The following is a 72,089-nucleotide window of genomic DNA, read 5'->3' as shown; positions in this document are numbered from 1 at the left end:
AACATGGAAATATCTACACCGCCATCTGTATTAAGATGGAAATATCTACACCGCTATCTGTATAAACATGAAATTATCTGAACCACTATCTGTATAAACATGGAAATATCCGCACCGCTTTCTGTATAAAAATCTAAATATCTACACCGCTATCTGCATAAACATGGAAATATCCACACCGCTATCTGTGTAAACATGGAAATGTCTACACCGCTATCTGTGTAAACATGGAAATATCTACACCGCCATCTGTGTAAACATGAAAATATCTACACTGCCATCTCTATAAACATGGAAATATCTACACCGCCATCTGTAAGAACATGGAAATATCTACACCGCCATCTCTATAAACTTGGAAATATCTACACCGCTATCTGTATGAACTTGGAAATATCTACACTGCTATCTGTATAAAATTGGAATTATCTACACCACTATGTCTATCAACATGGAAATATCTACACTGCTATCTGTATGAACATGGAAATATCTACACCGCTCTCTGTACGAACATGGAAATATCTACACCGCTATCTGAATGAACATGGAAATATCTACAACCCTATGTGTATGAACATGCAAATATCTACACAGCTATCTGTATATCAATGGAAATATCTACACTGCTACCTCTATAAACATGGAAATATCTACACTGCTATCTGTATAAACATGGAAATATCTACACTGCTATCTGTATAAAATTGGAATTATCTACACCACTATGTCTATCAACATGGAAATATCTACACCGCTATCTGTATAAACGTGGAAATATCTACACCGCTATCTGTATAAACATGGAAATATCTTCACCACTATCTCTATAAACATGGAAATATCTACAACGCTGTCTCTATAAACATGGAAATATCTACAACGATGTCTCTATAAACTTGGAAGTAACTACACTACTATCTCTATAAACATGGAAATACCTAGACCGCCATCTCTATAAACATGGAAATATCTTCACCACCATCTGTATAAACATGGAAATATCTATACCGCTATCTGCATAAACATGGAAATATCTACACCGCCATCTCTATGAACATGGAAATATCTACACCGCCATCTGTACGAACATGGAAATAGCTACACCGCCAACTGTATGAACATGTAAATATCTACACCGCCATCTGTATGAACATGGAAATATCTACACCGCTTACTGTATGAACAAGGAAATATCTGTACCGCTATCTCTATGAAGATGTAAATATCTACACCGTTATCTCTATGAACATGGAAATATCTACACCGCTATCTCTATGAACATGGAAATATCTACACCGCTATCTGTATGAACATGGAAATATCTACACCGCTATCTGTATGAACATGCAAATATCTACACAGCTATCTGTATATCAATGGAAACAGCTACACTGCTATCTATATAAACATGGAAATAACTACACTGCTATCTGTATAAACATGGAAATATCTCCACCTCTATCTGTATAAACATGGAAATGTCTACACCGCTATCTGTGTAAACATAGAAATATCTACATCGATATCTGTTTAAACATGAAAATATCTACACCGCCATCTCTATAAACATGGTAATATCTACACCGCCATCTGTATGAACAGGGAAATATCTACACCGCTATCTGTATGAACTTAGAAATATCTACACTGCTATCTGTATAAAATTGGAAATATCTACACCACTATCTCTATAAACATGGAAATATCTACACCGCTATCTGAATAAACGTGGAAATATCTACACCGCTATCTGTATAAACATGGAAATATCTTCACCGCTATCTGTATAAACATGGAAATATCTACAACTCTGTCTCTATAAACTTGGAAATAACTACAGCACAGTCTCTATAAACATGGAAATATCTAGTCTGCCATCTCTATAAACATGGAAATATCTACGACAACATCTGTATAAACATGGAAATATCTATACCGCTATCTGCATAAACATGGAAATATATACACAGCCATCTCTATGAAAATGGAAATATCTACAAGGCCATCTGTAAGAACATGGAAATATTTACAACGCCATCTGTACGAACATGTAAATATCTACAACGCCATCTGTATGAACATGGAAATATCTACACCGCTATCTGTATGAACATGCAAATATCTACATCGCTCTCTGTACGAACATGGAAATATCTACAATGCTATCTGTATGAACATGGAAATATCTGCACCGCTATGTGTATGAGCATGCAAATATCTACACAGCTATCTGTATATCAATGGAAATATCTACAATGCTATCTGTATAAACATGGAAATATCTACACCGCCACCTGTATGAACATGGAAATATCTACACTGCCATCCGTACGAACATGGAAACATCTACACCGCCATCTGTATGAACATGTAAATATCTACACAGCTATCTGTGTATCAATGGAAATATCTACACTGCTATCTCTATAAACATGGAAATAACTATACTGCTATCTGTATAAACATGTAGATATCTACACCGCAATCTGTATGAACATGGAAATATCTACACCGCTAACTGTATGAACATGGAAATATCTACACCGCTATTGGTATGAACATGGAAATATCTACACCGCTATCTCTATGAACATGGAAATATCTACACCGATATCTGTATGTACATGGAAATATCTACACCGCTATCTGTAAGAACATGGAAATATCTACACCTCCATCTGTATGAACGTTTAAATCTCTACACCGCCATCTGTATGAACATGGAAATATCTACACCGCTAACTGTATGAACATGGAAATATCTACACCGCTATGTGTATGAACATGGAAATATCTACACCGCTATCTGTATGAACATGGAGATTTCTACACCACTATCTGTATGAACATGGAAATATCTACACCGCTATCTGTATGAACATGCAAATATCTACACAGCTATCTGTATATCAATGGAAATATCTACACTGCTATCTCTTTAAACATGGAAATAACTTCACTGCTATCTGTATAAACATGGAAATATCTACACCGTCATCTCTATGAACATGGAAATATCTACACCGCCATTTGTATGAACATGGAAATATCTACACCGCCATCTCTATGAACATGGAATTATCTACACCGCCATCTGTACGAACATGGAAATATCTACACCGCCATCTGTATGAGCATGTAAATATCTACACTGCCATCTGTTTGAACATGGAAATATCTACACCGCTAACTGTATGAACATGGAAATATCTACACCGCTATCTGTATGAACATGGAAATATCTACACCGCTATCTGTATGAACATGGAAATATCTACACCGACATCTGTATGAACATGTAAGTATCTACACCGCCATCTGTATGAACATGGAAGTATCTACACTGCTAACTGTATGAACATGGAAATATCTACACCGCTATCTGTATGAACATGGAAATATCTACCCCGCTATCTGTATGAACATGGAAATATCTACACCGCTATCTGTATGAACACGGAAATATCTACACCGCTATGTGTATGAACATGGAAATATCTACACCGCTATCTGTATGAACATGCAAATATCTACACAGCTCTCTGTACATCAATGGAAATATCTACACTGCTATCTCTATAAACATGGAAATAACTACACTGCTATCTGTATAAACATGGAAATATATACACCGTCATCTCTATGAACATGGAAATATCTACACCGCCTTTTGTATGAACATGGAAATATCTACACCGCCATCTCTATGAAAATGGAAATATCTACACCGCCATTTGTATGAACATGGAAATATCTACACCATCATCTGTATGAACATGGAAATATCTTCACCGCCATCTGTATGAACATGGATATATGTACACCGGCATCTGGATGAACATGGAAATATCTACACCGCTATCTGCATGAACATGGAAATATCTACACAGCTATCTGAATATACATGGAATTATCTACACAGATTTCTCTGTAAATATGGAAATAACTACAGCGCCATCTGTATGAACATGGAAATATGTACACCGCCATCTGTATGAACATGGAAATATCTACACCGCCATCTGTACAAACATGGACATATCTACACCGCCGTCTGTATTAAGATGGAAATATCTACACCGCTATCTGTATAAACATGGAAATATCTGCCCAAGTATCTGTATAAACATGGAAATATCCGCACCGCTATCTGTATAAACATGGAAATATCTACACTGCTATCTGCATAAACATGGAAATATCCACACCGCTATCTGTGTAAACATCGAATTGTCTACACCGCTATCTCTGTAAACATGGAAATATCTACACCATCTGTGTAAACATGAAAATATCTACACCGCCATCCCTATAAACATTGAAGTATCTAAACCGCCATCTGTATGAACATGGAAATATCTACACCGCCATCTCTATGAACGTGGAAATATCTACACCGCTATTTGTATTAACTTGGAAATATCTACACTGCTCTCTGTATAAAATTGAAATTATCTACACCACTATATGTATAAACATGGAAATATATACACTGCTATCTGTATAAACATGGAAATATCTACAACGCTACCAGTATAAACATGGAAATATCTTCACCGCCATGTGTATAAACGTGGAAATATCTACAACGCTGTCTCTATAAACTTGGAAAAATCTACACCACTATCTCTGTAAACATGGAAATATCTAGACCGCCATCTCTATAAACATGGTAATATCTACACCACCATCTGTATGAACATGGAAATATCTATACCGCTATCTGCATAAACATGGAAATATCTACACCACAATCTCTATGAACATGGAAATATCTACACCGCCATCTGTACGAACATGGAAATATCTATACCGCCATCTGTATGAACATGGAAATATCTACACCGCTAAGTGTGTGAACATGGAAATATCTACACCGCTATCTGTATGAACATGGAAATATCCACACCGCTATCTCTGTAAACATGGAAATGTCTACACCGCTATCTGTGGAAACATGGAAATATCTACACCGCCAGCTCTGTAAACATGAAAATATCTACACTGCCATCCGTATGAACATGGAAATATCTACACCGCCATCTGAATGAACATGGAAATATCTACACCGCTAACTGTATGAACATGGAAATATCTGCACCGCTATCTGTATGAACATGGAAATATCTACACCGCTATCTGTATGATCATGCAAATATCTACACAGCTATCTGTATATCAATGGAAATATCTACTCTACTATCTCTATAAACATGGAAATAACTACACTGCTATCTGTATAAACATGGAAATATCTACACCGCTATCTGTATGAACATGGAAATATCTACACCGCCATTTGTATGAACATGGACATATCTACACCGCGATCTGTATTAAGATGGAAATACCTACACCGCTATCTGTATAAACGTGGAAATACCCGCACCGCTATCTGAATAAACATGGAAATATCTACACTGCTATCTGCATAAACATGCAAATATCCACACCGCTATCTGTTGAAACATGGAAATCTCTACACCGCCATCTGTGTAAACATGAAAATATCTACACCGCCATCCCTATAAACATGGAAATATCTACACCGCCATCTGTATGAACATGGAAATATCTACACCGCCATCTCTATAAACGTGGAAATATCTACACCGCTATCTGTATGAACTTGGAAACATCTACACTGCTCTCTGTATAAAATTGAAATTATCTACACCACTATCTCTATAAACATGGAAATAGCTACACTGCTATCTCCATAAACATGGAAATATCTACACCGCTATCTGTATAAACATGGAAATATCCTCACCGCTACCTGTATAAACATGGAAATATCTACAACGCTGTATCTATAAGCTTGGAAATAACTACACCACTATCTCAGTAAACATGGAAGTATCTAGACCGCCATCTCTATAAACATGGAAATATCTACATCACCATCTGTATAAACATGGAAACAACTATACCGCTATCTGCATAAACATGGAAATATCTACACCGCCACCTCTATGAAAATGGAAATATCTACACCGCCATCTGTACGAACATGGAAATATCTATACCGCCATCTGTATGAACATGTAAATAACTACACCGCCATCTGTATTAACATGGAAATATCTACACCACTAACTGTATGAACATGGAAATATCTACACCGCTATCTGTATGAACATGGAAATATCTACACCGTTATCTGTATGAACATGGAAATATCTACACCGCTATCTGTATGTACATGGAAATATCTACACCGCTATCTGTACGAACATGGAAATATCTACACCGCTATCTGTATGAACATGGAAATATCTACACCGCTATCTGTAAGAACATGCAAATATGTACAAAGGTATCTGTATATCAATGGAAATATCTACACTGCTATCTCTATAAACATGGAAATAACTACAGTGATATCTGTATAAACATGGAAATATCTACACCGCCACGTGTATGAACATGGAAATATCTACACTGCCATCCGTACGAACATGGAAATATCTACACCGCCATCTGTATGAACATGCAAATATCTACTCTGCCACCTGTATGAACATTGAAATATCTACACCGCTAACTGTATGAACAGGGAAATACCTACACTGCTATCTGTATGAACATGGAAATATCTACACCGCTATCTGTACGAACATGGAAATATCTACACCGCTATCTGTATGAACATGGAAATATCTACAACCCTATGTGTATGAACATGCAAATATCTACACAGCTATCTGTATATCAATGGAAATATCTACACTGCTATCTCTATAAACATGGAAATATCTACACTGCTATCTGTATAAACATGGAAATATCTACACCGCCATCTCTATGAACATGGAAATATCTACACAACCATCTGTATGAACATGGAAATATCTACACCGCCATCTCTATGAACATGGAAATATCTACACCGCCATTTGTATGGACATGGAAATATCTACACCGCCATCTGTATGAACATGGAAATAACTTCACCGCCATCTGTATGAACAGGGATATATCTACACCGGCATCTGTATGAACATGGAAATATCTACACCGCTATCTGTAAGAACATGCAAATATCTACAAAGGTATCTGTATATCAATGGAAATATCTACACTGCTATCTCTATAAACATGGAAATAACTACAGTGATATCTGTATAAACATGGAAATATCTACACCACCACGTGTATGAACATGGAAATATCTACACTGCCATCCGTACGAACATGGAAATATCTACACCGCCATCTGTATGAACATGCAAATATCTACACTGCCACCTGTATGAACATTGAAATATCTACACCGCTAACTGTATGAACAGGGAAATACCTACACTGCTATCTGTATGAACATGGAAATATCTACACCGCTATCTGTATGAACCTGGAAATATCTACTCCGTTATCTGTATGAACATGGAAATATCTGCACCGCCATCTGTATGAACATGGAAATATCTACACCGCTAACTGTATGAACATGGAAATATCTACACAGCTATTGGTATGAACTTGGAAATATCTACACCGCTATCTGTATGAACATGGAAATATCTACACCGCCATCTGTATGAACATGGAAATATCTACACCGCCATCTGTATGAACATGGAAATTTCTACACCGCTAACTGTATGAACATTTAAATATCTACACCACTATCTGTATGAACATGGAAATATCTACACCGCTATCTGTATGAACATGGAAATATCTACACCGCTATCTGTATGAACATGGAAATATCTACACCGCTATCTGTAAGAACATGCAAATATCTACACAGCTATCTGTATATCAATGGAAATATCTACACTGCCATCTCTATAAACATGGAAATATCTACACTGCTATCTGTATAAACATGGAAATATCTACACCGCCATCTCTATGAACATGGAAATATCTACTCAGCCATCTGTATGAACATGGAAATATCTACACCGCCATCTCTATCAACATGGAAATATCTACACCGCCATTTCTATGGACATGGAAATATCTACACCGCCATCTGTATGAACATGGAAATACCTTCACCGCCATCTGTATGAACAAGGATATATCTACACCAGCATCTGGATGAACATGGAAATATCTACACCGCTATCTGCATGAACATGGAAATATCTACACAGCTATCTGAATACATACGGAAATATCTACAAAGATTTCTCTATAAATATCGAAATAACTACAGCGCTATCTCTATAAACTTCGAAATATCTACACTGCCATCTGTATGAAGATGGAAATATCTACACCGCCATCTGTACAAACATGGACATATCTACACCGCCATCTGTATTAAAATGGAAATATCTACACCGCTATCTGTATAATCATGGAAATATCTGCCCAACTATCTGTATAAACATGGAAATATCCGCACCGCTATCTGTATAAACATGGAAATATCTACACTGCTATCTGCATAAACATGGAAATATCCACACCGCTATCTGTGTAAACATGGAAATGTCTACACTGCTATCTGTGCAAACATGGAAATATCTACACCGCCATCCCTATAAACATGGTAATATCTACACCGCCATCTCTATAAACATGGTAATATCTACACCGCCGTCTGTATGAACAGGGAAATATCTACACCGCTATCTGTATGAACTTAGAAATATCTACACTGCTATCTGTATAAAATTGGAAATATCTACACCACTATCTCTATAAACATGGAAATATCTAAACCGCTATCTGTATAAACGTGGAAATATCTACACCGCTATCTGTATAAACATGGAAATATCTTCACCACTATCTGTATAAACATGGAAATATCTGCAACTCTGTCTCTATAAACTTGGAAATAACTACACCACTGTCTCTATAAACATGGAAATATCTAGACTGCCATCTCTATAAACATGGAAATATCTACAACAACATCTGTATAAACATGGAAATATCTATACCGATATCTGCATAAACATGGAAATATATACACAGCCATCTCTATGAACATGGAAATATCTACAAGGCCATCTGTACGAACATGGAAATATTTACAACGCCATCTGTACGAACATGTAAATATCTACAACGCCATCTGTATGAACATGGAATTATCTACTCCGCTATCTGTATGAACATGCAAATATCTACACCGCTCTCTGTACGAACATGGAAATATCTACAACGCTATCTGTATGAACATGGAAATATCTGCACCGCTATGTGTATGAGCATGCAAATATCTACACAGATATCTGTATATCAATGGAAATATCTACAATGCTATCTGTATAAACATGGAAATATCTACACCGCCACCTGTATGAACATGGAAATATCTACACTGCCATCCGTACGAACATGGAAACATCTACACCGCCATCTGTATGAACATGTAAATATCTACACAGCTATCTGAGTATCAATGGAAATATCTACACTGCTATCTCTATAAACATGGAAATAACTATACTGCTATCTGTACAAACATGTAGATATCTACACCGCAATCTGTATGAACATGGAAATATCTACACCGCTAACTGTATGAACATGGAAATATCTACACCGCTATTGGTATGAACATGGAAATATCTACACCGCTATCTCTATGAACATGGAAATATCTACACCGATATCTGTATGTACATGGAAATATCTACACCGCTATCTGTAAGAACATGGAAATATCTACACCTCCATCTGTATGAACGTTTAAATCTCTACACCGCCATCTGTATGAACATGGAAATATCTACACCGCTAACTGTATGAACATGGAAATATCTACACCGCTATCTGTATGAACATGGAAATATCTACACCGCTATCTGTATGAACATGGAGATTTCTACACCACTATCTGTATGAACATGGAAATATCTACACCGCTATCTGTATGAACATGCAAATATCTACACAGCTATCTGTATATCAATGGAAATATCTACACTGCTATCTCTATAAACATGGAAATAACTTCACTGCTATCTGTATAAACATGAAAATATCTACACCGTCATCTCTATGAACATGGAAATATCTACACCGCCATCTGTATGAACATGGAAATATCTACACCGCCATCTCTATGAACATGGAATTATCTACACCGCCATCTGTACGAACATGGAAATATCTACACCGCCATCTGTATGAGCATGTAAATATCTACACTGCCATCTGTTTGAACATGGAAATATCTACACCGCTAACTGTATGAACATGGAAATATCTACACCGCCATCTGTATGAACATGGAAATATCTACACCGCCATCTGTATGAACATGGAAATATCTACACCGCTAACTGTATGAACATGGAAATATCTACACCGCTATCTGTATGAACATGGAAATATCTACCCCGCTATCTGTATGAACATGGAAATATCTACACCGCTATCTGTATGAACACGGAAATATCTACACCGCTATGTGAATGAACATGGAAATATCCACACCGCTATCTGTATGAACATGCAAATATCTACACAGCTCTCTGTACATCAATGGAAATATCTACACTGCTATCTCTATAAACATGGAAATAACTACACTGCTATCTGTATAAACATGGAAATATATACACCGTCATCTCTATGAACATGGAAATATCTACACCGCCTTTTGTATGAACATGGAAATATCTACACCGCCATCTCTATGAACATGGAAATATCTACACCGCCATTTGTATGAACATGGAAATATCTACACCACCATCTGTATGAACATGGAAATATCTTAACCGCCATCTGTATGAACATGGATATATGTACACCGGCATCTGGATGAACATGGAAATATCTACACCGCTATCTGCATGAACATGGAAATATCTACACAGCTATCTGAATATACATGGAATTATCTACACAGATTTCTCTGTAAATATGGAAATAACTACAGCGCCATCTGTATGAACATGGAAATATGTACACCGCCATCTGTATGAACATGGAAATATCTACACCGCCATCTGTACAAACATGGACATATCTACACCGCCGTCTGTATTAAGATGGAAATATCTACACCGCTATCTGTATAAACATGGAAATATCTGCCCAAGTATCTGTATAAACATGGAAATATCTGCACCGCTATCTGTATAAACATGGAAATATCTACACTGCTATCTGCATAAACATGGAAATATCCACACCGCTATCTGTGTAAACATGGAAATGTCTACACCGCTATCTCTGTAAACATGGAAATATCTACACCGCAATCTGTGTAAACATGAAAATATCTACACCGCCATCCCTATAAACATTGAAGTATCTAAACTGCCATCTGTATGAACATGGAAATATCTACACCGCCATCTCTATAAACGTGGAAATATCTACACCGCTATTTGTATGAACTTGGAAATATCTACACTGCTCTCTGTATAAAATTGAAATTATCTACACCACTATCTGTATAAACATGGAAATATATACACTGCTATCTGTATAAACATGGAAATATCTACAACGCTACCAGTATAAACATGGAAATATCTTCACCGCCATGTGTATAAACGTGGAAATATCTACAACGCTGTCTCTATAAACTTGGAAAAATCTACACCACTATCTCTGTAAACATGGAAATATCTAGACCGCCATCTCTATAAACATGGTAATATCTACACCACCATCTGTATGAACATGGAAATATCTATACCGCTATCTGCATAAACATGGAAATATCTACAACGCCATCTCTATGAACATGGAAATATCTACACCGCCATCTGTATGAACATGGAAATATCTATACCGCCATCTCTATGAACATGTAAATATCTACACCGCCATCTGTATGAACATGGAAATATCTACACCGCTAAGTGTGTGAACATGGAAATATCTACACCGCTATCTGTATGAACATGGAAATATCTGCAACGTTATCTGTATGCACATGGAAATATCTACACCGCTATCTGAAAGAACATGGAAATATCTACAACGCCATCTGTATGAACGTTTAAATATCCACACCGCCATCTGTATGAACATGGAAATATCTACACCGCTAACTGTATGAACATGGAAATATCTACACTGCTATCTTTATGAACATGGAAATATCTACACCGCTATCTGTATGAACATGGAAATATCTACACCGCTATCTGTACGAACATGGAAATATCTACACCGCTATCTGTATGATCATGCAAATATCTACACAGCTATCTGTATATCAATGGAAATATCTACTCTACTATCTCTATAAACATGGAAATAACTACACTGCTATCTGTATAAACATGGAAATATCTACACCGCTATCTGTATGAACATGGAAATATCTACACCGCCATTTGTATGAACATGGACATATCTACACCGCGATCTGTATTAAAATGGAAATACCTACACCGCTATCTGTATAAACGTGGAAATATCCGGACCGCTATCTGAATAAACATGGAAATATCTACACTGCTATCTGCATAAACATGCAAATATCCACACCGCTATCTGTTGAAACAAGGAAATCTCTACACCACCATCTGTGTAAACATGAAAATATCTACACCGCCATCCCTATAAACATGGAAATATCTACACCGCCATCTGTATGAACATGGAAATATCTACACCGCCATCTCTATAAACGTGGAAATATCTACACCGCTATCTGTATGAACTTGGAAACATCTACACTGCTCTCTGTATAAAGTTGAAATTATCTACACCAATATCTCTATAAACATGGAAATAGCTACACTGCTATCTCCATAAACATGGAAATATCTACACCGCTATCTGTATAAACATGGAAATATCTTCACCGCTACCTGTATAAACATGGAAATATCTACAACGCTGTCTCCATAAGCTTGAAAATAACTACACCACTATCTCAGTAAACATGGAAGTATCTAGACCGCCATCTCTATAAACATGGAAATATCTACATCACCATCTGTATAAACATGGAAACAACTATACCGCTATCTGCATAAACATGGAAATATCTACACCGTCACCTCTATGAAAATGGAAATATCTACACCGCCATCTGTACGAACATGGAAATATCTATACCGACATCTGTATGAACATGTAAATATCTACACCGCCATCTGTATGAACATGGAAATATCTACACAACTAACTGTATGAACATGGAAATATCTACACCGCTATCTGTATGAACATGGAAATATCTACACCGTTATCTGTATGAAAATGGAAATATCTACACCGCTATCTGTATGTACATGGAAATATCTACACAGCTATCTGTACGAACATGGAAATATCTACACCGCTGTCTGTATTAACATGCAAATATCTACACAGCTATCTGTATATCAATGGAAATATCTACACTGCCATCTCTATAAACATGAAAATAACTACACTGCTATATGTATAAACATGCAAATATCTACACCGCCATCTGTATGAACATGGAAATATCTACACTGCTAACTGTATGAACATGGAAATATCTACACCGCTATTGGTATGAACATGGAAATATCTACACCGCTGTCTGTAAGAACATGGAAATATCTACACCGCTATGTGTATGAACATGGAAATATCTACACCGCCATCTGTATGAACATGGAAATATCTACACCGCAATCTGTATGAACATGTAAATATCTACACCGCCATCTGTATGAACATGGAAATATCTACACCGCTAACTGTATGAACATGGAAATATCTACACCGCTATCTGTATGAACATGGAAATATCTACACCGCTATCTGTATGAACATGGAAATATCTACACCGCTATCTGTATGAACATGGAAATATCTACAACGCTAACTGTATGAACATGGAAATATCTACACCGCTAACTGTATGAACATGGAAATATCTACACCGCTATCTGTATGAACATGGAAATATCTACACCGCTATCTGTATGAACATGGAAATATCTACACCGCTATATGTATGAACAAGGAAATATCTACACCGCTATCTGTATGAACATGGAAATATCTACAACGCTAACTGTATGAACATGGAAATATCTACACTGCTATCTGCATAAACATGGAAATATCCACACCGCTATCTGTGTAAACATGGAAATGTCTACACCGCTATCTCTGTAAACATGGAAATATCTACACCGCAATCTGTGTAAACATGAAAATATCTACACCGCCATCCCTATAAACATTGAAGTATCTAAACCGCCATCTGTATGAACATGGAAATATCTACACCGCCATCTCTATAAACGTGGAAATATCTACACCGCTATTTGTATGAACTTGGAAATATCTACACTGCTCTCTGTATAAAATTGAAATTATCTACACCACTATCTGTATAAACATGGAAATATATACACTGCTATCTGTATAAACATGGAAATATCTACAACGCTACCAGTATAAACATGGAAATATCTTCACCGCCATGTGTATAAACGTGGAAATATCTACAACGCTGTCTCTATAAACTTGGAAAAATCTACACCACTATCTCTGTAAACATGGAAATATCTAGACCGCCATCTCTATAAACATGGTAATATCTACACCACCATCTGTATGAACATGGAAATATCTATACCGCTATCTGCATAAACATGGAAATATCTACACCGCCATCTCTATGAACATGGAAATATCTACACCGCCATCTGTACGAACATGGAAATATCTATACCGCCATCTCTATGAACATGTAAATATCTACACCGCCATCTGTATGAACATGGAAATATCTACACCGCTAAGTGTGTGAACATGGAAATATCTACACCGCTATCTGTATGAACATGGAAATATCTGCAACGTTATCTGTATGCACATGGAAATATCTACACTGCTATCTGAATGAACATGGAAATATCTACAACGCCATCTGTATGAACGTTTAAATATCCACACCGCCATCTGTATGAACATGGAAATATCTACACCGCTAACTGTATGAACATGGAAATATCTACACCGCTATCTTTATGAACATGGAAATATCTACACCGCTATCTGTATGAACATGGAAATATCTACACCGCTATCTGTACGAACATGGAAATATCTACACCGCTATCTGTATGATCATGCAAATATCTACACAGCTATCTGTATATCAATGGAAATATCTACTCTACTATCTCTATAAACATGGAAATAACTACACTGCTATCTGTATAAACATGGAAATATCTACACCGCTATCTGTATGAACATGGAAATATCTACACCGCCATTTGTATGAACATGGACATATCTACACCGCGATCTGTATTAAAATGGAAATACCTACACCGCTTTCTGTATAAACCTGGAAATATCCGGACCGCTATCTGAATAAACATGGAAATATCTACACTGCTATCTGCATAAACATGCAAATATCCACACCGCTATCTGTTGAAACAAGGAAATCTCTACACCACCATCTGTGTAAACATGAAAATATCTACACCGCCATCCCTATAAACATGGAAATATCTACACCGCCATCTGTATGAACATGGAAATATCTACACCGCCATCTCTATAAACGTGGAAATATCTACACCGCTATCTGTATGAACTTGGAAACATCTTCACTGCTCTCTGTATAAAATTGAAATTATCTACACCACTATCTCTATAAACATGGAAATAGCTACACTGCTATCTCCATAAACATGGGAATATCTACACCGCTATCTGTATAAACATGGAAATATCTTCACCGCTACCTGTATAAACATGGAAATATCTACAACGCTGTCTCTATAAGCTTGAAAATAACTACACCACTATCTCAGTAAACATGGAAGTATCTAGACCGCCATCTCTATAAATATGGAAATATCTACATCACCATCTGTATAAACATGGAAACAACTATACCGCTATCTGCATAAACATGGAAATATCTACACCGCCATCTCTATGAAAATGGAAATATCTACACTGCCATCTGTACGATCATGGAAATATCTATACCGCCATCTGTATGAACATGTAAATATCTACACCGCCATCTGTATGAACATGGAAATATCTACACCACTAACTGTATGAACATGGAAATATCTACACCGCTATCTGTATGAACATGGAAATATCTACACCGTTATCTGTATGAACATGGAAATATCTACACCGCTATCTGTATGTACATGGAAATATCTACACCGCTATCTGTACGAACATGGAAATATCTACACCACTATCTGTATTAACATGCAAATATCTACACAGCTATCTGTATATCAATGGAAATATCTACACTGCCATCTCTATAAACATGAAAATAACTACACTGCTATCTGTATAAACATGCAAATATCTACACCGCCATCTGTATGAACATGGAAATATCTACACTGCTAACTGTATGAACATGGAAATATCTACACCGCTATCTGTATGAACATGGAAATATCTACACCGCAATCTGTATGAACATGTAAATATCTACACCGCCATCTGTATGAACATGGAAATATCTACACCGCTAACTGTATGAACATGGAAATATCTACACCGCTATCTGTATGAACATGGAAATATCTACACCGCTATCTGTATGAACATGGAAATATCTACACCGCTATCTGTATGAACATGGAAATATCTACAACGCTAACTGTATGAACATGGAAATATCTACACCGCTATCTGTATGAACATGGAAATATCTACACCGTTATCTGTAGGAACATGGAAATATCTACACCGCTATCTGTAAGAACATGGAAATATCTACACCGCTATCTGTATGAACATGCAAATATCTACACCGCTATCTGTATGAACATGCAAATATCTACAAAACTATCTATATATCAATGGAAATATCTACACTGCCATCTCTATAAACATGGAAATAACTACACTGCTATCTGTATAAACATGGAAATATCTACACTGCCATCCCTATGAACATGGAAATATCTACACCGCCATTTGTATGAACATGGAAATATCCAAACCACCATCTCTATGAACATGGAAATATCTACACCGCCTTTTCTATGAACATGGAAATATGTACACCGCCATCTGTATGAACATGGAAATATCTACACCGCCATCTCTATAAACGTGGAAATATCTACACCGCTATCTGTATGAACTTGGAAATATCTACACGGCTCTTGGTATAAAATTGAAATTATCTACACCACTATCTCAATAAACATGGAAATATCTACACTGCTATCTGTATAAACATGGAAATATCTACACCGCTATCTGTATAAACATGGAAATATCTTCACTGCTATCTGTATAAACATGGAAATATCTACAACGCTGTCTCTATAAACTTGGAAATAACTACACCACTATCTCTGTAAACATGGAAATATCTAGACCGCCATCTCTATAAACATGGAAATATCTACACCACCATCTGTATAAACATGGAAATATCTATACCGTTATCTGAATAAACATGGAAATATCTACACCGCCATCTCTATGAACATGGAAATATCTACACCGCCATCTGTATGAACATGGAAATATCTACACTGCCATCTGTACAAACATGGACATATCTACACCGCCATCTGTATTAAGATGGAAATATCTACAGCGCTATCTGTATAAACATGGAAATATCAGCCCAACTATCTGTATAAACATGGAAATATCCGCACGGCGATCTGTATAAACATGGGAATATCTACACTGCTATCTGCATAAACATGGAAATATCCAAACCGCTATCTGTGTAAACATGGAAATGTCTACACCGCTATCTGTGCAAACATGGAAATATCTACACCGCCATCTCTATGAACATGGAAATATCTACACCGCCATCTGTATGAACATGGAAATATCTACACCGCCATCTCTACGAACATGGAAATATCTACACGGCCATTTGATTGGACATGGAAATATCTACACCGACATCTGTATGAACATGGAAATACTTTCACCGCCATCTGTGTGAGCAGGGATATATGTATACCGGCATCTGGATGAACATGGAAATATCTACACCGCTATCTGCATGAACATGGAAATATCTACACAGCTATCTGAATATACATGGAAATATCTACACAGTTTTCTCTATAAATATGGAAATAACTACAGCGCTATCTCTATAAACTTCGAAATATCTACACTGCCATCTGTATGAACATGGAAATATCTACACCGCCATCTGTATGAACATGGACATACCTACACCGCCATCTGTAATAAGATGGAAATATCTACACCACTATCTGTATAAACATGGAAATATCTGCCCAATTATCTGTATAAACATGGAAATATCCGCACCGCTATCTGTATAAACATGGAAATATCTACACTGCTATCTGCATAAACATGGAAATATCCACACCGCTATCTCTGTAAACATGGAAATGTCTACACCGCTATCTGTGGAAACATGGAAATATCTACACCGCCAGCTCTGTAAACATGAAAATATCTACACTGCCATCCGTATGAACATGGAAATATCTACACCGCCATCTGAATGAACATGGAAATATCTACACCGCTAACTGTATGAACATGGAAATATCTCCACCGCTATCTGTATGAACATGGATATATCTACACCGCCATCTGTATGAACATGGAAATATCTACCACGCCATCTCTATGAACATGCAAATATCTACACTGCCATCTGTATGAACATGTAAATATCTACACCGCCATCTGTATGAACATGGAAATATCTACACCGCTAACTGTATGAACATGGAAATGTCAACACCGTTATCTGTATGAACATGAAAATATCTACACCTCTATCTGTATGAACCTGGAAATATCTACACAGCTATCTGTATATCAATGGAAATATCCACACTGCTATCTCTATAAAAATGGAAATAACTACACTGCTATCTGTATAAACATGGAAATATCTACACCGCCATCTGTATGAACATGGAAATATCTACACCGCCATCTGTATGAACATGTAAATATCTACCACGACATCTGTATGAACATGGAAATATCTACACCGCTAACTGTATGAACATGGAAATATCTACACCACTATCTGTATGAACATGGAAATATCTACACCGCTATCTGTATGAACATGGAAATATCTACACCGCTATCTGTATGAACATGGAAATATCTACACCGCTATCTGTATGAACATGGAAATATCTACACTGCTATCTGCATAAACATGGAAATATCCACACCGCTATCTGTGTAAACATGGAAATGTCTACAACGCTATCTGTGCAAACATGGAAATATCTACACCGCCATCTCTATGAACATGTAAATATCTACACCGCCATCTGTATGAACATGGAAATATCTACACCGCTAACTGTATAAACATGGAAATATCTACACCGCTATTGGTATGAACATGGAAATATCCACACCGCTATCTGTATGAACATGGAAATATCTACACCGCTATCTGTATGAACATGGAAATATCTTCACTGCCATCTGTATGAACATGGATGTATCTACACCGGCATCTGGATGAACATGGAAAAAACTACACCGCTATCTGCATGAACATGGAAATATCCACACCGCTATTGGTATGAACATGGAAATATCTACACCACTCTCTGTATAAACATGGAAATATCTGCCCAATTATCTGTATAAACATGGAAATATCCGCACCGCTATCTGCATCAACATGGAAATATCTACACAGCTATCTGCATATACATGGAAATATCTACACAGATTTCTATATAAATATAGAAATAACTACAGCGCTATCTCTATAAACTTTGAAATATCTACACCGCCATCTGTATGAACATGGAAATATCTACACCACCATCTGTATAAACATGGAAATATCTACACCGCCATCTGCATAAACATGGAAATATCTACACCGCTATCTGTATGAACATGGAAATATCTACTCCGTTATCTGTATGAACATGGAAATATCTGCACCGCCATCTGTATGAACATGGAAATATCTACACCGCTAACTGTATGAACATGGAAATATCTACACAGCTATTGGTATGAACATGGAAATATCTACACCGCTATCTGTATGAACATGGAAATATCTACACCGCCATCTTTATGAATATGGAAATATCTACACCGCCATCTGTATGAACATGGAAATATCTACACCGCTATCTGTATGAACATGGAAATATCTACACCGCTAACTGTATGAACATGAAAATATCTACACCACTATCTGTATGAACATGGAAATATCTGCACCGCTATCTGTAAGAACATGCAAATATCTACAAAGGTGTCTGTATATCAATGGAAATATCTACACTGCTATCTCTATAAACATGGAAATAACTACAGTGATATCTGTATAAAGATGGAAATATCTACACCGCCACGTGTATGAACATGGAAATATCTACACTGCCATCCGTACGAACATGGAAATATCAACACCGCCATCTGTAAAACATGCAAATATCTACACTGCCACCTGTATAAACATTGAAATATCTACACCGCTAACTGTATGAACAGGGAAATACCTACACTGCTATCTGTATGAACATGGAAATATCTACACCGCTATCTGTACGAACATGGAAATATCTACACCGCTATCTGTATGAACATGGAAATATCTACAACCCTATGTGTATGAACATGCAAATATCTACACAGCTATCTGTATATCAATGGAAATATCTACACTGCTATCTCTATAAACATGGAAATATCTACACTGCTATCTGTATAAACATGGAAATATCTACACCGCCATCTCTATGAACATGGAAATATCTACACCGCTAACTGTAAGAACATGGAAATATCTACACCACTATTGGTATGAACATGGAAATACCTACACCGCTATCTGTATGAACATGGAAATATCTACACAGCTATCTGTATGAACATGGAAATATCTACACTGATATCTGTATGAACATGGATGTATCTACACCGGCATCTGGATGAACATGGAAATAACTACACCACTATCTGCATGAACATGGAAATATCTACACAGCTATCTGCATACACATGGAAATATCTACACAGATTTCTATATAAATATAGAAATAACTACAGCGCTATCTCTATAAACTTCGAAATATCTACACCGCCATCTGTATGAACATGGAAATATCTACACCACCATCTGTATAAACATGGAAATATCTATACCGCCATCTGCATAAACATGGAAATATCTACACCACCATGTGTATAAACTTGGAAATATCTATAACGCTATCTGCATAAACATGGAAATATCTAAACCGCCATCTGTATTAAGATGGAAATATCTACACCGCTATCTGTATAAACATGAAATTATCTGCACCACTATCTGTATAAACATGGAAATATCCGCACCGCTTTCTGTATAAAAATGGAAATATCTACACCGCTATCTGCATAAACATGGAAATATCCACACCGCTATCTGTGTAAACATGGAAATGTCTACACCGCTATCTGTGTAAACATGGAAATATCTACACCGCCATCTGTGTAAACATGAAAATATCTACACTGCCATCTCTATAAACATGGAAATATCTACACCGCCATCTGTAAGAACATGGAAATATCTACACCGCCATCTCTATAAACTTGGAAATATCTACACCGCTATCTGTATAAACATGGAAATATCTGCACCGCTATCTGTATAAACATGGAAATATCTTCACCACTATCTCTATAAACATGGAAATATCTACAACGCTGTCTCTATAAACATGGAAATATCTACAACGCTGTCTCTATAAACTTGGAAGTAACTACACTACTGTCTCTATAAACATGGAAATATCTAGACCGCCATCTCTATAAACATGGAAATATCTTCACCACCATCTGTATAAACATGGAAATATCAATACCGCTATCTGCATAAACATGGAAATATCTACACCGCCATCTCTATGAACATGGAAATATCTACACCGCCATCTGTACGAACATGGAAATAGCTACACCGCCAACTGTATGAACATGTAGATATCTACACTGCCATCTGTATGAACATGGAAATATCTACACCGCTTACTGTATGAACAAGGAAATATCTGTACCGCTATCTGTATGAAGATGTAAATATCTACACCGTTATCTCTATGAACATGGAAATATCTACACCGCTATCTCTATGAACATGGAAATATCTACACCGCTATCTGTATGAACATGGAAATATCTACACCGCTATCTGTATGAACATGCAAATATCTACACAGCTATCTGTATATCATTGGAAACAGCTACACTGCTATCTATATAAACATGGAAATAACTACACTGCTATCTGTATAAACATGGAAATATCTCCACCTCTATCTGTATAAACATGGTAATGTCTACACCGCTATCTGTGTAAACATGGAAATATCTACATCGATATCTGTTTAAACATGAAAATATCTACACCGCCATCTCTATAAACATGGTAATATCTACACCGCCATCTGTATGAACAGGGAAATATCTACACCGCTATCTGTATGAACTTAGAAATAACTACACTGCTATCTGTATAAAATTGGAAATATCTACACCACTATCTCTATAAACATGGAAATATCTACACCGCTATCTGTATAAACGTGGAAATATCTACACCGCTATCTGTATAAACATGGAAATATCTTCACCGCTATCTGTATAAACATGGAAATATCTACAACTCTGTCTCTATAAACTTGGAAATAACTACACCACTGTCTCTATAAACATGGAAATATCTAGACTGCCATCTCTATAAACATGGAAATATCTACAACAACATCTGTATAAACATGGAAATATCTATACCGCTATCTGCATAAACATGGAAATATATACACAGCCATCTCTATGAACATGGAAATATCTACAAGGCCATCTGTACGAACATGGAAATATTTACAACGCCATCTGTACGAACATGTAAATATCTACAACGCCATCTGTATGAACATGGAAATATCTACACCGCTATCTGTATGAACATGCAAATATCTACACCGCTCTCTGTACGAACATGGAAATATCTACAACGCTATCTGTATGAACATGGAAATATCTGCACCGCTATGTGTATGAGCATGCAAATATCTACACAGCTATCTGTATATCAATGGAAATATCTACAATGCTATCTGTATAAACATGGAAATATCTACACCGCCACCTGTATGAACATGGAAATATCTACACTGCCATCCGTACGAACATGGAAACATCTACACCGCCATCTGTATGAACATGTAAATATCTACACAGCTATCTGTGTATCAATGGAAATATCTACACTGCTATCTCTATAAACATAGAAATAACTATACTGCTATCTGTATAAACATGTAGATATCTACACCGCAATCTGTATGAACATGGAAATATCTACACCGCTAACTGTATGAACATGGAAATATCTACACCGCTATTGGTATGAACATGGAAATATCTACACCGCTATCTCTATGAACATGGAAATATCTACACCGATATCTGTATGTACATGGAAATATCTACACCGCTATCTGTAAGAACATGGAAATAACTACACCTCCATCTGTATGAACGTTTAAATCTCTACACCGCCATCTGTATGAACATGTAAATATCTACACCGCCATCTGTATGAACATGGAAATATCTACACCGCTAACTGTAAGAACATGGAAATATCTACACCACTATTGGTATGAACATGGAAATACCTACACCGCTATCTGTATGAACATGGAAATATCTACACAGCTATCTGTATGAACATGGAAATATCTACACTGATATCTGTATGAACATGGATGTATCTACAACGGCATCTGGATGAACATGGAAATAACTACACCACTATCTGCATGAACATGGAAATATCTACACAGCTATCTGCATACACATGGAAATATCTACACAGATTTCTATATAAATATAGAAATAACTACAGCGCTATCTCTATAAACTTCGAAATATCTACACCGCCATCTGTATGAACATGGAAATATCTACACCACCATCTGTATAAACATGGAAATATCTATACCGCCATCTGCATAAACATGGAAATATCTACACCACCATGTGTATAAACTTGGAAATATCTATAACGCTATCTGCATAAACATGGAAATATCTAAACCGCCATCTGTATTAAGATGGAAATATCTACACCGCTATCTGTATAAACATGAAATTATCTGCACCACTATCTGTATAAACATGGAAATATCCGCACCGCTTTCTGTATAAAAATGGAAATATCTACACCGCTATCTGCATAAACATGGAAATATCCACACCGCTATCTGTGTAAACATGGAAATGTCTACACCGCTATCTGTGTAAACATGGAAATATCTACACCGCCATCTGTGTAAACATGAAAATATCTACACTGCCATCTCTATAAACATGGAAATATCTACACCGCCATCTGTAAGAACATGGAAATATCTACACCGCCATCTCTATAAACTTGGAAATATCTACACCGCTATCTGTATAAACATGGAAATATCTGCACCGCTATCTGTATAAACATGGAAATATCTTCACCACTATCTCTATAAACATGGAAATATCTACAACGCTGTCTCTATAAACATGGAAATATCTACAACGCTGTCTCTATAAACTTGGAAGTAACTACACTACTGTCTCTATAAACATGGAAATATCTAGACCGCCATCTCTATAAACATGGAAATATCTTCACCACCATCTGTATAAACATGGAAATATCTATACCGCTATCTGCATAAACATGGAAATATCTACACCGCCATCTCTATGAACATGGAAATATCTACACCGCCATCTGTACGAACATGGAAATAGCTACACCGCCAACTGTATGAACATGTAGATATCTACACTGCCATCTGTATGAACATGGAAATATCTACACCGCTTACTGTATGAACAAGGAAATATCTGTACCGCTATCTGTATGAAGATGTAAATATCTACACCGTTATCTCTATGAACATGGAAATATCTACACCGCTATCTCTATGAACATGGAAATATCTACACCGCTATCTGTATGAACATGGAAATATCTACACCGCTATCTGTATGAACATGCAAATATCTACACAGCTATCTGTATATCTTTGGAAACAGCTACACTGCTATCTATATAAACATGGAAATAACTACACTGCTATCTGTATAAACATGGAAATATCTCCACCTCTATCTGTATAAACATGGTAATGTCTACACCGCTATCTGTGTAAACATGGAAATATCTACATCGATATCTGTTTAAACATGAAAATATCAACACCGCCATCTCTATAAACATGGTAATATCTACACCGCCATCTGTATGAACAGGGAAATATCTACACCGCTATCTGTATGAACTTAGAAATAACTACACTGCTATCTGTATAAAATTGGAAATATCTACACCACTATCTCTATAAACATGGAAATATCTACACCGCTATCTGTATAAACGTGGAAATATCTACACCGCTATCTGTATAAACATGGAAATATCTTCACCGCTATCTGTATAAACATGGAAATATCTACAACTCTGTCTCTATAAACTTGGAAATAACTACACCACTGTCTCTATAAACATGGAAATATCTAGACTGCCATCTCTATAAACATGGAAATATCTACAACAACATCTGTATAAACATGGAAATATCTATACCGCTATCTGCATAAACATGGAAATATATACACAGCCATCTCTATGAACATGGAAATATCTACAAGGCCATCTGTACGAACATGGAAATATTTACAACGCCATCTGTACGAACATGTAAATATCTACAACGCCATCTGTATGAACATGGAAATATCTACACCGCTATCTGTATGAACATGCAAATATCTACACCGCTCTCTGTACGAACATGGAAATATCTACAACGCTATCTGTATGAACATGGAAATATCTGCACCGCTATGTGTATGAGCATGCAAATATCTACACAGCTATCTGTATATCAATGGAAATATCTACAATGCTATCTGTATAAACATGGAAATATCTACACCGCCACCTGTATGAACATGGAAATATCTACACTGCCATCCGTACGAACATGGAAACATCTACACCGCCATCTGTATGAACATGTAAATATCTACACAGCTATCTGTGTATCAATGGAAATATCTACACTGCTATCTCTATAAACATAGAAATAACTATACTGCTATCTGTATAAACATGTAGATATCTACACCGCAATCTGTATGAACATGGAAATATCTACACCGCTAACTGTATGAACATGGAAATATCTACACCGCTATTGGTATGAACATGGAAATATCTACACCGCTATCTCTATGAACATGGAAATATCTACACCGATATCTGTATGTACATGGAAATATCTACACCGCTATCTGTAAGAACATGGAAATAACTACACCTCCATCTGTATGAACGTTTAAATCTCTACACCGCCATCTGTATGAACATGGAAATATCTACACCGCTAACTGTATGAACATGGAAATATCTACACCGCTATCTGTATGAACATGGAAATATCTACACCGCTATCTGTATGAACATGGAGATTTCTACACCACTATCTGTATGAACATGGAAATATCTACACCGCTATCTGTATGAACATGCAAATATCTACACAGCTATCTGTATATCAATGGAAATATCTACACTGCTATCTCTATAAACATGGAAATAACTTCACTGCTATCTGTATAAACATGGAAATATCTACACTGTCATCTCTATGAACATGGAAATATCTAAACCGCCATTTGTATGAACATGGAAATATCTACACCGCCATCTCTATGAACATGGAATTATCTACACCGCTATCTGTACGAACATGGAAATATCTACACCGCCATCTGTTTGAACATGGAAATATCTACACCGCTAACTGTATGAACATGGAAATATCTTCACCGCCATCTGTATGAACATGGAAATATCTACACCGCTATCTGTATGAACATGGAAATATCTACACCGCCATCTGTATGAACATGTAAGTATCTACACCGCCATCTGTATGAACATGCAAATATGTACACCGCTAACTGTATGAACATGGAAATATCTACACCTCTATCTGTATGAACATGGAAATAACTACCCCGCTATCTGTATGAACATGGAAATATCTACACCGCTATCTGTATGAACACCGAAATATCTACACTGCTATGTGTATGAACATGCAAATATCTACACCGCTATCTGTATGAACATGCAAATATCTACACAGCTCTCTGTACATCAATGGAAATATCTACACTGCTATCTCTATAAACATGGAAATAACTACACTGCTATCTGTATAAACATGGAAATATATACACCGTCATCTCTATGAACATGGAAATATCTACACCGCCTTTTGTATGAACATGGAAATATCTACACCGCCATCTCTATGAACATGGAAATATCTACACCGCCATTTGTATGAACATGGAAATATCTACACCACCATCTGTATGAACATGGAAATATCTTCACCGCCATCTGTATGAACATGGATATATGTACACCGGCATCTGGATGAACATGGAAATATCTACACCGCTATCTGCATGAACATGGAAATATCTACACAGCTATCTGAATATACATGGAATTATCTACACAGATTTCTCTGTAAATATGGAAATAACTACAGCGCCATCTGTATGAACATGGAAATATCTACACCGCCATCTGTATGAACATGGAAATATCTACACCGCCATCTGTACAAACATGGACACATCTACACCGCCGTCTGTATTAAGATGGAAATATCTACACCGCTATCTGTATAAACATGGAAATATCTGCCCAAGTATCTGTATAAACATGGAAATATCCGCACCGCTATCTGTATAACCAAGGAAATATCTACACTGCTATCTGCATAAACATGGAAATATCCACACCGCTATCTGTGTAAACATGGAAATGTCTACACCGCTATCTGTGTAAACATGGAAATATTTACTCCGCCATCTGTGTAAACATGAAAAGATCTACACCGCCATCCCTATAAACATTGAAGTATCTAAACCGCCATCTGTATGAACATGGAAATATCTACACCGCTATCTGTATGAACATGGAAATATCTACACCGCCACCTGTATGAACATGGAAATATCTACGCTGCCATCCGTACGGAAATGGAAATATCTACACCGCCATCTGTATGAACATGTAAATATCTACAAAGCTATCTGTATATCAATGGAAATATCTACACTGCTATCTCTATAAACATGGAAATAACTACACTGCTATCTGTATAAACATGTAAATATCTACACCGTGATCTGTATGAACATGGAAATATCTACACCACTAACTGTATGAACATGGAAATATCTACACAGCTATCTGAATATACATGGAAATATCTACACAGATTTCTCTAAATATGGAAATAACTACATCGCTATCTCTATAAACTTCGAAATATCTACACCGCTATCTGTATGAACATGGAAATATCTACACCGCTACCTGTATGAACATGGAAATATCTACAACGCCATCTGTATGAACATGGAAATATCTACACCGCCATCTGTATGAACATGGAAATATCTACACCGCTAACTGTATGAACATGGAAATATCTACACCGCTATCTTTATGAACATGGAAATATCTACACCGGTATCTGTATGAACATGGAAATATCTACACCGCTATCTGTATGAACATGGAAATATCTACACCGCTATCTGTATGATCATGCAAATATCTACACAGCTATCTGTATATCAATGGAAATATCTACTGTACTATCTCTATAAACATGGAAATAACTACACTGCTATCTGTATAAACATGGAAATATCTACACCGCTATCTGTATGAACATGGAAATATCTACACCGCCATTTGTATGAACATGGACATATCTACACCGCGATCTGTATTAAGATGGAAATACCTACACCGCTATCTGTATAAACGTGGAAATATCTGCACCGCTATCTGAATAAACATGGAAATATCTACACTGCTATCTGCATAAACATGCAAATATCCACACCGCTATCTGTTGAAACATGGAAATCTCTACACCGCCATCTGTGTAAACATGAAAATATCTACACCGCCATCCCTATAAACATGGAAATATCTACACCGCCATCTGTATGAACATGGAAATATCTACACCGCCATCTCTATAAACGTGGAAATATCTACACCGCTATCTGTATGAACTTGGAAACATCTACACTGCTCTCTATATAAAATTGAAATTATCTACACCACTATCTCTATAAACATGGAAATAGCTACACTGCTATCTCCATAAACATGGAAATATCTACACCGCTATCTGTATAAACATGGAAATATCTTCACCGCTACCTGTATAAACATGGAAATATCTACAACGCTGTCTCTATAAGCTTGGAAATAACTACACCACTATCTCAGTAAACATGGAAGTATCTAGACCGCCATCTCTATAAACATGGAAATATCTACATCACCATCTGTATAAACATGGAAACATCTATACCGCTATCTGCATAAACATGGAAATATCTACACCGCCACCTCTATGAAAATGGAAATATCTACACCGCCATCTGTACGAACATGGAAATACCTATACCGCCATCTGTATGAACATGTAAATATCTACACCGCCATCTGTATGAACATGGAAATATCTACACCACTAACTGTATGAACATGGAAATATCTACACCGCTATCTGTATGAACATGGAAATATCTACACCGTTATCTGTATGAACATGGAAATATCTACACCGCTATCTGTATGTACATGGAAATATCTACACCGCTATCTGTACGAACATGGAAATATCTACACCGCTATCTGTATTAACATGCAAATATCTACACAGCTATCTGTATATCAATGGAAATATCTACACTGCCATCTCTATAAACATGAAAATAACTACACTGCTATCTGTATAAACATGCAAATATCTACACCGCCATCTGTACGAACATGGAAATATCTACACTGCTAACTGTATGAACATGGAAATATCTACACCGCTATTGGTATGAACATGGAAATATCTACACCGCTATCTGTAAGAACATGGAAATATCTACACCGCTATCTGTATGAACATGGAAATATCTACACCGCTATCTGTATGAACATGGAAATATCTACACCGCAATCTGTATGAACATGTAAATATCTACACCGCCATCTGTATGAACATGGAAATATCTACACCGCTAACTGTATGAACATGGAAATATCTACACCGCTATCTGTATGAACATGGAAATATCTACACCGCTATCTGTATGAACATGGAAATATCTAGACCGCTATCTGTATGAACATGGAAATATCTACAACGCTAACTGTATGAACATGGAAATATCTACACCGCTATCTGTATGAACATGGAAATATCTACACCGTTATCTGTATGAACATGGAAATATCTACACCACTATCTGTAAGAACATGGAAATATCTACACCGCTATCTGTATGAACATGCAAATATCTACACCGCTACCTGTATGAACATGCAAATATCTACACAGCTATCTATATATTAATGGAAATATCTACACTGCCATCTCTATAAACATGGAAATAACTACACTGCTATCTGTATAAACATGGAAATATCTACACCGCTATCTGTATAAACACGGAAATATCTTCAGTGCTATCTGTATAAACATGGAAATATCTACAACGCTGTCTCTATATACTTGGAAATAACTACACCACTATCTCTGTAAACATGGAAATATATAGACCGCCATCTCTATAAACATGGAAATATCTACACCCCCATCTGTATAAACATGGAAATATCTATACCGTTATCTGCATAAACATGGAAATATCTACACCGCCATCTCTATGAACATTTAAATATCTACACCGCCATCTGTATGAACATGGAAATATCTACACCGCCATCTGTATGAACTTGTAAATATCTACACCGCCCTCTGTATGAACATGGAAATATCTACAGCGCTAACTGTATGAACATGGAAATATCTACACCACCATCTGTATGAACATGGAAATATCTACACCGCTATCTGTATGAACATGGAAATATCTACACCGCTATCTGTATGAACATGGAAATATCTACACCCCTATCTGTATGAACATGGAAATATCTACACCGCTATCTGTACGAACATGGAAATATCTACACCGCTATCTGTATGAACATGCAAATATCTACACAGCTATTTGTACATCAATGGAAATATCCACACTGCTATCACTATAAACATGGAAATAACTACACTGCTATCTGTATAAACATGGATATATCTACACCGCCACCTGTATGAACATGGAAATACCTACACTGCCATCCGTACGAACATGGAAATATCTAAACCGCCGTCTGTATGAACATGGAAATATCTACACCGTTATCTGTATGAACATGGAATTATCTACACCGCTATCTCTAAGAACATGGAAATATCTACACCGCTATCTGTATGAACATGCAAATATCTACACCGCTATCTGTAAGAACATGCAAATATCTACACAGCTATCTGTATTTCAATGGAAATATCTACACTGACATCTCTATAAACATGGAAATAACTACACTGCTATCTGTATAAACATGGAAATATCTACACTGCCATCTCTATGGACATGGAAATATCTACACCGCCATTTGTATGAACATGGAAATATCTACACCGCCATTTCTATGAACATGGAAATATCTACACCGCCTTTTTTATGAACATGGAAATATCTACACCGCCATCTGTATGAACATGGAAATATCTACACCGCCATCTCTATAAACGTGGAAATAACTACACCGCTATCTGTATGAACTTGGAAATATCTACACGGCTCTCGGTATAAAATTGAAATTATCTACACCACTATCTCAATAAACATGGAAATATCTACACTGCTATCTGTATAAACATGGAAATATCTACACCGCTATCTGTATAAACATGGAAATATCTTCACTGCTATCTGTATAAACATGGAAATATCTACAACGCTGTCTCTATATACTTGGAAATAACTACACCACTATCTCGGTAAACATGGAAATATCTAGACCGCCATCTCTATAAACATGGAAATATCTACACCACCATCTGTATAAACATGGAAATATCTATACCGTTATCTGCATAAACATGGAAATATCTACACCGCCATCTCTATGAACATGGAAATATCTACACCGCCATCTGTATGAACATGGAAATATCTACACCGCCATCTGTATGAACTTGTAAATATCTACACCGCCCTCTGTATGAACATGGAAATATCTACAGCGCTAACTGTATGAACATGGAAATATCTACACCACCATCTGTATGAACATGGAAATATCTACACCGCTATCTGTATGAACATGGAAATATCTACACCGCTATCTGTATGAACATGGAAATATCTACACCCCTATCTGTATGAACATGGAAATATCTACACCGCTATCTGTACGAACATGGAAATATCTACACCGCTATCTGTATGAACATGCAAATATCTACACAGCTATTTGTACATCAATGGAAATATCCACACTGCTATCACTATAAACATGGAAATAACTACACTGCTATCTGTATAAACATGGATATATCTACACCGCCACCTGTATGAACATGGAAATACCTACACTGCCATCCGTACGAACATGGAAATATCTAAACCGCCGTCTGTATGAACATGGAAATATCTACACCGTTATCTGTATGAACATGGAATTATCTACACCGCTATCTCTAAGAACATGGAAATATCTACACCGCTATCTGTATGAACATGCAAATATCTACACCGCTATCTGTAAGAACATGCAAATATCTACACAGCTATCTGTATTTCAATGGAAATATCTACACTGACATCTCTATAAACATGGAAATAACTACACTGCTATCTGTATAAACATGGAAATATCTACACTGCCATCTCTATGGACATGGAAATATCTACACCGCCATTTGTATGAACATGGAAATATCTACACCGCCATTTCTATGAACATGGAAATATCTACACCGCCTTTTTTATGAACATGGAAATATCTACACCGCCATCTGTATGAACATGGAAATATCTACACCGCCATCTCTATAAACGTGGAAATAACTACACCGCTATCTGTATGAACTTGGAAATATCTACACGGCTCTCGGTATAAAATTGAAATTATCTACACCACTATCTCAATAAACATGGAAATATCTACACTGCTATCTGTATAAACATGGAAATATCTACACCGCTATCTGTATAAACATGGAAATATCTTCACTGCTATCTGTATAAACATGGAAATATCTACAACGCTGTCTCTATATACTTGGAAATAACTACACCACTATCTCGGTAAACATGGAAATATCTAGACCGCCATCTCTATAAACATGGAAATATCTACACCACCATCTGTATAAACATGGAAATATCTATACCGTTATCTGCATAAACATGGAAATATCTACACCGCCATCTCTATGAACATGGAAATATCTACACCGCCATCTGTATGAACATGGAAATATCTACACCGCCATCTGTATGAACTTGTAAATATCTACACCGCCCTCTGTATGAACATGGAAATATCTACACCGCTAACCGTATGAACATGGAAATATCTACACCGCTATCTGTATGAACATGGAAATATCTACACCGTTATCTGTATGAACATGGAAATATCTACACCGCTAACTGTATGAACATGGAAATATCTACACCGTTATCTGTATGAACATGGAAATATCTACACCGCTATGTGTATGAACATGGAAATATCTACACCGCCAACCCTATGAACATGGAAATATCTTCACCGCCATCTGTATGAACATGGATATATGTACACCGGCATCTGGATGAACATGGAAATATCAACACCGCTATCTGCATGAACATGGAAATATCTACACAGCTATCTGAATATACATGGAAATATCTACACAGATTTCTCTATAAATATGGAAATAACTACAGCGCTATTTCTATAAACTTCGAAATATCTACACCGCCATCTGTATGAACATGGAAATATCTACACCGCCATCTGTACAAACATGGACATATCTCCACCGCCATTTGTATTAAGATGGAAATATCTACACCGCTATCTGTATAAACATGGTAATATTCACACCGCTATCTGAATAAACATGGAAATATCTACACGGCCGTCTGCATAAAGATGGAAATAACTACAGCGCCATCTGTATGAACATGGAAATATCTACAACGCTATCTGTATGAACATGGAAATATCTACACCGCTATCTGTACGAACATGGAAATATCTACACCGCTATCTGTATGAACATGCAAATATCTACACAGCTATTTGTACATCAATGGAAATATCCACACTGCTATCTCTATAAACATGGAAATAACTACACTGCTATCTGTATAAACATGGATATATCTACACCGCCACCTGTATGAACATGGAAATATCTACACTGCCATCCGTAGAAACATGGAAATATCTAAACCGCCGTCTGTATGAACATGTAAATATCTACACCGCCATCTGTATGAACATGGAAATATCTACACCGCTAACTGTATGAACATGGAAATATCTACACTGTTATCTGTATGAACATGGAAATATCTACACCGCTATCTGTATGTACATGCAAATATCTACACTGCTATCTGTACGAACATGGAAATATCTACACCGCTATCTGTATGAACATGGAAATATCTACACAGCTATCTGTATACCAATGGAAATATCTGCACTGCTATCTCTATAAACATGGATATAACTACACTGCTATATGTATAAACATGGAAATATCTACACCGCCACCTGTATGAACATGGAAATATCTACACTGCCATCCGTACGGAAATGGAAATATCTACACCGCCATCTGTATGAACATGTAAATATCTACAAAGCTATCTGTATATCAATGGAAATATCTACACTGCTATCTCTATAAACATGGAAATAACTACACTGCTATCTGTATAAACATGTAAATATCTACACCGTGATCTGTATGAACATGGAAATATCTACACCACTAACTGTATGAACATGGAAATATCTACACCGCTATTGGTATGAACATGGAAATATCTACACCGCTATCTGTATGAACATGGAAATATCTTCACCGCTATCTGTATGAACATGGAAATATCTACACCGCCATCTGCATGAACATGGAAATATCTACACCGCAATCTGAATGAACATGTAAATATCTACACCGCCATCTGTATGAACATGGAAATATCAACACCGCTAACTGTATGAACATGGAAATATCTACACCGCTATCTGTATGAACATGGAAATATCTACACCGCTACCTGTATGAACATGGAAATATCTACAACGCTATCTGTATGAACATTGAAATATCTACACCGCCAGCTCTATGAACATGGAAATATCTACACTGCTAACTGTATGAACATGGAAATATCTACACCGCTATCTGTATGAACATGGAAATATCTACACCGTTATCTGTATGAACATGGAATTATCTACACCGCTATCTCTAAGAACATGGAAATATCTACACCGCTATCTGTATGAACATGCAAATATCTACACCGCTATCTGTATGAACATGGAAATGTCTACACCGTTATCTGAATGAACATTTAAATATCTACACCACTATCTGTATGAACATGGAAATATCTACACCGCTATCTGTATGAACATGGAAATATCTACACCGCTATCTGTACGAACATGGAAATATCTACACCGATATCTGTACGAACATGGAAATATCTACACCGCTATCTGTATGAACATGGAAATATCTTCACCGCCATCTGTATAAACATGGAAATATCTACAACGCTGTCTCTATAAACTTGCAAATAACTACACCACTATCTCTGTAAACATGGAAATATCTAGACCGCCATCTCTATAAACATGGAAATATCTACACCACCATCTGTATAAACATGGAAATATCTATACCGCTATCTGCATAAACATGGAAATATCTACACCGCCAACCCTATGAACATGGAAATATCTTCACCGCCATCTGTATGAACATGGATATATGTACACCGGCATCTGGATGAACATGGAAATATCAACACCGCTATCTGCATGAACATGGAAATATCTACACAGCTATCTGAATATACGTGGAAATATCTACACAGATTTCTCTATAAATATGGAAATAACTACAGCGCTATTTCTATAAACTTCGAAATATCTACACCGCCATCTGTATGAACATGGAAATATCTACACCGCCATCTGTACAAACATGGACATATCTCCACCGCCATTTGTATTAAGATGGAAATATCTACACCGCTATCTGTATAAACATGGTAATATTCACACCGCTATCTGAATAAACATGGAAATATCTACACGGCCGTCTGCATAAAGATGGAAATAACTACAGCGCCATCTGTATGAACATGGAAATATCTACACCGCAATATGTATGAGCATGTAAATATCTACACCGCCATCTGTATGAACATGGAAATATCTACACCGCTAACTGTATGAACATGGAACTATCCACACCGCTATCTGTAAGAACATGGAAATATCTACACCGCTATCTGTATGAACATGGAAATATCTACACCGCTATCTGTATGAACATGGAAATATCTACACCGCTATCTGTATGAACATGCAAATATCTACACAGCTATCTGTATATCAATGGAAATATCTACACTGCTATCTCTATAAACATGGAAATAACTACACTGCTATCTGTATAAACAGGGAAATATCTAAACCGTCATCTCTATGAATATGGAAATATCTACACCGCCATTTGTATGAACATGGAAATATCTACACCGCCATCTCTATGAACATGGAAATATCTACACCGCCATCTCTATGAACATGGAAATATCTACACCGCCATTTGTATGAACATGGAAATATCTACACCGCCATCTGTATGAACATGGAAATATCTGCACTGCCATGTCTATAAACGTGGAAATATCTACACCGCTATCTGTATGAACTTGGAAATATGTACACTGCTCTCGGTAAAAAATTGAAATTATCTACACCACTATCTCTATAAACATGGAAATATCTACACTGCTATCTGTATAAACATGGAAATATCTACACCGCTATCTGTATAAAAATGGAAATATCTTCACCGCTATCTGTATAAACATGGAAATATCTACAAAGCTGTCTCTATAAACTTGGAAATAACTACACCACTATCTCTGTAAACATGCAAATATCTAGACCGCCATCTCTATAAACATGGAATTATCTAAACCACCATCTGTATAAACATGGAATTATCTATACCGCTATCTGCATAAATATCTACACCGCCATCTGTATGAACATGGAAATATCTACACCGCTAACTGTATGAACATGGAAATATCTACACCGCGATTGGTATGAACATGGAAATATCTACACCGCCATCTGTATGAACATGGAAATATCTACACCACTAACTGTATGAACATGGAAATATCTACACCGCTGTTGGTATGAACATGGAAATATCTACACCGCTATCTGTATGAACATGGAAATATCTACACTGCTATCTGTATGAACATGGAAATATCTACACCGCTATCTGTATGAACATGGAAATATCTACACCGCTATCGGTATGAACATGCACATATCTACACAGCTATCTGTATATCAATGGAAATGTCTACACTGCTATCTCTATAAACATGGAAATAACTACACTGCTATCTGTATAAACATGGAAATATCTACACCGCCATCTCTATGAACATGGAAATATCTACACCACCATTTGTATGAACATGGAAATATCTACACCGCCATCTGTATGAACATGGAAATATCTACACCGCCATCTCTATAAACGTGGAAATATCTACACCGCTATCTGTATGAACTTGGAAATATCTACACTGCTATGGTATAAAATTGAAATTATCTACACCACTATCTCTATAAACAAGGAAATATCTACACTGCTATCTGTATAAACATGGAAATATCTACACCGCTATCTGAATAAACATGGAAATATCCACACCGCTATCTGTGTAAACATGGAAATGTCTACACCGCTATCTGTGTAAACATGGAAATATCTTCTCCGCCATCTGTGTAAACATGAAAATATCTACACCGCCATCCCTATAAATATGGAAATATCTACACCGCCAACTGTATGAACTTGGAAATATCTACACTGCTCTCTGTATAAAATTGAATTTATCTACACCACTATCTCTATAAACATGGAAATATCTACACTGCTATCTGTATAAACATGGAAATATCTACACCGCTATCGGTATAAACATGGAAATATCTTCACCGCTATCTGCATAAACATGGAAATATCTACAACGCTGTCTCTATAAACTTGGAAATAACTACACCACTATCTCTGTAAACATGGAAATATCTAGACTGCCATCTCTATAAACATGGAAATATCTACACCAACATCTGTATAAACATGGAAATATCTATACCGCTATCTGCATAAAGATGGAAATATCTACACCGCCATCTCTATGAACATGGAAATATCTACACCGCCATCTGTACGAACATGGAAATATCTATACCGCCATCTGTATGAAGATGTAAATATCTACACCGCCATCTGTATGAACATGGAAATATCTACACCGCTAACTGTATGAACATGGAAATATCTACACCGCTATCTGTATGAACATGGAAATGTCTACACCGTTATCTGAATGAACATTTAAATATCTACACCACTATCTGTATGAACATGGAAATATCTACACCGCTATCTGTATGAACATGGAAATATCTACACCGCTATCTGTACGAACATGGAAATATCTACACCGATATCTGTACGAACATGGAAATATCTACACCGCTATCTGTATGAACATGCAAATATCTACACAGCTATCTGTATATCAATGGAAATATCTACACTGCAATCTCTATAAACATGGAAATAACTACACTGCTATGTGCATAAACATGGAAATATCTACACCGCCACCTGTATGAACATGGAAATATCTACACCGCCATCTGTATGAACATGGAAATATCTACACCGCTAACTCTATGAACATGGAAATATCTACACCGCTAACTGTATGAACATGGAAATATCTACACCGCTATCTGTATGAACATGGAAATATCTACACCGCTATCTGTATGAACATGGAAATATCTACACCGCCATCTGTATGAACATGCAAATATCTACGCAGCTATCTGTATATCAATGGAAATATCTACACTGCTATCTCTATAAACATGGAAATAACTACACTGATATCTGTATAAACGTGGAAATATCTACACCGCCACCTGTATGAACATGGAAATATCTACACTGCCATCCGTACGAACATGGAAATATCTACACCGCCATCTGTATGAACATGTAAATATCTTCACCGCCATCTGTATGAACATGGAAATATCTACACCGCTAAATGTATGAACATGGAAATGTCTACACCGCTAACTGTACATGGAAATATCTACACCGCTATTGGTATGAACATGGAAATATCCACACTGCTATCTGTATAAACATGGAAATATCTACACCGCCTCCTGTATTAACATGGAAATATCTACACTGCCATCCGTACAAACATGGAATTATCTACACCGCCATCTGTATGAACATGTAAATATCTTCACCGCCATCTGTATGAACATGGAAATATCTACACTGCTAAATGTATGAACATGGAAATGTCTACACCGCTATTGGTATGAACATGGATATATCTACACCGCTGTCTGTATGAACATGGAAATATCTACACCGCTATCTGTATGAACATGGAAATATTTACACCGCCATCTGTATGAACATGGAAATATCTACACCGTTATCTGTATGAACATGGAAATATCTACACCGCTATCTGTATGAACATGGAAATATCTACACTGCTATCTGTATGAACATGGAAATATCCACACCGCTATCTGTGTAAACATGGAAATGTCTACACCGCTATCTGTGTAAACATGGAAATATCTTCTCCGCCATCTGTGTAAACATGAAAATATCTACACCGCCATCCCTATAAATATGGAAATATCTACACCGCCAACTGTATGAACTTGGAAATATCTACACTGCTCTCTGTATAAAATTGAATTTATCTACACCACTATCTCTATAAACATGGAAATATCTACACTGCTATCTGTATAAACATGGAAATATCTACACCGCTATCGGTATAAACATGGAAATATCTTCACCGCTATCTGCATAAACATGGAAATATCTACACTGCCATCTGCATAAATATGGAAATAGCTACAGCGCCATCTGTATGAACATGGAAATATCTACACCGCCATCTGTATGAACATGTAAATATCTACACCGCCATCTGTATGAACATGGAAATATCTACACCGCTAACTGTATGAACATGGAAATATCTACACCGCTATCTGTAAGAACATGGAAATACCTACACCGCTATCTGTATGAACATGGAAATATCTACACCGCTATCTGTATGAACATGGAGATATCTACACCGCTATCTGTATGAACATGCAAATATCTACACAGCTATCTGTATATCAATGGAAATATCTACACTGATATCTCTATAAACTTGGAAATAACTACACTGCTATCTGTATAAACAGGGAAATATCTACACCGCCATCTCTATGAACATGGAAATATCTACACCGCCATTTGTATGAACAAGGAAATACCTACACCGCCATCTCTATGAACATGGAAATATCTACACCGCCATTTGTATGAACATGGAAATATCTACACCGCCATCTGTATGAACATGGAAATATCTGCACCGCCATGTCTATAAACGTGGAAATATCTACACCGCTATCTGTATGAACTTGGAAATATCTACACTGCTCTCGGTATAAAATTGAAATTATCTACACCACTATCTCTATAAACATGGAAATATCTACACTGCTATCTGTATAAACATGGAAATATCTACACCGCTATCTGTATAAACATGGAAATATCTTCACCGCTATCTGTATAAACATGGAAATATCTACAACGCTGTCTCTATAAACTTGGAGATAACTACACCACTATCTCTGTAAAAATGGAAATATCTAGACCGCCATCTCTATAAACATGGAAATATCTACACCACCATCTGTATAAGCATGAAAATATCTATACCGCTATCTGCATAAATATGGAAATATCTACACCGCCATCTCTATGAACAAGGAATTATCTACCCCACCATCTGTACGAACATGGAAATATCTACACCGCCATCTGTATGAGCATGTAAATATCTACACCGCCATCTGTATGAACATGGAAATATCTACACCGCTAACTGTACGAACATGGAAATATCTACACCGCTATGGGTATGAACATGGAAATATCTACACCGCTATCTGAATGAACATGGAAATATCTACACCGCCATCTGTATGAACATGGAAATATCTACACCGCTATCTGTATGAACATGGATATATCTACACCGCCATCTGTATTAACATGTAAATATCTACACCGCCATCTGTATGAACATGGAAATATATACACCGCTAACTGTATGAACATGGAAATATCTACACCGCTATCTGTATGAACATGGAAATATCTACCCCGCTATCTGTATGAACATGGAAATATCTACACCGCTATCTGTATGAACATGCAAATATCTACACAGCTATCTGTATATCAATGGAAATATCTACACTGCTATCTATATAAACATGGAAATAACTACACTGCTATCTGTATAAACATGGAAATATCTACACCGTCATCTCTATGAACATGGAAATATCTACACCGCCATTTGTATGAACATGGAAATATCTACACCGCCATCTCTATTAACATGGAAATATCTACACAGCCATTTGTATGAACATGGAAATATCTACACCGCCATCTGTATGAACATGGAAATATCTTCACCACCATCTGTATGAACATGGATATATGTACACCGGCATCTGGATGAACATGGAAATATCTATACCGCTATCTGCATGAACATGGAAACATCTACACAGCTATCTGAATATACATGGAAATATCTACACAAATTTCTCTGTAAATATGGAAATAACTACAACGCTATCTCTATAAACTTCGAAATATCTACACCGCCATCTGTATGAACATGGAAATATCTACACTGCCATCTCTAAGAACATGGAAATATCTACACCGCCATCTCTATAAACGTGGAAATATCTACACCGCTATCTGTATGAACATGGAAATATCTACACCGCTATCTGTATGAACATGGAAATATCTACACCGCTATCTGTATGAACATGGAAATATCTACACCGCTATCTGTATGAACATGCAAATATCTACACAGCTATCTGTATATCAATGGAAATATCCACACTGCTATCTCTATAAACATGGAAATATCTACACCGACATTTGCATGAACATGGAAATATCTACACCGCCATCTGTATGAACATGGAAATATCTTCACCGCCATCTGTATGAACATGGATATATGTACACCGGCATCTGGATGAACATGGAAATATCTACAACGCTATCAGCATGAACATGGAAATATCTACACAGCTATCTGAATATACATGGAAATATCTACACTGATTTCTCTATAAATATGGAAATAACTACAGCGCTACTTCTATAAACTTCGAAATATCTACACCGCCATCTGTATGAACATGGAAATAACTACACCGCCATCTACACGAACATGGACATATCTACACCAACATCTGTATTAAGATGGAAATATCTACACCGCTATCTGTATAAACATGGAAATATCTGCCCAACTATCTGTATAAACATGGAAATATCCGTACCACTATCTGTATAAACATGGAAATATCTACACTGCTATCTGCATAAACTTGGAAATATCCACACCACTATCTGTGTAAATATGGAAATGTCTACGCCACTATCTGTGTAAACATGGAAATATCTTCACCGCCATCTGTGTAAACATGAAAATATCTACACCGCCATCCCTATAAACATGGAAATATCTACACCGCCATCTGTATGAACTTGGAAATATCTACACTGCTCTCGGTATAAAATTGAAATAATCTACACCACTATCTCTATAAACATGGAAATATCTACACTGCTATCTGTATAAACATGGAAATATCTACACCGCTATCTGTATACACATGGAAATATCTTCACCGCTATCTGCATAAACATGGAAATATTTACAACGCTGTCTCTATAAACTTGGAAATAACTACACCACTATCTCTATAAACATGGAAATATCTACAACACCATCTGTATAAGCATGGAAATATCTATACCGCTATCTGCATAAACATGGAAATATCTACACCGCCATCTCTATGAACATGGAAATATCTACACCGCCATGTATACGAACATGGAAATATCTATACCGCCATCTGTATGAAGATGTAAATATCTACACCGCCATCTGTATGAACATGGAAATATCTACACCGCTAACTGTATGAACATGGAAATATCTACACCGCTATCTGTATGAACTTGGAAATGTCAACAGCGTTATCTGTATGAACATGGAAATATCTACACCGCTATCTGTACGAACATTGAAATATCTACACCGCTATCTGTATGAACATGCAAATATCTACACAGCTATCTGTATATCAATGGAAATATCTACACTGCTATCTCTATGAACATGGGAATAACTACACTGCTATGTGTATAAACATGGAAATATCTACACCGCCACCTGTATGAACATGGAAATATCTACACTGCCATCCGTACGAACATGGAAATATCTACACCGCCATCTGTATGAACATGTATATATCTACACCGCCATCTGTATGAACATGGAAATATCTACACCGCTAACTGTATGAACATGGAAATATCTACACCGCTATTGGTATGAACATGGAAATATCTACACCGCTATCTGTATGAACATGGAAATATCTACACCGCTATCTGTATGAACATGGCAATATCTACACCGCTATCTGTATGAACATGGAAATATCTACACCGCTATCTGTATGAACATGCAAATATCTACGCAGCTATCTGTATATCAGTGGAAATATCTACACTACTATCTGTGTAAACATGGAAATAACTACACTGCTATCTGTATAAACATGGAAATATCTACACCGCCATCTCTATGAACATGGAAATATCTACACCGCCATCTGTATGAACATGGATTTATGTACACCGGCATCTGGATGAACATGGAAATATCTACAACGCTATCAGCATGAACATGGAAATATCTACACAGCTATCTGAATATACATGGAAATATCTACACAGATTTCTCTATAAATATGGAAATAACTACAGCGCTATCTCTATAAACTTCGAAATATCTACACCGCCATCTGTATGAACATGGAAATATCTACACCGCCATCTGTACAAACATGGACATATCTACACCGCCATCTGTATTAAGATGGAAGTATCTACGCCGCTATCTGTATAAACATGGAAATATCTGCCCAACTATCTGTATAAACATGGAAATATCCGTACCACTATTTGTATAAACATGGAAATATCTACACTGCTATCTGCATAAACATGGAAATATCCACACCGCTATCTGTGTAAACATGGAAATGTCTACACCGCTATCTGTGTAAACATGGAAATATCTACACCGCCATCTCTGTAAACATGAAAATATCTACACCGCCATCCCTATAAACATGGAATTATCTACACCGCCATCTGTATGAAAATGGAAATATCTACACCGCTAACTGAATGAGCATGGAAATATCTACACCGCTATCTGTATGAACATGGAAATATCTACACCACCATCTGTATGAACATGGAAATATCCACACCGCCATCTGCATGAACATGTAAACATCTACACCGCCATCTGTATGAACATGGAAATATCTACACCGCTATCTGTATAAACATGGAAATATCTTCACCGCTATCTGCATAAACATGGAAACATTTACAACGCTGTCTCTATAAACTTGGAAATAACTACACCACTACCTCTGTAAACATGGAAATATCTAGACCGCCATCTCTATAAACATGGAAATATCTACACCACCATCTGTATAAGCATGGAAATATCTATACCGCTATCTGCATAAACATGGAAATATCTACACCGCCATCTCTATAAACATGGAAATATCTACACCGCCATCTATACGAACATGGAAATAACTACACTGCTATGTGTATAAACATGGAAATATCTACACCGCCACCTGTATGAACATGGAAATATCTACACTGCCATCCGTACGAACATGGAAATATCTACACCGCTATCTGTATGAACATGTAAATATCTACACCGCCATCTGTATGAACATGGAAATATCTACACCGCTAACTGTATGAACATGGAAATATCTGCACCGCTATTGGTATGAACATGGAAATATCTACACCGCTATCAGTATGAACATGGAAATATCTACACCGCTATCTGTATGAACATGGAAATATCTACACCGCTATCTGTATGAACATGGAAATATCTACACCGCTATCAGTATGAACATGCAATTATCTACGCAGCTATCTGTATATCAATGGAAATATCTACACTGCTATCTGTGTAAACATGGAAATAACTACACTGCTATCTGTATAAACATGGAAATATTTACACCGCCATCTCTATGAACATGGAAATATCTACACCGCCATTTGTATGAAAAAGAAATATCTACACTGCCATCTCTATGAACATGGAAATATCTACACCGCCATTTGTATGAACATGGGTATATCTACACCGGCATCTGGATGAAAATGGAAATATCTACACCGCTTTCTGCATGAACATGGAAATATCTACACAGCTATCTGCATATACATGGAAATATCTACACAGATTTTTCTATAAATATGGAAATAACTACAGTGCTATCTCTATAAACTTCAAAATATCTGCACCGCCATCTGTATGAACATGGAAATATCTACATCGCCATCTGTACGAACATGGACATATCTACACCGCCATCTGTTTTAAGATGGAAATATCTACACCGCTATCTTTATAAACATGGAAATATCTGCACCACTATCTGTATAAACATGGAAATAACCGCAAAGCTATCTGTATAAACATGGAAATATCTACACCACTATCTGCATAAACATGGAAATATCCACACCGCTATCTGTGTACACATGGAAATGTCTACACCGCTATCTGTGTAAACATGGAAATATCTACACTGCCATCTGTGTAAACATGAAAATATCTACACCACTATCTCTATAAACATGGAAATATCTACACTGCTATCTGTATAAACATGGAAATATCTTCACCGCCGTCTGTATAAACATGGAAATATCTACAATGCTGTCTCTTTAAACTTGGAAATAACTACACCACTATCTCTGTAAACATGGAAATAACTAGACCTCCATCTCTATAAACATGGAAATATCTACACCACCATCTGTATAAACATGGAAATATCTATACCGCTATCTGCATAAACATGGAAATATCTACACCGCCATCTCTATGAACATGGAAATATCTACACCGCCATCTGTACGAACAAGGAAATATCTACACCGCCATCTGTACGAACAAGGAAATATCTACACCGCCATCTGTATGAACATGTAAATATCTACACCGCCATCTGTATGAACATGGAAATACCTACACCGCTAACTGTATGAACATGGAAATATCTACACCGCTATCTGTATGAACATGGAAATATGTACACCGCTATCTGTACGAAGATGGAAATATCTACACCGCTATCTGTATGAACATGCAAATATCTACGCAGCTATCTGTATATCAATGGAAATATCTACACTGCTATCTGTGTAAACATGGAAATAACTACACTGCTATCTATATAAACATGGAAATATTTACACCGCCATCTCTATGAACATGGAAATATCTACACCGCCATTTGTATGAAAAAGAAATATCTACACTGCCATCTCTATGAACATGGAAATATCTACACCGCCATTTGTATGAACATGGGTATATCTAAACCGGCATCTGGATGAACATGGAAATATCTACACCGCTTTCTGCATGAACATGGAAATATCTACACAGCTCTCTGCATATACATGGAAGTATCTACACAGATTTTTCTATAAATATGGAAATAACTACAGTGCTATCTCTATAAACTTCAAAATATCTGCACTGCCATCTGTATGAACATGGAAATATCTACATCGCCATCTGTACGAACATGGACATATCTACACCGCCATGTGTTTTAAGATGGAAATATCTACACCGCTATCTGTATAAACATGGAAATATCTGCACCACTATCTGTATAAACATGGAAATAACCGCAAAGCTATCTGTAAAAACATGGAAATATCTACACCACTATCTCTATAAACATGGAAATATCTACACTGCTATCTGTATAAACATGGAAATATCTTCACCGCCATCTGTATAAATATGGAAATATCTACAATGCTGTCTCTTTAAACTTGGAAATAACTACACCACTATCTCTGTAAACATGGAAATAACTAGACCGCCATCTCTATAAACATGGAAATATCTACAACACCATCTGTATAAACATGGAAATATCTATACCGCTATCTGCATAAACATGGAAATATCTACACCGCCATCTGTATGAACATGTAAATATCTACACGGCTATCTGTATATCAATGGAAATATCTACACTGCTATCTCTATAAACATGGAAATAACTACACTGCTATCTGTATAAACATGTAAATATCTACACCGCCATCTGTATGAACATGGAAATATCTACACCGCTAACTGTATGAACATGGAAATATCTACACCACTATTGGTATGAACATGGAAATATCTACACTGCCATTTGTATAAACATGGAAATATCTACACCACCGCCTGTATTAACATGGAAATATCTACACTGCCATCCGTACAAGCATATAAATATCTACACCGCCATCTGTATGAACATGTAAATATCTTCACCGCCATCTGTATGAACATGGAAATATCTACACCGCTAAATGTATGAACATGGAAATATCTACACCGCTAAATGTATGAACATGGAAATGTCTACACCGCTATCGGTATGAACATGGAAATAGCTACACCGCTATCTGTATGAACATGGAAATATCTACACCGCTATCTGTATGAACATGGAAATATCTACACCGCAATCTGTATGAACATGGAAATAGCTACACCGCCGTCTGTATGAACATGGCAATATCTACACCGCCATCTGTATGAACATGTAAATACCTACACCGCCATCTGTATGAACATGGAAATATCTACACTGCTATCTCTATGAACATGGAAATAACTACACTGCTATGTGTATAAACATGGAAATATCTACACCGCCACCTGTATGAACATGGAAATATCTACACTGCCATCCATACGAACATGGAAATATCTACAACGCCATCTGTATGAACATGTAAATATCTCCACCGCCATCTGTATGAACATGGAAATATCTACACCGCTAACTGTATGAACATGGAAATATCTACACCGCTATTGGTATGAACATGGAAATATCTACACCGCTATCAGTATGAACATGGAAATATCTACACCGCTATCAGTATGAACATGGAAATATCTACACCGCTATCTGTATGAACATGGAAATATCTACACCGCTATCTGTATAAACATGAAATTATCTGCACCACTATCTGTATAAACATGGAAATATCCGCACCGCTTTCTGTATAAAAATGGAAATATCTACACCGCTATCTGCATAAACATGGAAATATCCACACCGCTATCTGTGTAAACATGGAAATGTCTACACCGCTATCTGTGTAAACATGGAAATATCTACACCGCCATCTGTGTAAACATGAAAATATCTACACTGCCATCTCTATAAACATGGAAATATCTACACCGCCATCTGTAAGAACATGGAAATATCTACACCGCCATCTCTATAAACTTGGAAATATCTACACCGCTATCTGTATAAACATGGAAATATCTGCACCGCTATCTGTATAAACATGGAAATATCTTCACCACTATCTCTATAAACATGGAAATATCTACAACGCTGTCTCTATAAACATGGAAATATCTACAACGCTGTCTCTATAAACTTGGAAGTAACTACACTACTGTCTCTATAAACATGGAAATATCTAGACCGCCATCTCTATAAACATGGAAATATCTTCACCACCATCTGTATAAACATGGAAATATCTATACCGCTATCTGCATAAACATGGAAATATCTACACCGCCATCTCTATGAACATGGAAATATCTACACCGCCATCTGTACGAACATGGAAATAGCTACACCGCCAACTGTATGAACATGTAGATATCTACACTGCCATCTGTATGAACATGGAAATATCTACACCGCTTACTGTATGAACAAGGAAATATCTGTACCGCTATCTGTATGAAGATGTAAATATCTACACCGTTATCTCTATGAACATGGAAATATCTACACCGCTATCTCTATGAACATGGAAATATCTACACCGCTATCTGTATGAACATGGAAATATCTACACCGCTATCTGTATGAACATGCAAATATCTACACAGCTATCTGTATATCATTGGAAACAGCTACACTGCTATCTATATAAACATGGAAATAACTACACTGCTATCTGTATAAACATGGAAATATCTCCACCTCTATCTGTATAAACATGGTAATGTCTACACCGCTATCTGTGTAAACATGGAAATATCTACATCGATATCTGTTTAAACATGAAAATATCTACACCGCCATCTCTATAAACATGGTAATATCTACACCGCCATCTGTATGAACAGGGAAATATCTACACCGCTATCTGTATGAACTTAGAAATAACTACACTGCTATCTGTATAAAATTGGAAATATCTACACCACTATCTCTATAAACATGGAAATATCTACACCGCTATCTGTATAAACATGGAAATATCTTCACCGCTATCTGTATAAACATGGAAATATCTACAACTCTGTCTCTATAAACTTGGAAATAACTACACCACTGTCTCTATAAACATGGAAATATCTAGACTGCCATCTCTATAAACATGGAAATATCTACAACAACATCTGTATAAACATGGAAATATCTATACCGCTATCTGCATAAACATGGAAATATATACACAGCCATCTCTATGAACATGGAAATATCAACAAGGCCATCTGTACGAACATGGAAATATTTACAACGCCATCTGTACGAACATGTAAATATCTACAACGCCATCTGTATGAACATGGAAATATCTACACCGCTATCTGTATGAACATGCAAATATCTACACCGCTCTCTGTACGAACATGGAAATATCTACAACGCTATCTGTATGAACATGGAAATATCTGCACCGCTATGTGTATGAGCATGCAAATATCTACACAGCTATCTGTATATCAATGGAAATATCTACAATGCTATCTGTATAAACATGGAAATATCTACACCGCCACCTGTATGAACATGGAAATATCTACACTGCCATCCGTACGAACATGGAAACATCTACACCGCCATCTGTATGAACATGTAAATATCTACACAGCTATCTGTGTATCAATGGAAATATCTACACTGCTATCTCTATAAACATAGAAATAACTATACTGCTATCTGTATAAACATGTAGATATCTACACCGCAATCTGTATGAACATGGAAATATCTACACCGCTAACTGTATGAACATGGAAATATCTACACCGCTATTGGTATGAACATGGAAATATCTACACCGCTATCTCTATGAACATGGAAATATCTACACCGATATCTGTATGTACATGGAAATATCTACACCGCTATCTGTAAGAACATGGAAATAACTACACCTCCATCTGTATGAACGTTTAAATCTCTACACCGCCATCTGTATGAACATGGAAATATCTACACCGCTAACTGTATGAACATGGAAATATCTACACCGCTATCTGTATGAACATGGAAATATCTACACCGCTATCTGTATGAACATGGAGATTTCTACACCACTATCTGTATGAACATGGAAATATCTACACCGCTATCTGTATGAACATGCAAATATCTACACAGCTATCTGTATATCAATGGAAATGTCTACACTGCTATCTCTATAAACATGGAAATAACTTCACTGCTATCTGTATAAACATGGAAATATCTACACTGTCATCTCTATGAACATGGAAATATCTAAACCGCCATTTGTATGAACATGGAAATATCTACACCGCCATCTCTATGAACATGGAATTATCTACACCGCTATCTGTACGAACATGGAAATATCTACACCGCCATCTGTTTGAACATGGAAATATCTACACCGCTAACTGTATGAACATGGAAATATCTTCACCGCCATCTGTATGAACATGGAAATATCTACACCGCTATCTGTATGAACATGGAAATATCTACACCGCCATCTGTATGAACATGTAAGTATCTACACCGCCATCTGTATGAACATGCAAATATGTACACCGCTAACTGTATGAACATGGAAATATCTACACCTCTATCTGTATGAACATGGAAATAACTACCCCGCTATCTGTATGAACATGGAAATATCTACACCGCTATCTGTATGAACACCGAAATATCTACACTGCTATGTGTATGAACATGCAAATATCTACACCGCTATCTGTATGAACATGCAAATATCTACACAGCTCTCTGTACATCAATGGAAATATCTACACTGCTATCTCTATAAACATGGAAATAACTACACTGCTATCTGTATAAACATGGAAATATATACACCGTCATCTCTATGAACATGGAAATATCTACACCGCCTTTTGTATGAACATGGAAATATCTACACCGCCATCTCTATGAACATGGAAATATCTACACCGCCATTTGTATGAACATGGAAATATCTACACCACCATCTGTATGAACATGGAAATATCTTCACCGCCATCTGTATGAACATGGATATATGTACACCGGCATCTGGATGAACATGGAAATATCTACACCGCTATCTGCATGAACATGGAAATATCTACACAGCTATCTGAATATACATGGAATTATCTACACAGATTTCTCTGTAAACATGGAAATAACTACAGCGCCATCTGTATGAACATGGAAATATCTACACCGCCATCTGTATGAACATGGAAATATCTACACCGCCATCTGTACAAACATGGACACATCTACACCGCCGTCTGTATTAAGATGGAAATATCTACACCGCTATCTGTATAAACATGGAAATATCTGCCCAAGTATCTGTATAAACATGGAAATATCCGCACCGCTATCTGTATAACCAAGGAAATATCTACACTGCTATCTGCATAAACATGGAAATATCCACACCGCTATCTGTGTAAACATGGAAATGTCTACACCGCTATCTGTGTAAACATGGAAATATTTACTCCGCCATCTGTGTAAACATGAAAATATCTACACCGCCATCCCTATAAACATTGAAGTATCTAAACCGCCATCTGTATGAACATGGAAATATCTACACCGCTATCTGTATGAACATGGAAATATCTACACCGCCACCTGTATGAACATGGAAATATCTACACTGCCATCCGTACGGAAATGGAAATATCTACACCGCCATCTGTATGAACATGTAAATATCTACAAAGCTATCTGTATATCAATGGAAATATCTACACTGCTATCTCTATAAACATGGAAATAACTACACTGCTATCTGTATAAACATGTAAATATCTACACCGTGATCTGTATGAACATGGAAATATCTACACCACTAACTGTATGAACATGGAAATATCTACACAGCTATCTGAATATACATGGAAATATCTACACAGATTTCTCTAAATATGGAAATAACTACATCGCTATCTCTATAAACTTCGAAATATCTACACCGCTATCTGTATGAACATGGAAATATCTACACCGCTACCTGTATGAACATGGAAATATCTACAACGCCATCTGTATGAACATGGAAATATCTACACCGCCATCTGTATGAACATGGAAATATCTACACCGCTAACTGTATGAACATGGAAATATCTACACCGCTATCTTTATGAACATGGAAATATCTACACCGGTATCTGTATGAACATGGAAATATCTACACCGCTATCTGTATGAACATGGAAATATCTACACCGCTATCTGTATGATCATGCAAATATCTACACAGCTATCTGTATATCAATGGAAATATCTACTGTACTATCTCTATAAACATGGAAATAACTACACTGCTATCTGTATAAACATGGAAATATCTACACCGCTATCTGTATGAACATGGAAATATCTACACCGCCATTTGTATGAACATGGACATATCTACACCGCGATCTGTATTAAGATGGAAATACCTACACCGCTATCTGTATAAACGTGGAAATATCTGCACCGCTATCTGAATAAACATGGAAATATCTACACTGCTATCTGCATAAACATGCAAATATCCACACCGCTATCTGTTGAAAAATGGAAATCTCTACACCGCCATCTGTGTAAACATGAAAATATCTACACCGCCATCCCTATAAACATGGAAATATCTACACCGCCATCTGTATGAACATGGAAATATCTACACCGCCATCTCTATAAACGTGGAAATATCTACACCGCTATCTGTATGAACTTGGAAACATCTACACTGCTCTCTATATAAAATTGAAATTATCTACACCACTATCTCTATAAACATGGAAATAGCTACACTGCTATCTCCATAAACATGGAAATATCTACACCGCTATCTGTATAAACATGGAAATATCTTCACCGCTACCTGTATAAACATGGAAATATCTACAACGCTGTCTCTATAAGCTTGGAAATAACTACACCACTATCTCAGTAAACATGGAAGTATCTAGACCGCCATCTCTATAAACATGGAAATATCTACATCACCATCTGTATAAACATGGAAACATCTATACCGCTATCTGCATAAACATGGAAATATCTACACCGCCACCTCTATGAAAATGGAAATATCTACACCGCCATCTGTACGAACATGGAAATACCTATACCGCCATCTGTATGAACATGTAAATATCTACACCGCCATCTGTATGAACATGGAAATATCTACACCACTAACTGTATGAACATGGAAATATCTACACCGCTATCTGTATGAACATGGAAATATCTACACCGTTATCTGTATGAACATGGAAATATCTACACCGCTATCTGTATGTACATGGAAATATCTACACCGCTATCTGTACGAACATGGAAATATCTACACCGCTATCTGTATTAACATGCAAATATCTACACAGCTATCTGTATATCAATGGAAATATCTACACTGCCATCTCTATAAACATGAAAATAACTACACTGCTATCTGTATAAACATGCAAATATCTACACCGCCATCTGTACGAACATGGAAATATCTACACTGCTAACTGTATGAACATGGAAATATCTACACCGCTATTGGTATGAACATGGAAATATCTACACCGCTATCTGTAAGAACATGGAAATATCTACACCGCTATCTGTATGAACATGGAAATATCTACACCGCTATCTGTATGAACATGGAAATATCTACACCGCAATCTGTATGAACATGTAAATATCTACACCGCCATCTGTATGAACATGGAAATATCTACACCGCTAACTGTATGAACATGGAAATATCTACACCGCTATCTGTATGAACATGGAAATATCTACACCGCTATCTGTATGAACATGGAAATATCTAGACCGCTATCTGTATGAACATGGAAATATCTACAACGCTAACTGTATGAACATGGAAATATCTACACCGCTATCTGTATGAACATGGAAATATCTACACCGTTATCTGCATGAACATGGAAATATCTACACCACTATCTGTAAGAACATGGAAATATCTACACCGCTATCTGTATGAACATGCAAATATCTACACCGCTACCTGTATGAACATGCAAATATCTACACAGCTATCTATATATTAATGGAAATATCTACACTGCCATCTCTATAAACATGGAAATAACTACACTGCTATCTGTATAAACATGGAAATATCTACACCGCTATCTGTATAAACACGGAAATATCTTCAGTGCTATCTGTATAAACATGGAAATATCTACAACGCTGTCTCTATATACTTGGAAATAACTACACCACTATCTCTGTAAACATGGAAATATCTAGACCGCCATCTCTATAAACATGGAAATATCTACACCCCCATCTGTATAAACATGGAAATATCTATACCGTTATCTGCATAAACATGGAAATATCTACACCGCCATCTCTATGAACATTTAAATATCTACACCGCCATCTGTATGAACATGGAAATATCTACACCGCCATCTGTATGAACTTGTAAATATCTACACCGCCCTCTGTATGAACATGGAAATATCTACAGCGCTAACTGTATGAACATGGAAATATCTACACCACCATCTGTATGAACATGGAAATATCTACACCGCTATCTGTATGAACATGGAAATATCTACACCGCTATCTGTATGAACATGGAAATATCTACACCCCTATCTGTATGAACATGGAAATATCTACACCGCTATCTGTACGAACATGGAAATATCTACACCGCTATCTGTATGAACATGCAAATATCTACACAGCTATTTGTACATCAATGGAAATATCCACACTGCTATCACTATAAACATGGAAATAACTACACTGCTATCTGTATAAACATGGATATATCTACACCGCCACCTGTATGAACATGGAAATACCTACACTGCCATCCGTACGAACATGGAAATATCTAAACCGCCGTCTGTATGAACATGGAAATATCTACACCGTTATCTGTATGAACATGGAATTATCTACACCGCTATCTCTAAGAACATGGAAATATCTACACCGCTATCTGTATGAACATGCAAATATCTACACCGCTATCTGTAAGAACATGCAAATATCTACACAGCTATCTGTATTTCAATGGAAATATCTACACTGACATCTCTATAAACATGGAAATAACTACACTGCTATCTGTATAAACATGGAAATATCTACACTGCCATCTCTATGGACATGGAAATATCTACACCGCCATTTGTATGAACATGGAAATATCTACACCGCCATTTCTATGAACATGGAAATATCTACACCGCCTTTTTTATGAACATGGAAATATCTACACCGCCATCTGTATGAACATGGAAATATCTACACCGCCATCTCTATAAACGTGGAAATAACTACACCGCTATCTGTATGAACTTGGAAATATCTACACGGCTCTCGGTATAAAATTGAAATTATCTACACCACTATCTCAATAAACATGGAAATATCTACACTGCTATCTGTATAAACATGGAAATATCTACACCGCTATCTGTATAAACATGGAAATATCTTCACTGCTATCTGTATAAACATGGAAATATCTACAACGCTGTCTCTATATACTTGGAAATAACTACACCACTATCTCGGTAAACATGGAAATATCTAGACCGCCATCTCTATAAACATGGAAATATCTACACCACCATCTGTATAAACATGGAAATATCTATACCGTTATCTGCATAAACATGGAAATATCTACACCGCCATCTCTATGAACATGGAAATATCTACACCGCCATCTGTATGAACATGGAAATATCTACACCGCCATCTGTATGAACTTGTAAATATCTACACCGCCCTCTGTATGAACATGGAAATATCTACACCGCTAACCGTATGAACATGGAAATATCTACACCGCTATCTGTATGAACATGGAAATATCTACACCGTTATCTGTATGAACATGGAAATATCTACACCGCTAACTGTATGAACATGGAAATATCTACACCGTTATCTGTATGAACATGGAAATATCTACACCGCTATGTGTATGAACATGGAAATATCTACACCGCCAACCCTATGAACATGGAAATATCTTCACCGCCATCTGTATGAACATGGATATATGTACACCGGCATCTGGATGAACATGGAAATATCAACACCGCTATCTGCATGAACATGGAAATATCTACACAGCTATCTGAATATACATGGAAATATCTACACAGATTTCTCTATAAATATGGAAATAACTACAGCGCTATTTCTATAAACTTCGAAATATCTACACCGCCATCTGTATGAACATGGAAATATCTACACCGCCATCTGTACAAACATGGACATATCTCCACCGCCATTTGTATTAAGATGGAAATATCTACACCGCTATCTGTATAAACATGGTAATATTCACACCGCTATCTGAATAAACATGGAAATATCTACACGGCCGTCTGCATAAAGATGGAAATAACTACAGCGCCATCTGTATGAACATGGAAATATCTACAACGCTATCTGTATGAACATGGAAATATCTACACCGCTATCTGTACGAACATGGAAATATCTACACCGCTATCTGTATGAACATGCAAATATCTACACAGCTATTTGTACATCAATGGAAATATCCACACTGCTATCTCTATAAACATGGAAATAACTACACTGCTATCTGTATAAACATGGATATATCTACACCGCCACCTGTATGAACATGGAAATATCTACACTGCCATCCGTAGAAACATGGAAATATCTAAACCGCCGTCTGTATGAACATGTAAATATCTACACCGCCATCTGTATGAACATGGAAATATCTACACCGCTAACTGTATGAACATGGAAATATCTACACTGTTATCTGTATGAACATGGAAATATCTACACCGCTATCTGTATGTACATGCAAATATCTACACTGCTATCTGTACGAACATGGAAATATCTACACCGCTATCTGTATGAACATGGAAATATCTACACAGCTATCTGTATACCAATGGAAATATCTGCACTGCTATCTCTATAAACATGGATATAACTACACTGCTATATGTATAAACATGGAAATATCTACACCGCCACCTGTATGAACATGGAAATATCTACACTGCCATCCGTACGGAAATGGAAATATCTACACCGCCATCTGTATGAACATGTAAATATCTACAAAGCTATCTGTATATCAATGGAAATATCTACACTGCTATCTCTATAAACATGGAAATAACTACACTGCTATCTGTATAAACATGTAAATATCTACACCGTGATCTGTATGAACATGGAAATATCTACACCACTAACTGTATGAACATGGAAATATCTACACCGCTATTGGTATGAACATGGAAATATCTACACCGCTATCTGTATGAACATGGAAATATCTTCACCGCTATCTGTATGAACATGGAAATATCTACACCGCCATCTGCATGAACATGGAAATATCTACACCGCAATCTGAATGAACATGTAAATATCTACACCGCCATCTGTATGAACATGGAAATATCAACACCGCTAACTGTATGAACATGGAAATATCTACACCGCTATCTGTATGAACATGGAAATATCTACACCGCTACCTGTATGAACATGGAAATATCTACAACGCTATCTGTATGAACATTGAAATATCTACACCGCCAGCTCTATGAACATGGAAATATCTACACTGCTAACTGTATGAACATGGAAATATCTACACCGCTATCTGTATGAACATGGAAATATCTACACCGTTATCTGTATGAACATGGAATTATCTACACCGCTATCTCTAAGAACATGGAAATATCTACACCGCTATCTGTATGAACATGCAAATATCTACACCGCTATCTGTATGAACATGGAAATGTCTACACCGTTATCTGAATGAACATTTAAATATCTACACCACTATCTGTATGAACATGGAAATATCTACACCGCTATCTGTATGAACATGGAAATATCTACACCGCTATCTGTACGAACATGGAAATATCTACACCGATATCTGTACGAACATGGAAATATCTACACCGCTATCTGTATGAACATGGAAATATCTTCACCGCCATCTGTATAAACATGGAAATATCTACAACGCTGTCTCTATAAACTTGCAAATAACTACACCACTATCTCTGTAAACATGGAAATATCTAGACCGCCATCTCTATAAACATGGAAATATCTACACCACCATCTGTATAAACATGGAAATATCTATACCGCTATCTGCATAAACATGGAAATATCTACACCGCCAACCCTATGAACATGGAAATATCTTCACCGCCATCTGTATGAACATGGATATATGTACACCGGCATCTGGATGAACATGGAAATATCAACACCGCTATCTGCATGAACATGGAAATATCTACACAGCTATCTGAATATACGTGGAAATATCTACACAGATTTCTCTATAAATATGGAAATAACTACAGCGCTATTTCTATAAACTTCGAAATGTCTACACCGCCATCTGTATGAACATGGAAATATCTACACCGCCATCTGTACAAACATGGACATATCTCCACCGCCATTTGTATTAAGATGGAAATATCTACACCGCTATCTGTATAAACATGGTAATATTCACACCGCTATCTGAATAAACATGGAAATATCTACACGGCCGTCTGCATAAAGATGGAAATAACTACAGCGCCATCTGTATGAACATGGAAATATCTACACCGCAATATGTATGAGCATGTAAATATCTACACCGCCATCTGTATGAACATGGAAATATCTACACCGCTAACTGTATGAACATGGAACTATCCACACCGCTATCTGTAAGAACATGGAAATATCTACACCGCTATCTGTATGAACATGGAAATATCTACACCGCTATCTGTATGAACATGGAAATATCTACACCGCTATCTGTATGAACATGCAAATATCTACACAGCTATCTGTATATCAATGGAAATATCTACACTGCTATCTCTATAAACATGGAAATAACTACACTGCTATCTGTATAAACAGGGAAATATCTAAACCGTCATCTCTATGAATATGGAAATATCTACACCGCCATTTGTATGAACATGGAAATATCTACACCGCCATCTCTATGAACATGGAAATATCTACACCGCCATCTCTATGAACATGGAAATATCTACACCGCCATTTGTATGAACATGGAAATATCTACACCGCCATCTGTATGAACATGGAAATATCTGCACCGCCATGTCTATAAACGTGGAAATATCTACACCGCTATCTGTATGAACTTGGAAATATGTACACTGCTCTCGGTAAAAAATTGAAATTATCTACACCACTATCTCTATAAACATGGAAATATCTACACTGCTATCTGTATAAACATGGAAATATCTACACCGCTATCTGTATAAAAATGGAAATATCTTCACCGCTATCTGTATAAACATGGAAATATCTACAAAGCTGTCTCTATAAACTTGGAAATAACTACACCACTATCTCTGTAAACATGCAAATATCTAGACCGCCATCTCTATAAACATGGAATTATCTAAACCACCATCTGTATAAACATGGAATTATCTATACCGCTATCTGCATAAATATCTACACCGCCATCTGTATGAACATGGAAATATCTACACCGCTAACTGTATGAACATGGAAATATCTACACCGCGATTGGTATGAACATGGAAATATCTACACCGCCATCTGTATGAACATGGAAATATCTACACCACTAACTGTATGAACATGGAAATATCTACACCGCTGTTGGTATGAACATGGAAATATCTACACCGCTATCTGTATGAACATGGAAATATCTACACTGCTATCTGTATGAACATGGAAATATCTACACCGCTATCTGTATGAACATGGAAATATCTACACCGCTATCGGTATGAACATGCACATATCTACACAGCTATCTGTATATCAATGGAAATGTCTACACTGCTATCTCTATAAACATGGAAATAACTACACTGCTATCTGTATAAACATGGAAATATCTACACCGCCATCTCTATGAACATGGAAATATCTACACCACCATTTGTATGAACATGGAAATATCTACACCGCCATCTGTATGAACATGGAAATATCTACACCGCCATCTCTATAAACGTGGAAATATCTACACCGCTATCTGTATGAACTTGGAAATATCTACACTGCTATGGTATAAAATTGAAATTATCTACACCACTATCTCTATAAACAAGGAAATATCTACACTGCTATCTGTATAAACATGGAAATATCTACACCGCTATCTGAATAAACATGGAAATATCCACACCGCTATCTGTGTAAACATGGAAATGTCTACACCGCTATCTGTGTAAACATGGAAATATCTTCTCCGCCATCTGTGTAAACATGAAAATATCTACACCGCCATCCCTATAAATATGGAAATATCTACCCCGCCAACTGTATGAACTTGGAAATATCTACACTGCTCTCTGTATAAAATTGAATTTATCTACACCACTATCTCTATAAACATGGAAATATCTACACTGCTATCTGTATAAACATGGAAATATCTACACCGCTATCGGTATAAACATGGAAATATCTTCACCGCTATCTGCATAAACATGGAAATATCTACAACGCTGTCTCTATAAACTTGGAAATAACTACACCACTATCTCTGTAAACATGGAAATATCTAGACTGCCATCTCTATAAACATGGAAATATCTACACCAACATCTGTATAAACATGGAAATATCTATACCGCTATCTGCATAAAGATGGAAATATCTACACCGCCATCTCTATGAACATGGAAATATCTACACCGCCATCTGTACGAACATGGAAATATCTATACCGCCATCTGTATGAAGATGTAAATATCTACACCGCCATCTGTATGAACATGGAAATATCTACACCGCTAACTGTATGAACATGGAAATATCTACACCGCTATCTGTATGAACATGGAAATGTCTACACCGTTATCTGAATGAACATTTAAATATCTACACCACTATCTGTATGAACATGGAAATATCTACACCGCTATCTGTATGAACATGGAAATATCTACACCGCTATCTGTACGAACATGGAAATATCTACACCGATATCTGTATGAACATGGAAATATCTACACCGCTATCTGTATGAACATGCAAATATCTACACAGCTATCTGTATATCAATGGAAATATCTACACTGCAATCTCTATAAACATGGAAATAACTACACTGCTATGTGCATAAACATGGAAATATCTACACCGCCACCTGTATGAACATGGAAATATCTACACCGCCATCTGTATGAACATGGAAATATCTACACCGCTAACTCTATGAACATGGAAATATCTACACCGCTAACTGTATGAACATGGAAATATCTACACCGCTATCTGTATGAACATGGAAATATCTACACCGCTATCTGTATGAACATGGAAATATCTACACCGCCATCTGTATGAACATGCAAATATCTACGCAGCTATCTGTATATCAATGGAAATATCTACACTGCTATCTCTATAAACATGGAAATAACTACACTGATATCTGTATAAACGTGGAAATATCTACACCGCCACCTGTATGAACATGGAAATATCTACACTGCCATCCGTACGAACATGGAAATATCTACACCGCCATCTGTATGAACATGTAAATATCTTCACCGCCATCTGTATGAACATGGAAATATCTACACCGCTAAATGTATGAACATGGAAATGTCTACACCGCTAACTGTACATGGAAATATCTACACCGCTATTGGTATGAACATGGAAATATCCACACTGCTATCTGTATAAACATGGAAATATCTACACCGCCTCCTGTATTAACATGGAAATATCTACACTGCCATCCGTACAAACATGGAATTATCTACACCGCCATCTGTATGAACATGTAAATATCTTCACCGCCATCTGTATGAACATGGAAATATCTACACTGCTAAATGTATGAACATGGAAATGTCTACACCGCTATTGGTATGAACATGGATATATCTACACCGCTGTCTGTATGAACATGGAAATATCTACACCGCTATCTGTATGAACATGGAAATATTTACACCGCCATCTGTATGAACATGGAAATATCTACACCGTTATCTGTATGAACATGGAAATATCTACACCGCTATCTGTATGAACATGGAAATATCTACACTGCTATCTGTATGAACATGGAAATATCCACACCGCTATCTGTGTAAACATGGAAATGTCTACACCGCTATCTGTGTAAACATGGAAATATCTTCTCCGCCATCTGTGTAAACATGAAAATATCTACACCGCCATCCCTATAAATATGGAAATATCTACACCGCCAACTGTATGAACTTGGAAATATCTACACTGCTCTCTGTATAAAATTGAATTTATCTACACCACTATCTCTATAAACATGGAAATATCTACACTGCTATCTGTATAAACATGGAAATATCTACACCGCTATCGGTATAAACATGGAAATATCTTCACCGCTATCTGCATAAACATGGAAATATCTACACTGCCATCTGCATAAATATGGAAATAGCTACAGCGCCATCTGTATGAACATGGAAATATCTACACCGCCATCTGTATGAACATGTAAATATCTACACCGCCATCTGTATGAACATGGAAATATCTACACCGCTAACTGTATGAACATGGAAATATCTACACCGCTATCTGTAAGAACATGGAAATACCTACACCGCTATCTGTATGAACATGGAAATATCTACACCGCTATCTGTATGAACATGGAGATATCTACACGGCTATCTGTATGAACATGCAAATATCTACACAGCTATCTGTATATCAATGGAAATATCTACACTGATATCTCTATAAACTTGGAAATAACTACACTGCTATCTGTATAAACAGGGAAATATCTACACCGCCATCTCTATGAACATGGAAATATCTACACCGCCATTTGTATGAACAAGGAAATACCTACACCGCCATCTCTATGAACATGGAAATATCTACACCGCCATTTGTATGAACATGGAAATATCTACACCGCCATCTGTATGAACATGGAAATATCTGCACCGCCATGTCTATAAACGTGGAAATATCTACACCGCTATCTGTATGAACTTGGAAATATCTACACTGCTCTCGGTATAAAATTGAAATTATCTACACCACTATCTCTATAAACATGGAAATATCTACACTGCTATCTGTATAAACATGGAAATATCTACACCGCTATCTGTATAAACATGGAAATATCTTCACCGCTATCTGTATAAACATGGAAATATCTACAACGCTGTCTCTATAAACTTGGAGATAACTACACCACTATCTCTGTAAAAATGGAAATATCTAGACCGCCATCTCTATAAACATGGAAATATCTACACCACCATCTGTATAAGCATGAAAATATCTATACCGCTATCTGCATAAATATGGAAATATCTACACCGCCATCTCTATGAACAAGGAATTATCTACCCCACCATCTGTACGAACATGGAAATATCTACACCGCCATCTGTATGAGCATGTAAATATCTACACCGCCATCTGTATGAACATGGAAATATCTACACCGCTAACTGTACGAACATGGAAATATCTACACCGCTATGGGTATGAACATGGAAATATCTACACCGCTATCTGAATGAACATGGAAATATCTACACCGCCATCTGTATGAACATGGAAATATCTACACCGCTATCTGTATGAACATGGATATATCTACACCGCCATCTGTATTAACATGTAAATATCTACACCGCCATCTGTATGAACATGGAAATATATACACCGCTAACTGTATGAACATGGAAATATCTACACCGCTATCTGTATGAACATGGAAATATCTACCCCGCTATCTGTATGAACATGGAAATATCTACACCGCTATCTGTATGAACATGCAAATATCTACACAGCTATCTGTATATCAATGGAAATATCTACACTGCTATCTATATAAACATGGAAATAACTACACTGCTATCTGTATAAACATGGAAATATCTACACCGTCATCTCTATGAACATGGAAATATCTACACCGCCATTTGTATGAACATGGAAATATCTACACCGCCATCTCTATTAACATGGAAATATCTACACAGCCATTTGTATGAACATGGAAATATCTACACCGCCATCTGTATGAACATGGAAATATCTTCACCACCATCTGTATGAACATGGATATATGTACACCGGCATCTGGATGAACATGGAAATATCTATACCGCTATCTGCATGAACATGGAAACATCTACACAGCTATCTGAATATACATGGAAATATCTACACAAATTTCTCTGTAAATATGGAAATAACTACAACGCTATCTCTATAAACTTCGAAATATCTACACCGCCATCTGTATGAACATGGAAATATCTACACTGCCATCTCTAAGAACATGGAAATATCTACACCGCCATCTCTATAAACGTGGAAATATCTACACCGCTATCTGTATGAACATGGAAATATCTACACCGCTATCTGTATGAACATGGAAATATCTACACCGCTATCTGTATGAACGTGGAAATACCTACACCGCAATCTGTATGAACATAGAAATATCTACACAGCTATCTGTATATAAATGGAAATATCTACACTGCTATCTCTATAAACATGGAAATAACTACACCGAAATCTCTATAAACATGGAAACAACTACACCGCCATCTGTATGAACATGGACATATCTACACCGACCTTTGTATGAACATGGACATATCTACACCGCCCTCTGTATGAACATGGAAATATCTTCAACGCAATCTGCTTGAACATGGAAATATCTACACCGCCATCTACATGAACATGGAAATATCTCCACAGCTAACTGCATATACATGGAAATATTTACACTGATTTCTCTATAAACAAGGAAATAACTACACCGCTATCTCTGTAAACATGGAAATATCTACACCGCCATTTGTATGAACATGGAAATATCTACACTGCCATCTCTAGGAACATGGAAATATCTACACCGCCATCTGTATAAACATGGAAATATCTATACCGCTATCTATATATACATGGAAATATCTACAACGCTGTCTCTATAAACATGGAAATATCTACACCGCTATCTGTATAAACTTGGAAATACGTACAACGCTATGTGTATCAACATGGAAATATCTACACCGCTATCTGTGTAAACATGGAAATATCTAAACCGCCCTCTGTATAAACATGGAAATATCTAAAACGCCATCTTCATAAACATGGAAATATCTACACCGCCATCTGTATAAACATGGAAATACATACACCGCCATCCGTATGAACATTTAAAAATCTACACCGCCATCTCTATGAACATGGAAATATCTACACCGCCATCTCTATGAACATAGAAATATCTACACCACTATCTCTATGAACATAGAAATACCTTCACCGCCATCAGTATGAACATGTAAATGCCTTCACCGCCATCTGTATGAACATGGAAATATCTACACCGCTCTCTGTATGAACTTGCAATTATCTACACCGCTATCTGTATGAACATAGAAATATCTACACAGCTATCTGTATATAAATAAAAATATCTAAACTGCTATCTCTATAAACATGGAAATAACTACACCGCTATCTCTATTAACATGGAAATAACTACACCGCCATCTCTATGAACATGGAAATATCTACACCGCCATCTGCATGAACATGGAAATATCTACACCGCTATCTGTATGAACATGGAATTATCTACACCGCTATCTGTATCAACATGGAAATAACTACACTGCTATCTCTATAAACATGGAAATATCTACACCGCCATCTCTATGAACATGGAAATATCTACACCGCCATCTGTATGAACATGGAATTACCTACACCGCCATCTGTATGAACATGGAAATATCTACACCGACGTCTCTATGAACATGGAAATATCTACACCGCCATCTCTATGAACATGGAAATATCTACACCGCCATCTCTATGAACATAGAAATATACACACCGCCATCTCTATGAACATGTAAATACCTTCACCGCCATCTGTATGAACATGGAAATATCTACACCACCATCTGCATGAACATGGAAATATCTACACCGCCATCTGGAGGAACATGGAAATAGCTACACCGCTACCTGCATGAACATGGAAATATCTACAACGCTATCTGTATGAACATGCAAATATCTACACCGCTATCTGTATATCAATGGAAATATCTACACTGCTATCCTATAAACATGGAAATATCTACACCGCCATTTCTATGAACATGGAAATATCTACAACGCCATTTGTATGAACATGGAAATATCTACACCGCCATCTGTATGAACATGGAAATATCTTCATCGTCGTCTGCATGAACATGGATATATCTACACCGCCATCTGCATGAACATGGAAATATCTGCACCGCCATCTGGATGAACATGGAAATAGCTATACCGCTATCTGTATGAACATGGAAATATCTACACCGCTATCTGTATGAACATGGAAATATCTGCACATCTAACTGCATATACATGGAACTATCTACACTGCTATCTCTATAAACATGGAAATAACTACACCGCCATTTCTATGAACATGGAAATAACTGCACCGCCATCTGGATGAACATGGAATTAGCTATACCGCAATCTCTATGAACATGGAAATATCTACATCGCCATCTCTATGAACATAGAAATATCTACACCGCCATATGTATGAACATGTAAATATCTTCACCGTCATCTATATGAACATGGAAATATCTACACCGCCATCTGTATGAACATGGAAATATCTACACCGCTACCTGTATGACCATAGAAATATCTACACCGCTATCTGTAGGAACATGCAAATAACTACACCGCTATCTGTAGGAACACGGAAACTTCTACTCTGCTATCTGTATGAACATGGAAATGTCTACACCGCTGTCTGTATGAACACAGAAATGTCTACACAGCTATCTGTATATAAATGGAAATATGTACACTGCTATCTCTATAAACTTGGAAATAACTACACCGCCATATCTATAAACATGGAAATAACTACACCGACATCTCTATGAACATGGAATTATCTTCACCGCCATCTGCATGAACATGGAAATATCTACACCGACGTCTCTATGAACATGGAAATATCTACACCGCCATCTCTATGAACATGGAAATATCTACATCACCATCTGTATGAACTTGTAAATATCTTCACCACCATCTCTATGAACATGGAAATATCTACACCGCTATCTGTATGAACATGGAAATATCTACAACGCTATCTGTATGAATATGGAAATATCTACACTGCTATCTGTAGGAACATGGAAATTTCTACGCCGCTATCTGTACGAACATGGAAATATCTGCACCGCTATCTGTATGAACATACAAATATCTACACAGCTATCTGTATATAATGGAAATATCTACACTGCTATCTCTATAAACATGAGAATAACTACACCGCCATCTCTATAAACATGGAAATAACTACAGCGCCATCTCTATGAACATGGAAATATCTACACCGCTATCTGTATGAACATGGAAATATCTACACCGCTATCTGTATGAACATGGAAATATCTACACAGCTAACTGCATATACATGGAAATACCTACACAGCTTTCTCTATAAACAAGGAAATAACTACACCGCCATCTCTATAAACATAGAAATATCTACACCGCTATCTCTATAAACTTGGAAATATCTACACCGCTGTGTGTATCAACATGGAAATATCGACACCGCTATCTGTGTAAACATGGAAATATCTAAACCGCCCTCTGTATAAACATGGAAATATCTACACCAGCATCTTTATGCACATGGAAATACCTACACCGCCATCTTTATACACATGGAACTATCTACACCGCCATCTGTATGAACATGGAAATATCTACACCGCAATCCGTATGAACATGGAAATATCTACACCGCCATCTCAATGAACATGGAAATATCTACACCGCCATCTCTATGAACATAGAAATATCTACACCGCCATACGTATGAACATGTAAATATATTCACCGCCATCTGTATGAACATGGAAATATCTACACTGCCATCTGTATGAACATGGAAATATCTACACCGCTAACTGTATGAACATGGAATTATCTACACCAGTGTCTGTATGAACATGCAAATATCTACACAGCTATCTGTAGGAACATGGAAATTTCTACACCGCTCTCTGTATGAACGTGGAAATAGCTACACCGCAATCTGTATGAACATAGAAATATCTACACAGCTATCTGTATATAAATGGAAATATCTACACTGCTATCTCAATAAACATGGAAATAACTACACCGAAATCTCTATAAACATGGAAACAACTACACCGCCATCTCAATGAACATGGACATATCTACACCGACATTTGTATGAACATGGACATATCTACACCGCCCTCTGTATCAACATGGAAATATCTACACCGCTTCTGTATGAACATGCATATATCTGCACCGCTATCTGTATATCAACGGAAATATCTACACTGCCATCTCTATAAACATGGAAATAACTACACTGTTATCTGTATAAACATGGAAATATCTACACCGCCATCTCTATGAACATGGAAATATCTACACCGCCATTTGTATGAGCATGGAAATATCTACACCGTCATCTCTATGAACATGGAAATATGTACACCGCCATGTCTATGAACATGGAAATATCTACACCGCCATCTGTATCAACATGGAAATATCTACACCGCTATCTGTATGAACGTGGAAATATCTACACCGCTATCTGAATGAACATGCATATATCTACACCGCTATCTGTATATTAATGGAAATATGTACACTGCTTTCTCTATAAACATGGAAATAACTACACTGCTATCTGTATAAACATGGAAATATCAACACCGCCAACTCTATGAACATGGAAATATCTACACCGCCATTTCTATGAACATCGAAATATCTACACCGCCATCTGTATGAACATGCAAATATCTTCACCACCATCTGTATGAACATGGATATACCTACACTGGCATCTGGATGAACATGGAAATATCTACACCGCTATCTGCGTGAACATGGAAATATCTACAGAACTATCTGCATATACGTGGAAATATCTACACAACTTTTTCTATATACATGGAAATAACTACACCACTATCTCTATAATATTCGAAATATCAGCACGGCCATCTATATGAACATGGAAATATCTACACCGCCATCTGTAGGATCATGGAAACATCTACACCGCCATCTGTAATTAGATGGAAATATCTACACCGCTATCTGTATAAACAAGAAAATATGTACATCGTTATCTGTATAAACTTGGAAATATCTGCACGGCTATCAGTATAAACATGGAAATATCTACAACGCTGTCTCTATAAACTTGGAAATATCTGCACCGCTATCTGTATGAACATGGAAATATCTACACTGCTATTTGTATAAAATTGGTATTATCTACACCGCCATCTCTATAAACATGGAAATATCTACACCGCTAACTGTATGAACATGGAAATAACTACACTGCTATCTGTATGAACATGGAAACTTCTACACCCCTATCTGTATGAACATGGAAATATCTACACAGCTGTCTGTATGAACATAGACATATCTACACAGCTATCTGTATATAAATGGAAATATCTACACTGCTATCTCTATAAACATGGAAATAACTACAACGCCATCTCTATAAACATGGAAATAACTACACCGCCATCTCTATGAACATGGACATATCTACATCGCCATTTGTATGAACATGGAAATATCTACACCGCCCTCTGTATGAACATGAAAATATATACAACGAAATCCGTAAGAACATGGAAATATCTACACCGCCATCTCTATGAACATGGAAATATCTACACCGCCATCTCTACAAACATGGAAATATCTACTTCGCCGTCTGTATGAACTTGTAAATATCTTCACCGCCATCTGTATGAACATGGAAATATCTACACCGCTATCTGTCTGAACATGGAAATATCTACACCGGTAACTGTATGAACATGGAAATATCTACACCGCTGTCTGTATGAACATAAAAATATCTACACAGCTATATGTATATAAATGGAAATATCTACACTGCTATCTCTATAAACATGGCAATAACTACAATGCCATCTCTATAAACATTTAAATAACTACACCGCCATCTCTATGAACATGGAAATATCTACACCGCCATTTGTATGAACATGGAAATATCTACACCGCCATCTGTATGAACATGGAAATATCTACACCGCCATTTGTATGAACATGGAAATATCTACACCGCTATCTGCATGAACATGGAAGTATCTATACCGCCGTCTGCATCAACATGGATATATCTACACCGCCATCTGGATGAACATGGAAATAGCTACACCGCTACATGTATGAACGTGGAAATATCTACGCCACTATCTGTATGAACATGGAAAAATATACACCGCTATCTGTAAGAACATGGAACTATCTACACCGCTATCTGTATGAACATGGAAATATCTACACAGCTAACTGCATATACATGGAAATATCTACACAGCTTTCTCTATAAACAAGGAAATAACTACACCGCTATCTCTATAAACATGGAAATATCTACACCGCCATTTGTATGAACATGGAAATATCTACACTGGCATCTCTATATACATGGAAATATCTACACCGCGATCTGTATAAACATGGAAATATCTATACCGCTATCTGTATAAACATGGAAATATTTACAACGCTGTCTCTATAAACATGGAAATATCTACACCGCTATCTCTGTAAACATGGAAATATCTACACAGCTATGGGTATCAACATGGAAGTATCTACACCGCTATCTGTGTAAACATGGAAATATCTAAACTGCCCTCTGTATCAACATGGAAATATCTACACCGCCATCTCTATAAACATGGAAATATCTACACCGCCATCTGTATGAACATGGAAATATCTACAATGCCATCCGTATGAACATGGAAATATCTACACCGCTGTCTCTATGAACATGGAAATACCTACACCGCCGTCTCTGTCAACATGGAAATATCTACATCGCCATCATTATGAACTTGTAAATATCTTCACCGCCATCGATATGAACATGGAAATATCTACACCTCTATCTGTCTGAACATGGAAGTATCTACACCGCTGACTGTATGAACATGGAAATATCTACAACGCTATCTGTATGAATATGGAAATATCTACACCGCTATCTCTATGAACATGGAAGTATCTACACCGCTACCTGTATGAACATGCAAATATCTACACAGCTATCTGTATA

Source organism: Gorilla gorilla, chromosome 19, assembly GCF_029281585.2.
Source record: "Gorilla gorilla gorilla isolate KB3781 chromosome 19, NHGRI_mGorGor1-v2.1_pri, whole genome shotgun sequence".
Lineage (NCBI taxonomy): Eukaryota > Metazoa > Chordata > Mammalia > Primates > Hominidae > Gorilla > Gorilla gorilla.
Note: the sequence above shows the minus strand (reverse complement) of the source record.